The sequence below is a fragment of the Anguilla anguilla genome, chromosome 3, assembly GCF_013347855.1.
Source record: "Anguilla anguilla isolate fAngAng1 chromosome 3, fAngAng1.pri, whole genome shotgun sequence".
Lineage (NCBI taxonomy): Eukaryota > Metazoa > Chordata > Actinopteri > Anguilliformes > Anguillidae > Anguilla > Anguilla anguilla.
The window spans coordinates 47,549,338-47,621,426 of NC_049203.1; the positions used below are offsets into that span (position 1 = coordinate 47,549,338).

Here is a 72,089-nt window from a genome sequence, read left to right on the forward strand (position 1 = left end):
AAACTGAACAAGTTGTGCAGATAAGCTCCACTGTGTTCTTGTAAGTAATTTAACGGTGCTCAAATTGTCACTTAAAGGCAATGGTGATACAAAATCTAATTGTCTAGGCTAGAGCCATAGCCTCATCACACCTGCCCATTACTGACTGATTTCCAGCCCAGTTTACTTTTACATTGTTATTACTCTGCCCTCCGGGAATTTGGAATATTGTGTCAGCCACTTCTCCTTTTGATTACCACCTGCCTTTGCAGTAGCGCACTGATACATCACTGCTAATGCATTTTATTCCTTTATTCTTCTTTCATAATGTGTACTACATTTGTGTTACCTACATTTTAGGAAGGAAATACAAGGAATTGATTTATAGTTCTTCCTTCATTTCACATCTCATCATTTACCCAGACTTTTCTACAGATCCAGTTATTTTTCTTTCAAATTTGCATTTTCATTTTCATTCATATTGGCTTTGTCTCTGACATTTAGAAAGGAAAAATGATATGTGATAAAAAAAAATTTAAAAAAATTCTTGTTATTAGTATTAGTATGGAGTAATGACTTGAACAAGTTTGGTGTTTGTTATTTCAGATCATGATACTGTTTTGGATATAGTGTAGAGAAATAGTTCTTATCTACCACATGAACTTGTTGGCTTTAAAAGCATCTCACTGCTTTTATCTAAAGCCACTTAGGAGTTTCCAAATGAAAATTACAATGTCTTTTGTCTGCCTACTTGTGCCTTGAGCAAGGTTTACCCTGAAGCGTTGACAGCTGTAAAGAAAACTATGCTCACACATTTGGTAGAGTCTTTAGACTATTATAATTTGACATGTCTTGTCAGCATATTAGATTTTTTTTTTTCTGGTTGATTTCACTGAACCTCCTCTAAAACACTTCCAGCATGGGACATACTGTAACTGCATATAAATGAACCAAATACTGAAAAGACAGCTGGTGTGTAAAGTTGTTCATAGGGAGCTGAATATTTAGCTGAATGTATAGCCGTCATTATCCAGCCATAATTATGTTAACTGTATTCAGATTTGTGTAAATATGCAATAAAACATAGAGTGGCTTACACCAGATGATGCCCAGAAAACTGAAGGGACATGCCAGCCATAATTAAGGAGTGGTAGAGGAAGTGTGTTTACATGAACCTAAATGAGAGTTTAATCCATTAGTATGTGGACGGTAACACACTTTGTAGTTTTCACTCCACACTTTAAAAATCAACAGCCCTCTTTAGTCATGTCCATTTGTTTGCATGTATCATGATTATTTTTTGAATATCAAACTCAACTTTGAACTCAAAGTTTGAACTCAAAATCACTTATTGACTTGACTATTGAGGATTTTCAGAGTTGTATCAATGTTCATTCAACTCAATTTTGTTATCTGGTAAATCCAGATTTAGCACCAGCCACTTTCCCAGAGTTCTACACGGCATAGCAAGAGTGAGACTGAAATTGAAAAATAAATCTGGAATTACACATACTAGCAGTGTAAGTGTTATGGTTGTGCATTGTGTTTAGCAATAGCCTTCATGTTTTATATAGTCATTGAGTTAAGTGTGAGTTAGCACCCACCAAGGGGGAGTTTGCTGTGGTAATGACCACCTTTGCATTGAACTTTATAAAGCTAGTTTTCTTGCCGTTGAAAGAGCAGGTATTTTTGAAGACAAGTAAGCAAAAGAATTGTATAGTTTCTCCAAAACTGTTCCAGTATGTGACCACCAATATAGGAGCTTTATGTGACCCAATGCAATATGTTTTTTCATGCATAATATAAAATTGTTCTTTGTTATAATTCAGGGAATTAAGTTCAAACACTAGGGCGGTTTACAGAAGTGTTCCCCTTATCAGACCCCCAAAGGAAAACAGACTGTATTTACTGTGTTGACAGGGAGTCAGCACTTGTGATGAAAAAGTGCTCTGCAGTGACCCTTCCCTCTAAAGGGACATGTGGACCCAAACCACGCCAGGAAAAACTCCCCACAGCATAACTGAGCCACCCTCACTGAAGGGGTCAAGAATTCAGGCCTGTACCGTTTTTTGGTGTACGCCACACGTGCACTCTGCCACTTGTCGAGAATATGGTGAAAGATGACTCATCTGACCATATCACTTATTTTCCACATCTCTGTAGACTAGTGCCTCTGGTTTTTGCAGCACTGAACTCTCAAATGTGCATTTGCCTTTGTTATGAGGGGTTTATGTACAGCAACCGTACTATAATACCCCCCTTTATGTAGTTGTCAACTAAACTAAAGTAAAATTTAAAAACACTAAAAGCTCACAGAAAGTTGAAGATGGAAGAACAGAAAGGGAATGCCACAGCAGATGTGGCTACAAAAGCTGCTGCAAGACAACAATTGTTGCAAGTGACCATTGTCAAAAAACCAAAAGTCAAAGATACTCATACGGTTTTGAATTATGATAATGAAGAGAAAAAGACTAAATGAGTGTCATATAGCTGTACAAATGATTATTTGGGTGTATGGAGAATGCCTAATGGACAAGTGGCTTGCCCAGTTTGGAGTCGTCAAGAAATACTTAATCAGGGCATCTTGCATGTAAGGAGGTCTGCAGTCATAACCATGATAAGCCCCACGTGGTGTTGTACAGTCTTATAGATAATTCCCATATGCTATATACTCCGATGTACAGCATTTCATGTCATCTGCCTTGACCTCTTTCTCACTATGTTCAAATTTCATGAACTTATCAGCATGGCTAATAAAAAAAAAATCAAGCACAGTCTAACAGGTTTCCACCTCCATCCTCCATTGAGGAAACATTACTGGGACTTTTTGTTCAGTCAACTATTGTCACGGTTTCTGTGCAGGGTAGATCATTTTTCTGTGCCTGCACCGGCTCAGTGGTTAGCATTAGTTATTTTGGTGTGTAGGGACGTTTAGTTCGAGCTTGCAGATTAGCCACTCGGATAATCGTTATTTTTGGTTCCTGTGGGAGGATTGTGCTTTCTCTAACATTCCGTGCATTCCTGCAGGGTTACCTCTGATCTGTTTCACCTGTGGGTTGCTCACATCTTCCGCTGATTACCAGCCACACCTGTGGCTGGGTATTTAAAGCGTCAGTAGGCAGTGGAACGGTGCTTGAGTGTAACGTGTTTTGCTCTAGCCAGTTCCCTGTCGCTTTTCTGAGCAAGGTGTAAGGATTTTAGGAACCAAGAAATTTAAAAGAATTCTGACTTCAGTTTGTTTGTTTTTTGGGAAAAAAGGTATTAGGACAGTATATGTCCAGATTCTGAGGTTGGTGGTTTTAAGGGGTTATTGTGTCACCGTTGGGGCACAAACCTTTCTGCCTCTTACTAACCAGTTTCCCCCCTGGTTTTAGTTGGCCTCAGAACGTCTTCTGTTTGTTTTTGAAAAGACATTTTCTTTTTCTCTGCTTCGGGTCGAAGTTGTTTATTCTTCTTTTTTCTTTTCCCTGTTCCTTTATTTTCTTTATATACTCCTTCTTCCTCAGTTACCCGTTTAGGGGTTTATTCATTTTTTGGGATACGTCCCTAAGGAGTATAGCACCCCCTTCTTTCGTCTCTCACAAGACTCAGTGGTTACTGGAGTGCCCCTTTGGTAACTTATAGATCCCCTGTCTGGTCGCGTCTGGTCTTCACACTTCCCCTCCCTCACAACTATAAGCAATACCATGGGCATAAAGGTGGTTAAGACTCAACTGGATTGCTAGAAATAAATACAATTAAAACCAAGGTACATGCAGTCTGATGTTACATTCATACCACCTAGTCGATATGATTGTATCAGAGGTGCGGAATAATTGTAACAGTAAAGGAAAACACCCTATAACGTGTGTATGCAGGTTTTATTTTTTTTTTTTATTTTTTTTTTTTGAACATACTAGTGTTAGTCAAGGAAACACATTTCCAATGGTAATGCGAGGCCAGTCACATTTGTGGCCCTGAGGGTAATTTACAGCATGCTTAATAAACATAGCCTACTGTTTTCTATCAGGCACGCATAATGTTAGCATGGCCAACATCTGATCCAGGATAACAGCTTGTGTTCTGTCTCTGTGCTGGAGGGATATAGGTAGGGTCCCCTAATATTTCAAGGCACAGCAGGTGCTCTGTTGTGCACATCATTTTATTTTGCTATTTTAGTATCTATTTTAGGGTGCTTTAGCCTCCCTAAAATTTACTGTAGCCCCCCTGTAGCCCACTAGTTTTGTTCATTATGTTTTTTTTCAGATTTGACAAGAACCGTGCCATTGAGACTCCATAATCATAGACCAGTGCTAGGACCCTGGTGAGGCTGCTGCCGTCCTAATCTAGCACAGCCATTGATTTGAGTGCAGCATGGTGCAGGCACTGAGCAGTGTGACCACTCAGTTCAAATACTGTTACTGAATTCAAATGCCGGTCTTCCCCTCACTTGTGGACTGGAATTATCAGGCACATTCCCATGAAGTCCAGAGCAGCTAGGGCTGCCCAGTTCTACAATCCATCAAGTCTGTAAGTGGGTTCATGCGTGAGACTTTGTTTTTGTAAACATAGGAACGATAAGCAACCTGGTCCTCCAGACCATCACTTTACTCAGGATGTCTGTGGACTTTTCATTTTCAGATCCATAAACAACCTAGTATGTGTGAGAATAAAAAGAGGATGATTTTTTTCCTTTGGCACATCTCCATGCATAAACAATTTGTTTTCCAGAAATGTAATAAAATTTTATTAAAGCACCTACATTGCACTTCATTATACATCCCTCCTTTATCTGATATTCCACTGATAAACAATGGTACATACATAGAAACACTGCCAAACCTTTGTTTTTTTTCAGTTTTGCACAGTTAAAATGTTGTCCCTTTTGACACAGTTAATATATGTATATGCATCCGAGGCGGTGCTGGTAGAGACTACAAGACAAGAGTCTGGGATCTCAAACTAACTTCAAAGGTACTTCATAGCTTGAAACCCCAGCACACTCTTGTAACCGATAATGTGATTCACTGATTAAGCCTACTGGGCTTATCCTATTTGTCATTAGTGACTCACATGTTATTATTGGTACCACAGTGACTCCTAGTTACAGACAATACCTCCAATGTTCCCATGCCTCTAATGGGCTAACAGTGTTGAACCGATCCCTTCTTGCACAAGAAACCCAGAAGGCTAACACTGTTAGGGAATAGAACAAGGCCCTCTGTTTTAATATGAGCAGTGTCGGAGGCCTGTTATCAATGACAGCGCATGTTCAATGGTGATGGAGTCCCTGTTGGCTCACTGTTAAGTGTTCATCCCTCAGACAGTGTTCATCATTAGGAAGGTACAGGCTTGTATTTATGGCTCCCCAGAGCTCACTGTCATTTATGTAAGTCCTGTGTTTGTCGGACTTGGGCCTCCCTTACTTCCCATGCAGCCGTGTCTGTTCGGCTCCCTGGCACTGCCCTTGTTATTGATAGAGGCCTCCATGAGATTCTGTGTGAGTAACGCTGCATTTCTTGAGACTGCCAGAGTCCCTGCAGCAACCAATTTATTGAGAATAATCTCGAGAGTGACTCACCTGTAAAGGTCCCACTGTGCCTCCAATTATCTTTTTTTCCTTCTATGCTGGATATTGTTCTATATTGTGAAGAGAAAAGGAGACAATAAAAAGTCATCCTGGCTTAGGACATCTATATTTGGAGACTGCAGCTGAGTTGTTTTGGAGTACAGCTGTGAATTCTAAAGTTTGAACAGAAGCTGCATTTTACATGTCTAAATATACATTGTCCTGTGTTTTATATTTAGAAAATATATTTTTATAATATATTGACAAGCCTACTTGCTGACACATGGGACTGAAAATAAATGTTTATCCACTGTAATATTTTCAAATAATAGTGGAGTATCTATTATTATAGCTGTGTGTAAACAGAACCACACATGCACAGTGTAAGTGGTTGAACTGCAGTATGTTTTCTGACTTGGATATTTCATGTCTTGCATTGTGTATTTTTTTTTTTTTATATAGACTGAGTGTGATTGTTTCTTTCCCCTATCACCATTGCACTAAATAAATAAAGAAATTTTATACAAAAGTTATTAAATTAGAGGTACCTGTCAGCAGTGACTGTTGTTAAGTTAACAGCTACCAGTTAACAGCTAAACCTGGGGCCTGTATCATGAAGAAGGATTACTGAGTAAAACTCAAAACAGCTCTTTGTTATGTTGCAGATTTGGAAGGTTTCGGGTTTTACTCAGTGCAGTTATCCATCTAACTGATGGCGATCCTGCTTTGAGATACAGCCACCTGCTCTAGCGTGTAATTTGGCTGCAGCCAAAACGAAACAAAATGAAGCATCAGTCTGATTTGGGAACAAATACAATTCACTCTATCCAACTAGGGTGAAACTGACAGCATTATCCTTTTTTTCTTTTTTTTTTTTTTGTTTCTTAAGCAAAAAACAGGGCAGCACGGTGGTACAGTGGGTAGCACTGTCGCCCCACAGCAAGAAGGTTGTGGGTTTGAATCTCAAACCCAACATTCAGCAATGGCATATAAATTGCTTTTGGATTACTTGGCTATTCGTGCCTTGGGGAGAAAGCACGATAAGTTTGCAGACAGCGATGAATGCCTGATGCACACAACCCTGAAGGTGGCATACCTTGTATGGGATTGCTAGAGTGTTTCTTTATGCAAATCAACTTGACCCTGAGCCATGCACAAAATTGAAGATCTGTGCTTCTTTCATGCATCCCAAGTTGGTGTTTTTAGACCATCAGTACTATACAAATTATCTTCACCCTTACAAAACGACCCCCTTTCAAAAAATAAAAATTCCAACAATAGATATTGTCATGGCAATATGCACCTGTTGGTTCTCTGAAGAGTACAGAAAGGGTGAGTCAGAATGTGAATGATTGGAATTTTTTTTTCCTTCAGGAAGAAAAGATGAAAAGGAATGATGCTATTACTCTAGCTTTCTGTAACATCAGTAAATGTCAATAAATTATATATTTTATGCATAAAAACGCAATCCTATAAGCAAACCAAATGATTACAGCCTTTAACGAACATAATGTTATCTTTATATTTTGTATGTTGGATAAGTGAGTGGCATGGTGGTGAAGTGGACAGCACTGTCGCCTCACAGCAAGAAGGTCATGGGTTGGAATCTCGGCTTGGGGCCTTTCTGTGTGGAGTTTAGACATACAGGTAGGCTAGATAATGGATGGATGAATGGATGGATGTTGGATAAGTGAGACGACTAGACTGTTGATATACTTGTACTCGGTATTCAGAGTAATCGACTTTAAAACAAGTGTGTTAAAGCGAAATTGCACTTTCAGTCATGAGAAGCAGAAGTGTTATATTGTCCTTCTAATGAATGTGTCGCCCTTCATTTTCCAATTAGTTATTTCATTATGTTAATATTTTACGCTGTTTTGTTGTTTTCCTTTACACATGCAGGAAGTAGACCCAGGCAGTTTAGTGTCAAACTCGAGGATGCATATCATTGTGCGACTTCTGATGTGGGCGTACCTGCAGACAATAACATTAGGTTAGTCGTAGAAATAGCTAGCTAAACCGAAAATGTATGAGGATGAAGGAGATTTTGTTTTTGATCATGGGATTGTTTTGCCCTATCGATTCGAGCCGAAATACACAAAAGAAGAGCTGGCAAATTTTCAGGCTGATCGTGCGAGAGCGAGCGGGCCAAGATTGAGGAACCACAGGCTATTCCCAGGACAAACGGCAACTGGTGGTAGACATCCTATGTATCACTGACAGACGCGAAAGCGTTAGCCAGCCCGCATAGTACCTACCTCGAGCGGTTCGACCGACGATGGAAAAACGGTGGGTACAGCTCCAGGCTTCAGACGATCACCTTGGTATTCGGTGCCTTCAAAGTGGTTGCTGCATACCCTTAGTCCTCGTTTGCGAACTTCTTCGGCTGTTAACTAGTGGTTTCCATCTTGCAGTGTAACCTCTATAGTTTGGTTCTTTAAGACTTCTGCAGATAGTAGTCAATGATACATCTATGCCTGCCTCCTGAAGAGGGATTCCAATCTGTCAAACAGGTGTTTCTTCATTGTGGTGAGAATTATTCAGAGGCCTTCTTTTGCAATTACTGAGCTCCTCAATGCTCTCTTTCTCCTTAATGATGTTCCAAGCGGTTGATTTTGGTAAGCTTAAGTTGTGGCCCTCTAACTGTGTTTTTTTATTTTTTATTTCTCATTTCTCAGCCTCCTAACGGCTTCTCTGACTTTCATTGGCACAACTCCTTATGCTTCTTTTGGTCATTATACTGACAAATGCCAATAACAGATTCCAAAGGCAATCAAAAGCCTATAATCAAGACTAGATACTGAGAGCTGTCACAGCTGACTAATCAGAAACGCCTGTGAAGCCATTTGTCCCAAAACATTGTGATGCCCAGAATTGGGTGGGGGTGTACTTTCTATGCATAACAAGTATTGTTATTTCTACATGGTGAAACCAAAATGTATAAAAATACCTGTCATGGAGTGAAACCATGACCTGTGGACATTTACAGTTTTAAGCATGCGCACATGGTTGAATGCATTTAAACCCCTGTTTGTGTTCTTTTTAATTGCGCGCAACGTAACAACCATATAAAGTAACATGAAGGAAGGGGGGAAAATGTACTTACCATTGTTTGTGTGTGTTCTGAAGGTGAATTGTGAATTGAATGAATGGGAATGAGAAAATATGGCAAAAACGGAAAAGAAACAATGTTTGTTTTACCGCAAATTTAAAATACTTTTTAAAAAAACTGATCGCAATTTCTGTTAAATGAAATTGGTAGCGGTACCGTTGTTTGTCGTAAATTTGTGGGGAAAAAAAGTTACATTATTGAAGGTAAAATGTAACATTCATGTTAAACATTGTTTTATTTTGCATTATATTAAAAGTTATCAAACACCAACCAAACATACAGCCAGTTTTTCTGGAAGCCTTCCAAGGAAGCGTGGGCCATTCCATAGGGCTTTCTCATGGGGGTGTTTGGGTCACGTCGTGTGTGAAATCCCAAGGGGGGAGGATGTTTGCATTTGATTTTGTTTTCCGTAATGGGCACTTCATTATTCACATTCATTTGTTTATTCATAGTAATTATGTATTGCTGGTTCTTGAAATGTAAATGTAAAATAACACAATGATAAAGGGAAGGAACTTTTTTTTTTTTTTTTTTTTTGTAATAGGATTGCCGGGGGAGGGGCTTGGGCTATATAAACCAGAGGAAAAGTCCTCCTGGGGGAATATCTTTTCTGTGTGTACTGAGTGGTCATACTAGACACGCAGCTTACTCCAACAAGTAGGGCCTACTAGGCATAGCCTACTGTGTTTTGTTTACTCGTTTTTGTTTTGTTTATGGTTTTTTATATATATATATATATATATATATATTTTGTCGTGTCGTCACCTGTACATATTTTGCACTGGTTCTGGGTTTCAAGTACGTCTCCTGTAAATAAACCTGGGTGAACAGAAATTTGTCTCCTGCCACTCTTGCTGCTCCAACCACCGCCAGACTCCCTCACAATACCCTTTAATAAAAGCTGAGATTCTGCACTTACACCACATGTGCATTATTTGATTTTGGCATTTTGAGCCAAATCAAGAAAAAATATGCCTTTGTCCCAAACTTTGTGGCTCACTACATATGCATGCAGTCACGCTGGCATGCAGGTTGTGTACACCAGGTAATCATAACCCCATGTGCAGCAAGAGAAGATTATGATGACGACTGTAATTCTTCATGTTTTTTTATTTTTTATTTTTTTTAAACTCAAGATTCAAGATTAACTATTGTCCCATAAAGTGGAAAATTTGGCTTGGGCTGTCACCCATGCTGCATCCATAAAAGACAAACATTCCACATACAAAAACATACAAATCGTTAGTGAATAAAAACATACAGCAAGGTTCCTAAAAAAGCGGACAAGTGTGTCCTCCGATGTTATTGAAGCATTTATTATGACTCCCTTTTTTATTATTTTAAGAATGTACACACAGTATTGTTCATACCACAAGAATGCTGTTTCCGCAGTTTCGCTGTATCACATAATATCCCTGGCATAACGTCACCTTATCTGGATAGAAATCATTAAGAGAAAATGTTGCAACATGTTGATGGAAGATAATGGCATGATTTCCATCTCATATAAGGAAAACAATGGCTTTTTTTTGTTTTAGTATTCTTATACACAGATAAAATTGGTTGAAATGCAAGACAGCAGATAGCTGAAAATGAATGAGACACACATCTTCTGGTCATATTTTACAGAAATTGTAGGTGGAAACTATAGCTCTCAGCTGGTAATCTTTCCTGGATAGCAAATGGGTGGAAGACAATGTGCCCCATTGCTATGAAATGAAAAATGTGGCCTCATGGACCTTTAAGATTGTTTAAGTACACAATAAATCAAGGCAAGATTGTATGTGCGTATGCATGTATGTATGTATACACAGACAGCCAGAGGTTGACAGTTTCTGGTTTAGGGACAATGTGTGTCCTTGTGTTTTTTATCCTGTGCAGAAGACAGATGACTCTACCAGGTATCTGATTGATGAAGCACATTCTGGATTTGTGTTGCAGGAAGGTTGTAATAGGTTCACTGTGACCTGGCAAGCTTACTGCTAAACTCTTGGTCTGGGCACAGCGTGTGACACCGAGGGCCATGACAGTCCACGCTAGTGTGCTCACAGAAGAGTTCTGGGAAGGTAAAAATGACATGACAGAGAGGCAGGAAATACCAATGAGCACCAGCATGCAGCTGAAGGCATGGATATAAAACAGAACAAAACTGTATATAAACCAACACTTTCAAAAAAAAAAAATAATAATGTTAGATTAGTGATTAATTTGTTAAATATCAAATATTCACTGCAATAATTGCATAATAACTGCAGCCTAATACTTCTGGTTTGTGAAAGCCTGCTGTTTCAGTGTACATGTCCAACGCACATGTATTCAAGGTTATAAATCAGCCAGTTCAACATAATAGAAATACAGACGTATAGCACTGCATCTGTACTTTTTAATACACTATGCCATTGTGCAGCTTAGACTGGCCAGTGGCCAAATTCAGTGTGTATTGCTATGGAGCCGTTCTGAAACATGACTGCAGGCCAGGAATGCTTGTCACCATGTAAAATGTTTGAGGAGCATTGCACCCCTCTTAAGCCATTTTTAGACAGAGCGTAAATGCCGATAATCGGTGGTGCTGACCTGGTATCAATGCCTGTGTGAAGACATCAAGGTGGAAAAAGGCGGGTTAAAATAACCTGGCTCTGGACCATCTCACGACACAGGAAAAGGCCACCGTGACCAGGTATTTGTTCTGTGTAAAGTAAAGCCTGAGAAATGCTGGCACATTGCCACGGTAATATTCCACAAACTTTCCATCAGATCTCAGATGTACATGTGAGCTACTTTGTATCCCAGCAGGCAAAAAGTTAATGTAAAATCTGCGGTGTGAGGGACAGATTTAAAGGCATACTATGCAGGATTCTTTACTTGAAAATACTGTAAAATAATTATGACGCACTGGCAATCTCAGTCTTTTTGCACTTTTGCCGAATTTGTGCACCTTCTCCTGTATTTGTTATTCAAAAATATATCCAGTACATTTCTGGGTATGGTGCTCTTTTCTGTGTGGGGAGGGGGTGGACGTGGCTTCAGAGCCTGTGATTTGGGATCAGATTTTCTGCTGCAATGGCAGATGCTAAGAATCCTAGATAGAGCAATCCTACTTATCTGCTGCTCTTTAAGTTCATGCCAATACAAGTCTCCCCATCCCCTGATCACTTAATACACCTTAAACCACATCATAAACATATTTTTATTTTTACACTTTCGACAGTTATCTTTTCTTGTATATATTTTTATGAAGAAATGTATAACCACCCGTTCAGCTATCAGGACAACGCCTGAGATCACAGAATACAAATTTACGAAAAGTTATTTTCTCTGTTATTTTGATCTCAATCCGACATGTCTCCAGTGAGAACATTCCTAAAAGCAAAATCATTATCTTTGATGGAGATTTGCCAGGAGGAACTGGAGATGTAGTAGCTCGACTGGTTGCCAGATGACCAGTGTTACATTTGCTAGCTGAAGATTCCCTGGAGTTTTGTCTGGAAATCTTCAGCTAGCAAATGTAACACTGGGCTTCTGACAACCGGTCAAGCAGCTGCATCTCCTGTTCATCCTGGCAAACCTCCATCAAAAATAATGAGAAAATATAATGGTGCTGATATCTCTCTTGTTGAAAACCTCCAGGCCATTTGCTCACTTGCAAGCAAACACAATGACACTTTCTTCAAAATTTATAGCATAGAGAAATTAACTGTGAAGTAACAACTAAAGTGATGGGCAATTTATCTGATACTGTCCAGGACCGCCTTTACTGAAGTGAATATGCATAAATTGAAAATCAATAACATTGAGGGTGAGGTGCAGCAATTTAAATGTGAGAATAAAGAGCTCTGAGGATGTCTATCAGAGCTGCGGGGTTACTGATGCAGGTGGTGCCTGAAGCCTCATGGCGTTAGAGAGACAGTCGGAGAAGATAAAGAAGTAAAGATAACATCATTTGGTGGGCCATATGCATATGTTGATGGCAAGAAGCTGGACTGTTAGGATGCAAAATTAAATGAGAACCTTTTCAATGTTTATCTGACTTTGGTGTCTGTAACGCGACTCAAATCATGAGTATTCATATTAGTGCCCACTAAACTGTTAATTTGTCTGAAACAATTTAAGGTGAGTCAACTTGTTAACCACTGCTAGCTCATTCAGGGAGTTTTCTAGCTATCTATTTTTGCTGTCTATCACTATTTGTGTCAGTTTATATATATATATATATATATATATTTTTTTTTTTATTATTTAGTGTTTTTCCTTAAGCATTTATTCAATAATCTGAATTATATTCTTTGCACATTGTTTATCTTAATGTCTGGGACTAAGAGACAATATTAAAAGAAAGGCTTATTTTTATTTTGTAAATGTAGTAAGGCAGACTTGAAACTGTACGATTCAGATGCTAAACTGTGGAATGCTAATTGGAGCGATATGGCTTATTTTAGTCGTGGGTCTAATCATTCTGAGGGTGTGCTAATCTCTTCTCACAAGTTTAAAGGGGAAGTTTTAGACAGCGATCCAATGAGATGGGTTATTTTAACAGTTGAACTTGACAACACTTTTTTATAGTATGTAATGTATATGACCTTAATTTACAAGAAACCAATGTGACCTTTTTAATGATCTCCCAAAGAAGCTACATGATTCACTTAACAAGTTCACAAATGCTCGCCTCATTATAGCTGGTGATTTTAATGAGCCTCTGGAAAAGTCTCTTGACAGATCCCCCTCCATACTAAAACAGATATTTCAGAATACCATTTTTACCACTCTATGCAGATTAAACTGTGCTTTTTTACCCAAATTTGAAATTGTACACTACATAAATAAAATAAAATAATAGCCATTAAACTGGATATTTTTGTCTAGAATACACTTATTCATTGTTTCTCCCTCTCTTACAACATGTGCAGGATAAAAAGCATGAAGTGGCTCCTTTCATCATTTAGTCTCATCTACTGTAAGTATAAATCTGAAGAAAAACACATTTTCAACATACAAAAATGCCAAGTTACTCAAACATGCAAAGTACTGTCTATAAGTCATTCATTTAAACTGCAAAATCTCGGTCTGCCATTAAAAGTATTGATAGCCAATATTGGTTTCTTGAAACTTATTTTTGATATCTTAGCTCACACAGAAGCAGTTGAAAATGTTTCACGTCAAATATGTTGGTATAATATAGTATAGGGCCTAAGGAACTGGGAAAGGTTGTTCAACTGATATTTGGCGACATAGCTCAGGAGGTAAGACCGATTGTCTGGCAGTCGCAGGGTTGCCGGTTCAAACCCCGCCCTGGGCATGTCGAAGTGTCCTTGAGCAAGACACCTAACTGCTCTGGTGAATGAGAGGCATCAATTGTAAAGCGCTTTGGATAAAAGCGCTATATAAATGCAGTCCATTCACCATTTGGCAATAATGGTGTCTCCAGGGTGCCTGAAAATGAATGTTGCATTTTTGCAACACTGGGTCTCCACAGTGTTAATTGTGCTGTTGCAGGCAGGAGGGGATGTGAAAAACAGTCTCGCAGACTTATCGAAGACATTTTTTACTTTAATCCCTTAAATCACACCATCCCATAATCTGGCTGGAGTCTGTTTATTTGTATTCATTCAGTTATTTTTAATGGTGAAATTTTCAGTACTGGTGACACCTTATAATATTTGAAAGCGTTAAAACTTTTAGCGACAATGGTTCCTTATTTTGTAACATGTGGGGTGGAAAACCAAGCTTGGGGCTCCTCACCTTATATGTTTTGGAAATTCCCAGATGACATGAATCATTGTCAAGTTGGTGTTTTTATCATAGCGACGATCCAGCAAACAAAATCTGCAGTAATTTGTAGTCCAAAAAATACACTAACTTACTGTTGTCTGTATAAACATGCTGAAAGTATTGTGTGCATATGAATGTTGTTATTTCCAATTTGTATAGACTCTCTGAAACAAAATGAGACGACCTACTAGCTTCTCTGACGAGTATTGCCCGAGCAGTCCCTCAAAATACCTGATGGGACCCACCATGCATAAGCAATGACTTCAGCAAGATAAAATAATTTCTGTATATAACACAGCCAGCCAGTGGCAAGACATTTTAGTGACAAATGAAAAGCATTTTTGCATGAAATTTAGTTTCTAACGGTATATAGTTTTTAGGCTTGCATGGAAGGATACATATTGTTTCTCCTGCCTTAACAAACCATAAGTTTTTGAGTACGCAAGTTGAAAATGTTACGCAATGTCGAAGTTATTGAGGCTTTATGCCTAAAAAGGATTGTTTTACAACAAAATTTATTTTGCAGTGCCTGAGTATAAACTGAAGACTTGAAATTTGAAGGTCTTAGAAGAAATCACTCATCTGGGTGAATATTTTGGTGAGCATCAGAAATACATTCTCAAAATATATTTATTATTATTCAGTGCACTTATAAATAAGGAGTAGGCCTGATTTTGAATAATAATGTGAAATTGTTGGGCGTGTTTGACATGTTGATAGGGGTGAGGTATTTGATGAAAACTTCAATGAATGCACCTCAATCAATGGATTAGTGAACTAGTTAGCTCATGTAGTCATTTTCTACATTATTTCAGGCCTGCTGCTGCCAGAGGTGGGAAGGGAATAGGTGGAGAAGGGAAAGAGGGGGAGGGTGATAGGCAGAGGGTATACAAGCTGCTACTTTTTCCATGAGCATATAGTATAAATTATGCAGAATCCTACACCTTTAATAACCCATAATATAATTTGGTTACCAGGGGCCTTTTTGGAGTCTCCAAATTGTTTTTTTTTTTGTAAACCTGTCTAGACATAGCTCAGAAAAATCAATGCAGAATGCTCATTTTTGGAGGTACTGTCATCAAATGTGAACCGGAATGTGTCCAGCATTATGGCAGTGTCTGTGTTGTGTTTCTAAGCCCACCAGGTACAGCCTCAAGCATCTGAATCCACTCAAAACATTTTTTTTTAGTTGAGAAGAAAAAAAACTTACATTTCCACTTTGTTTGCATCTGTTACTTTGTGTCAGTAATATTTGGAGTAATTCTGACTCTTGGTAAACAAACTCCCAATGGTTACCTTTCAGAACTGACCAGGATTATGCCTGTTGTCAAAAGGGTTCAAAATTTTATTTTGGGTATGTCATTTTCAGGCTTGTGTTTAAAAAAGGGGGGCAATACATTAGGGGTTAAACCTTGTTTAAAACCCAAGGCTTTTGTAAGAACTAAGCTAAGCTTTCACTCATGCGCTATGCGAAAACGCGGCGTGAAAGTAACTGGGTACACAGCAGAATAGTGAAGCCATAATTTCAGCTATAAGAAAGCTGTAAACTACATTCAAAAATTATGTAAATGAGCTTGAAGAACATGAGACTAAGGTTACTGTGACATATAGTACGGGGCTTCCAAGCAGAGACAAAATCAGGATAGGTAGATTGTAGAGAGGGTAAATTTTTTTAGGTAGTAGCTAGCTTTTAGGTAATATACTCAGCATTGGAATGTCTAATTGAGATCATTTTTTTTCACAGTTTTTTAAAGGTAAGCAGTTGCTTTTTTATTGAAATTCAAAGTAAGTACATAGAAGTGTTCTTCAAAACACTTTCAGCTCAATGGAAATAATGCATACTGAAATAATGACTTTTCTTAGCCTATGAATAAAGAGTAGATTGAGGGGATTTCTGGCAATGTCAATACCACCACTGTTGCATTAGCAGTTGTTTGACTTGTTTCTGACAGTACGGATGATAAAATACCATAATCATCAACCTGGATTGTCAATTTTAGCCCTTCTCTGGGGAAGGGGACTGCCTTGTTTTTTTTTTTGTTTTTTTTTTTTTGTCACGTCTAGTGGTTTTATCAATTGAGAAGAGCCTAAGCTTTGCAATGGTGTAGGTGTTACAGCAGTGCTTGAATCAGCATCTTGAATCAGTGACCAATAAAAACAATGTAAAATGCTATTTTTAGATACTGGTGTCTATTTGGGTTATCAGTGATTAACACACATTTCATGCATAGGTACACTCAATTTGGATGTGCCTGCATGCCGCGTATTATGTAGTGGCAAGGGCGGAGAAAACAGCTTAAACAGACTGGGATCTGTCTGCCGAAGCAATTACACAACTGGTATCATATACTTAACCAGTTTCCATTGTTCATCATACTTCAGTTCACATGATAATTATTGTCTTTTCAAACCATCTTTGGCTAGAGTGCTGTTTTGTTTGCCAATGTATGTGGATTGGAAATCGCACCCATTTTGGACAAACTGGTCGATTTTTGAAGTTTTCCCAATACGTGTGTGTCCCTCATCCCGAACATATAATAAGGGATGAAAACAGGAAATATGAGCATATTTCTGTTCCTTATCACAATCAATTACAATTGTGATTGATTGTTATTATAGTCACCTGTGCGATTCCAGAGTTGGACAGATGAATTATCTGCATTATGATGCTAGAGAAAATAATTGTAATTTTGCATCACAATCTATATACGACTTAAAATGAATTGAAATGGAAATATTGAACGATGTAAGGAAAACAGGTAAGCTGGATGGGTGATCGAGTTTAGAAACCAGTAAGTGGGGGTGATGGAGTTCAGTTTACCAAAATGTGAGGCTTGAATCATGCACAATTTGTACAATTTGTTAATGGATTTAGCAAGTATTCTGTTGAGCTTTTATGTAAGAGTGAAGGGCTTCACATGGATTACATACAGACCATTCCAAGAACATTTCCCCTAATGCATATATTCACAAATAAATAGTTAAAGTAATTGTAGTTGTCATTTATTTACAAATAAATTGCTTGAAAAACATGAGTAAAACATTCTCCCAGTGTTATTATGTATTGTTGCCCAATGCAACTTAATCAGAGCAGGTCTGCGCTATGTACCATAGAAAGAACATGCACATTTAGGAAAGCTTTGCTACAGCACAGCAGAAACAATGGCTCACTTTTACATAACTGTTACCAAGAAGGAAGACGCTAAGTACTTTAAAATGTAGCTGATCATTGTAAATGTCAGGAATGTTTCATTCTGCACTGTTTTGCATTAGAAGCAGCACTAATTGCTTATATGGCTATTTCACTAAGCTGTAGGGTATAGGCTTATATCCGTAGAAGTAGATCTGCCAGTTGCTGGACTTTTACCAAATGGCATGATCATTCGTCTCTGAAACATTTATGTACCAGTAATTTTAGTCCTTACTTGAGCTATCTAATTTGAAAGGAAAATCCTGGGCCCTTTAAATAGGTAATGCATTCATATGAAAAGGATATTCCTTTCCTCTAGTGAATATCAGTAACTTTCTCAGTGGCTGTGCTGTGTGGCTACATCTAAAGCTACTGACTGGATCTCATAGGGCCTTGCCACTTGATTTCATGACTTATAAGTTACATTTGCCCAAGGGGAGAACTGCCTCTCATAGTTCATTGGGATAACACTGGGTGTACCTTTCAGACTCAAATAAAAATCATGCTCTTTTTTTCTTTTCTGTTCTACTCCACATTGGAGCACAGTGCAGAAAAAAGAAATACTCAATCCCCAAAATACATGAAACCAAAATAATTTAGATATCAATACTTTTATTGATTTTGCCAGTTAAGTTTGAATGAATGACTTAGACTATAGACAGTGCTTTGTATGACTGAGGAACTTGGCATTTTTGTATGTTAAGTGTGTTTTTCATTAGATACTTTCTTTTTGTACTGTGTTTGTTCTGAATAAGTGAAAATGGTAATTCATATAAATGTAGGTTGAGAGACATGCATAGACGTACATGCATGCAAACATGCATACTTACATTCTAGCTGAAAGAAACACACAGGCATGGATTCAATAATTTTTCCTTTACTATGAATGACAAATAAATGAATGTGTATATCACAGTTTTAAATGGAAGTGTTTTAATGGGCTATTGTACATGACAGACCTACTAATTGTTTGTATGTCGGTAGAGGATCTATAGGGCTAGCTAACATTAATTTAGAAATGTGGCATTGCAGTGTAGCTACAGTAACCTTGTTAAAAAAGTAGCTACCCGTACAGGCACAGCAGTGAATGTGACCGTTTTGAAAATCGATATAACTACCATGAAGAAGTCATTGCATTGCGCCAGTTTCTGTACGACGGGTAACATTATCTACCAGACCGAATCGCAATGCAGATTTTGATCCTTAATTTCGGAGCCGCCTGTACAAACGTTTTACACTTTGTCTGTTCTCTCATTAGCAATGTAGCTAACGTTAAACTCGGTCAAAATGCCAAAAGCATAGCTATCTAAAGTGTGGGTGTATGAGTTTCCTGCAAAGATTATACAGATGCAAAAGTAATTGTTTTATTTTTCATTAGCAAGCAAACCAGTATAATGAGTTTCAGGTTTATTTGAGAAGGGGGATTTGATCCCGAACGTGTCAGTCATCCAAAAGTCCCATAGACAACCGTGCTACCCAGTGAGTTAAAAGTGAATTAGACATCAGGGTGACAAAGATTTGTTCTTTTAAACCTGTGTACATCTATATATGCCAATTTTGTGTGTGTGTCCAACGTTTTTTTTTTTTTTTTTTTTTTTTTTTTTTATTGGCTGATGTACCTAAATGTGCAATGAGGAGACATTATGTGTGGCCCTGGAGCAGTTGTGATGATGTAATCAGCAGGAAAAAGGAGGAAGGAAAAAACATAAAAATCCCAAAAGTTTGGGTTTTTATTGTGTGGACGTGAGAAGTTGTTTTTGAATTCTGTCAGTTGAAATGGGGTCTGAAGGTACAGAAATTAATGTTTTAAAGGGCTGAGAGCCTGTGGTCATTGTGGTTATGTCTGTAGGGAACCATGAAAAGTGCCAAGTATCGGTGTAGTATAGGTATGGGGCACGCAGCCCTGCCAAGGCATAACTTGGCAGGATGGTATACCTGTCATTCCAATAAATCAATGAACTACACTGCAGCACATGCATCTTTTTTCATTCTGTTCACTTTACAGTAAAATCAGTATATATAGAGGATATAAGAATATATGGTCAATTGCTGTTAAGGTTTGTTTTGTAAAGCACTTGATAGATGTCAGTCAGTTAGATATTTTCCATGACAGACAAATTAAAGAAGGAATCCAAATGCTTAGTTTAATTTAACACATTTCACAGTCAGACCATAATAAATTTAATTGCACTGGTTCACATGCCAAAAGGGAAATGCAAGAATTATCTAGGAAAAGCATGTGCACAGAAGGTATATCATTTTCCATGAATGTTAAGTTTACTGTTTTTACTGTTAAGTTTAGTAAATGCAGATTAAGTAAATCAAGCCAAGCTTAATATTGTGTCATCAACAGAGCTGTTTAAAGGTGAGGTCTTTTGAGAAAATTGTAGGAAAATGTGGTGTGACCACCACTCATATAACTTCATGTACATTTGAATTCCATGCTTTTCATTAGTTATCTGATTCTGTTATTTGGGAGTGAGCATAAGCCTATATGAGAATTGGGGCCAGCTCCTGTTCACTGGTCTCTAAGCCCTTGAAGCCATGTATTCCCCAAATGCAGAGAAAATCAGAGATGCAAGTTAGAATGTGAACATCTGTTACAGAATGTGATGTAACACCTGGAGAGGCAGTAAGGGTGCAATTAGTTCCTTTGGCTCAGCAGGCTAATCATGTCTCCTGTCGTCTGGAGTGGGTTCAAAACCCTCAGCACACCTACTTCTGTTACCAAACTGCATCCAAAAAAAGATCAATTTGGGTACAAAATTTGCAAAGAATGCATCCATTTAATAAAAGACCTATGTAAGAAAGACATTGCCATCCAAATAGCATGAGAATGCGTACAGTCCTGCTAGGATATTGCCATGTCAGGATGAGAATATGGCAATGGAACTACATATCCCACAACTTGCTGTGTAGTCAAGATGCAATCGATCACCAGAAGGCAAATTCTGTATTGACAAGATTTTCCTGACAAGACAATTACATTTGGATTCATTGATTAGTTGGTCGGATGTGCATATCAATAGTGTATTATTCTACATGTCCACATCATCACATGGTAGTCGTATGGATCTAAACAATGTAGTGATTTGTCACTAAAATTGGCTTTGTTCTATTGCTGGTTACTTCACCTTACACCAAGATTTAATTTAACACTGACATCAAACCATAGGATAGCGTAAAACTTATAATACTTGATAAGGTTATTTTACTGTTGTTTATTGTTGTGTGTCAGACTGATTAAAGGAACTAGTCACATAATATAGAGTAGTATGTCACTAACCCATAACACAAATTAACCGTCGTTAAGTGGTAGTACTGTTAACCTTTATGTTTAGCTGTCGCAGAATTATCATTTCCTCTGAGTAAGAATCGTATATTATCTCATATTATGCAAATTATTGTTTTCAGTTAGCTCATTCATATATTCATTATCTTAGCGAAATATATATCCTCAATTCCCACTGTCATTTCTGTTATTTCACAAAGCTGTGATCTACAGACATACATAATTTTGATTGGTTGTTGAACTCTGGATGGCAGGGAGTGCAAGTCGCCCTGCTGCAGCAGAGCGGAGTGGTTGAGCTGGCGTGTAGGATTGAATGATGTCCTGTTGGTTGCAGGGGGGCTGTCCTGTTGGCTGCAGTGTAGGCCAGGATCAGGACTTTGAACCTGATCCTGGCGGTGACCAGTAGCCAGTGGACTGATCTCAGCAGGGGAGTGACGTAAGAGACAAGTCAGGCAGCAGCATTCTGAATCATCTGTAGAGGCTATACAGTGCAGGTTGGCAAGTTTCCAAGGAGGGAGTTGCAGTGAGTGCTCTTTCTTGACCTGTGTCACAGGAAAACCTCCTAACACTAAATACATTTTATTATGGTGCATGGTGTAAGTTATTTTGTTTCACATAGACTGCACTCAGCAGTTGACAGGTTTTAAAATAACATTCTCTTAAACAGACTAAGAGCTTTCGATATAGAATTTTTTTAGAATATAACAGATATAGTATGATCAGGATTACACATCCTATCAGCAAAAACAAACTTTTGGAGAAGATATGGATGGTGGCAGGTAGCATTAAACAAGTAACTCCTGGTTTAGTCTCAAAAGCTCTTTTTCATGGAAAAGAAAAGCACTTACTAACTGAGATGTAGTTTGGTGTGTGTGACTGGCCAATCAACATGATTTTGTGCTCACATCTGATTTCTTTGACCGCCTGTTTAAATCTACTTTTAAAAGCGACCCTTATCTGACAAGTGTTAACACAGTTTACACTTGAAACAACCTGCATGCATACACAAGGGTTTGATTGCTGAAACAGAAGTAAACAATCAAGCAGGCACAGCAAACAAAACAGAAATAATGATTCAAGCTATCACTTTCTGAAGCATCTTTAGAGGTCAGCAACGAACACCCTGAATATTTTGACCTGTTCTGACTCTTTGCCCCACAGGATTAAAAGGCACGTTACCCTGGTATTCATCCACTGGCATGAGCCTTCATCCTTAATTTCACTTCTTTTAACATGTATTGTTACCAGTGGAGAGTGGTTTTGCACATGTTGTGTTACAGGTCATTCAAATAGGAAAAAGTATAAGAACATCACAGTTTGAATGACTTGCAATTCGCAGCGGCTGGGAAATTTCCAACCTGTGCATTTAGATGACAGTCTAATTGGCAGATATAAGATTCCTCTATGATTTATTTCCACATATGAACGTGACCCAAAATGGATCTGAACATATCTGATCCTGTGTGCTTTTTATCTGTTTACATGTTCATGTGCATATCTAATCTGTGACACGTGAGCAAAAAATCTGAACTGGATCGCTTATATCAGGCGGTGTAAACGTAGCCTTGTCTTCAGCAAGTGAAATGCATGATTCACTGGGCCAGTCAAGAACATGCCACTTTTTGATCCTGAAAGCCGTATGTTTTGGGTCATTGTCATTGTCCAATGATGCATTTGGTTGGATCTGAGCTGATAAGATGCTTCTGTACAGTTCAGAATTCACCCTGCTGCTGCTGTCAGCAGCCACATCATCACTGAAGACAAGGGAGCCAGTTCAAGTGGCAGCAATACATGCATAAGCCATCACACCACATCTACCATATTTCATAGATGAGATGGGGTGATTTGGATCACATGCAGTTATTTTCTCCACAATTCCCTTTTTCCTTCAATTTGGAAGATGGTAATACTCATCTGTCCATAAGACTTCCATCTGTTTCAGAACTGTACAATTTTTGTTTGTACTTTTTAGCAATCTCTAACCTGGCTATTTTGTTATTGAGGTTTACTAGTGGTTTGCATCTTGCAGTGAACCCTCTGAGGTAATGCTGATGTAGTTTTCTCTTTTTCCTCATAGTTTTCATTATTTTTATGAGAATCATTAGAGACCAGTTATAATTATTTATTGAAAATAACTACATCCTAAGGAAAAGCCAGAAGGGCCTGACAAATCATTTGGCATTATTTTAGGATGGCTTAAGCTATTGCATATTTAGATTTCTAAAGCATTCGATAAGGTACCACATGAAAGACGCATTATCAAAATGAAGACAGTAGGAATTACAGGAGGTATTTCAGAGGTTCAGAACTGGCTGCAGGGCAGAACACAAAGAGCAGTAGGAGGGATCTTATCTCTCAGCAGGATACTGTGGGAAGTGGAGTGCCTCAAGGATCGGTGCTGGGACCACTCCTCTTCCTCATTTGTATAAAATACCTTGACGGGGACATTGAAACTACATTAGTTAAATCTGGAATGGAATCTACTAAAGTAATCTGAGAGGATCTATAAACAGAATCCAGAAGTGGGCGGAAACCTGGCAAATGAAATTCAATATAACTAAATGTAAAGTTATACATGTGGTAAATAAAAACATAAGACAGGATTACTTTATGGGAGGAACAAAATTGGAATGTGCCCAATTTGAAAAAGACTTGGGAGTAATAGTTGATCAGGGTGCAGGCACTGTGCTGTAGCAGTAAAAAAGAAAAAAGGCATACTTACACAATTCCTTTGTCAGACCATGCTTAGGGCTGTAATTTCCGGAATCATTGTTGCAAGGCACATGGGCGCAGTCAGTGCAGCGCATGGCACTCTGGGCATGTTCTAAACTAAATATATGATCAGTGAATGTGGTGCAACTGCATTTCTTAATAGCCAATAAAATGACCTCTTTTCATTCCCTGTTAAGAGCAGTGCAGATTGTGTTGCAAATTTTCGTAGTCTTCCACTGCAATGGAAGTCAAGGATAATGTTACGTGAATCAGATATTTCTCACGAGACGTTCTTTTGTAGGAGGTGCAGAGTTGGGTTGTCGCTCAAAATGCATCAAATCCTTTTTTTCCTTTGCACGGATATTGTTATTTTATATAGAAATATACTAGACAAGGCAATAAATGTTCAAGCTTTTGGAATTTGTAATGATTATTATTTGTTTCATTCAAAAGTATTTCTACATTTTTGTTTATTGTTCAAGTTATGTTTATTGTCATTCTTCTCAAAACTGACGTGGGTAAGAAAAAGAACAAAATACAGGACCACAATGCAGTATAAGAACAGCCAGAAACAATTAAAAATATAAATGAATACAATAATTAAAATGATAAAAAAAGAAAAAAGACGTGTATGATTTATATCAAAGTCAAATTGGACAGCATGTGATCCATGAAAACCACTGATTATCCTTTTTAATAGATTGTGAAACATGTGGGCATTGCATGGTTAAGCCCCAGAACTACCAATCCGCCAGACACTGGCTTCCACCATACGCCTTAGATGTGATCTGGGCAGGCGGATGGCAGGTAGAAAATGGCGTAAATGATAGACTGGAATGTCCCAAAAAAATCCAGAGCTGGCAAAATTGCACAGCGCCATGTGATATTGACTGACACACCCCCAGAAGTGGCTCCCCTTCCACTTCAGCTCACGGTGAGTATCAAATTCACCAAACCACTCAGACATGTCAAAATATTTGCCAAAAAGCACCATTTTGCCAGAATGACGGCTTGCAACGCATGCACCAGCCGGAAAATGAAGCCCTTAGATTATTTTGTGTAGTTCTGTTGACCGTAGTACAAGAAAGATATAGAGGCTGTGGAAAAAGATTCAAAGTAGGGCAATGAAATTTGTTCCTGGTATAAAGCATAAAAGTTATGAGGAAAGACTTAAGATGCAGAATCTATTCAAGCTTAGTAAAAAGGAGACTTGATTTGATTGAGGCTTTTAAATTCATAAAATGTATTAAAGTGAACTACAAGAGATTCTCCATGTTGAGTTTTGTTAGAACGAGGGGGCACAAATGGAAATTAGAAAAAGGTAAATTCTGCATAAATGTTAGGAATTTTATAATGCAGAGAGTAGTCGCTGCATGGAATAGCTCGCTAGAACATGTAGTAGAGGGAGAAACTCTGGGTTTTCAAGACCAGACTTGATATGTTAGATACTATATAGTTTGAGTAAACCTAGCACTAGTTACACGCTAATGATAGGAAAGCAGGCTTGTGTGTCTGTCCATCCAACCATTATCTATACCCGCTTATTCATGATCAGGGTCACGGGGGGTGCTGGAGCCTATCCCTGTGTGCATAGGGTGAGAGGTAGGAATACACGCTGGACAGGTTGCCAATCTATCACAGGGCTTTTGTGTCCTTTCAATTTTTAGATGTATATCATATAAAATGTGGCTTGTGTACAAAACTGAATCACTCCCTCCTGGAGTGTCACATCTGAAGGTGAACATATGATAAAGCCTTATGATTTGAATTTCCCAAAAGACAAGGTAAAATGTTAAAGAGTTTGTTACAGCATTCCCTCCTTCATGTTTAGTTCACCTGAAATAGTTTCAATATTAGCTCTGTCGATCTCCATATCATGGATCTACCTTCTATGTGCATTAAGCTGTGTGATGTGATTAAAACATGAACAGCCCACTGTTTATAATTCAGTCCATCCAATTAATAAAACCTAACAATCGAGCAAGCAGATAGCCGGCCCCCAGCAACCTGTCTTTAACCATAAGCTTTCTGTCTGCCAGAATTTTACAAATCAACAATTGAGTCTGCTAGTAGGAAGTCGAAATGAGGATCAGTTGTTAAACTAATGCAAAATAGCACTGCCAATTTGCCAAACTCTGGCAGACCAACAACTTGCAGTCTGATACAGTAGCTGCTTGCTTTTACAGTTCACTCAACAATACATAGCTAGACATTTGGGCTGATCAGAAAAGACCTTGGACCTTTTACATTTTATTGGCATGAGTAGCTAGAAAATGAAAATATATTGTCTTTAAAATAACATTGCAATTAACACAGTCGGCCATTGCTTCTGAGAGATTTAAGACTTTCTTTTCAGTTGGTGGTGATTATTGTACAACAGATGTACTGTTGATAATAGAAATGTTTAGGCTGCAATGCTCTGCTAAGATGCCATGAATTTACACATTGTGAAACTTTGCTATGGATTTTCACATTTTACATACAGTAAGTGATTATGAGAGAATTTTAATGAAAAGTCACGCTTGATATGTAAGTGTGTGGGTGTTTGCAAACAGCAACCGAAAGACCACTAAGATTAAATCTCCTTCAGGTTTTCAAACATGAATTGATAAGTGCACTGTCTTTGATAATGTGGGAAGGAACCACAGAGATTAAAATTAAACATTCGTGCCTTACAATTTTGCTTAAGCCATGTAAACATATACTGCCATGATTTTAAAATTTGCAATTTCCCCCACATCCTTTGCCAGTCCTTGCTGAGTTTAATGAATACATAGCAAACCTGAAAAATGAGAAGTGCAGGAAACACAGAGCTTTTCAACTATTAGCACATTTAACAGGATGAGAACAGACTAGTCAACATCAGCATCACCAGTGTTTTGAGAAAGAGGGGGAGAGCCGGATCTCCTCATGCTTAAGTTAGACATTATTGACGTTGTTGTACATGATTGTCCTGCCTATTGTGCACCAACCTATTCATTTTTACACTGGCTGGACTGAAGCTAGTGTAAAATGCTGTTTTGAAATTCAATTGACAAACAAATTGGTATTGAGACAAACTGCTACAACGGTATGAAAATCAAGCAAATGTTGGTCATAAATACTTTCAGCGTAGGATGACTCGCTGAAGTAGCGAACCTTGCTTATGCTGAAATTATAAAGAATGATATTGTTACTCTGACAAAATGCACAGTGATACACTTGCCATAAGTTCATAAACTGTGATCGGTATCCTTTAAATGATCGGTGAACCATCGTTTGTTTCATCCACTGCATTTTTTTATTTCTCCATTGACTCATAAAAACCGCAGCCAGATCAGCTGGTGTAATTTACTCCAGAAGGAGAGTGGGGTCCTTGACTTGAATTAGATTTTTCAGGCCTACATGGAATCATTTGCGACACATCATAAAACTGATGGAATTAAAATTTATTTGCATTTTTGATTAGTCCATTTTCTTCATTTGAAAAGGCCCACAAAAGTAACACTTCGAGAGATTTGCATATTATATAAATGATTACAGCACCATCTTCAGTGAACTCTATTGATCTCTGACTAATTACAGTCTAAATGCTGCATTTCAGGGAAGCTAAGCAATTAAGCCCGGCGGATGACACTGGAGAGCAGTTCAGCACCATAAACAATATTTTCCATGCTAAATAAGAATCATAGTTTTTAATAAGCCAATTCTATTTAAAGGAGGAAGATGTGTACTGTATACATTTTGGGGGAAGCTGTACAGTTGGCTTTGTTAGTACTTGAATGGAAGGCCTCCTGGAAGCAGTGAGCAAATCAGGAAAATGTAGTTCTTGAATCAAAACATTAGCGGAATGGCAACACCGTCCAGGTCAGAGGGGTAAAGTGATAGATTACCAGTACTTCTGAAACTGTGCTTGATTCTGGTTGGAGTGACTCAGTTTGCAGTCTTTCACAAGCTATCAGTCATGACAATTTGACGGTAGTGCTGTGGCAGAGATTTAGGTGGTGTAGCAGGCTGTTGGGTGCCCATGAGCGGAACTCATCAGAGTTTTTGGGGGTCCATGTGGACCCTTTCAATTTGTTTTACCAGGCCCTTTCAAGAAGTAATTCCAGACACCGAAAAATAGCCTGAATTTCTTATTGCATAAATCTATAAGAGAATGATGTTAACCAGGTGCTGCTGCTTGCTGCTTCATGTAAACACCACTGCCACGGAGATGAAGAGCTGCCTCTGCTAAACTCATTATTTCTCAATAGTTGACTGCCTCACTACTTTTGCCTTTATTGATTTTTATCAACGTAGTCAGTTGAAATTAAAATATTCTTCTATGGCCTTTTGACCATATTGTTTTAGCATTGTCAAGCAAAACTGGTTTATAGTTCTATTGGACTGTTGTTAAGCAAAAATCCCTGGTTGTTACTCTATGATTCGATGAAAACAATGATTCTATCGGGGGAAAAAGTATTATTATTATAATACAATTAGCACCAATATTTATTATTTTTGTCATTGCATTATTTATGAAAATTGCTATACATTTGCCTCCCTCTGTCTTACTTTTTAAAATAGTTCGATCCCACAATGTAGACATAGCGTCTTTCTTGTCCCTCTCACCTGGGTTAGAATGCAAACTAACATTAGCTTTATGCTAGGTTTGCCATTTCTCATGTTACTTAGCTAATATTCAGATTCACTAGCATGAAAAAACGAGTTTCATGAATCAAAACAGTTGATTTGTAGTGAAGTGTATGATTATTTTATGATTTACAGCAGTGCACAATTTAGCCATTTTTGATTTGAAGACACAAAGGGACACCAGGTTACACTACTTACGTTTAATTGCTTACGAAGACAATTTAATAGTTCTACATATCACCCTCAGATTTTGCACACATTTCTGACCCATATAGTTTTACCTGCTTTACATTTGTGACTCTCTGTATTTCATTGCAAACTAAAGAAGAACAACTTCATTTTTGCATAGATGTGTACATAAATTATTACAATAAACTAAACTAAGAGAGTTAGTATTGTAAATGGTACACCTGTTTTGCTGACTTAAGTCATTTTCCACATCTCTGTGATGCTAACATCTGGAGTTATAAAGCCTAAAATAGAACAGTCGCTAAATGGGAAAGGATTGGCCAGATTTGGCATCGCGAAGGGGTTAAAAAATAAAGAAAAGCTATCAACAAAGTTATTGTTAATGCATGTGAATGTTGTAGTTGAAATTTGTGCAATATGCATTTTTCAAACTTTACTAGAAAATCATAGAATGCAGTGGGATGAACCCACTGTAGCACAACCTATACTGGAAGGAAACCAACTAAGCATTAATACAGATATATTAATTCAAAAGTTGTGTACTCAGTTTTGCTTTATCAGGTCTCTTATAAAAATGATGCCAAATGTGAGCTTCAGGCAGAACCAAGTCACACTTCCAGTTGATAAAAAATTAAACTTTTTGTGAATATTAGACCGGTGCCTGTTTGACAGCATTGCTAAAGAATTACAGTCTCAGAAAGTCAAGTGTTTGAAAATCAACTTTTTTTTTCTTCTGGCCCTTATTTTTTATCAAACCGTTCACAAAAAGGCCACAAACTGGGTTACTGAAAAGGACATTTTGTTTCTAAAGCCAACTTAATGGGAAAATAATGCTCTTATAAGATCCTGATTAACACTGGTTTGATTATTATCTGAAACAAGGATTATTACTACAAAATAGAAGACTTTAAAAAATATCTTACAAAATGTATGTGATAAATGCATTCATATTATTTGTTGGAGACACTACACAGTTCTGAATTACTTCCAACAAGAAATCAGTAGCAGAGCAGTGAGATTTTGCATTGAATATCTGATAATAATGATAAAATACAAGAGGCACTTCTAACCCTTCCCACCCCATCTGGCTTATTAAAACGAAAGCCATTAAAATAACATTGTCAGACATTCAAGCACTTTTCTCTACCCAAAAGAAACATTTAATGATGAAATTCTCATTATTCTCTTTCAGTATTTCTCACTACTGCGTTGTGATTTCCCAAGCTACCTTCCTGAGCTGGCAAAGGAGTACAGTAATTTGACCAAAAAACATGATACTTTTCTAAGTGAGTTGACAGACTGAGGGGCATCAGTGGCTTTAACTTCATAGTAGTTCAGAGTAACGTGAGCGACAGTTGTTTTTAACATAAAGGCCTCCATCCAGAATGTTGTTTTATCAACATGGCTGTTATATATTTGTCATGTGTATTTATATTTTAACTCTTAAAAATGTCTGTGTAAATTACTGTATATAATTACTAATTCATAAATTATGGATGGAGGTTGGATGGAGTATGATTCTTCATTTATGGATATTCACAGGTAATGTGCTGGCATTTGGAGAATCCAAACTTACTAAATGAAATAAGGGGCCAGGGACCATAAACCTAATAATGTATTAGGTACTGGCTGTTTGTGATCGTTCCTACCACCCAGGTATGTAGAATTTGAGATTTGCTAGCAAGTAAAAGTCTTTATGTGATTGTTATCTCAGTGAAAAATGTTAGCAAGCTGTCAAGCTAATTATGATATAAAATATATAAATAATCCCTACATTGGACATATACAGGTATAGTGCTGTGAAAAAAAAGTATTTGCAGCCTTCCTGACTTCTTGTATTATTGCATATTTGTCACTGAATGGTTTCAGATCTTTTTATGAAATGTAATATTAGACAAAGGGAACCTGAGTAAACATATAACATAATTATAATTTTTAATTTCAATTATTTAATGAAAAAGGTATCAAAAAGCCATATTGAGGTTATTATAATTGAGAAAATTACAATATCCTATTTATACATATCAGCTTACCAGTAGCAATCTCTGACTTTCATTTTAAACCACAATGCTATTTCTTAAATCTTTTTTTTTTTTTTTTTAAATCAGTACATTTATGATTTTCTATGCCGGCACATATTAAGCTAGAGGAGGGAAATTCATGTGAAGCAAGCAGATAGCTAGCAGGGCAGAAGGAGATGCCATAAGCATTGTCCAGATCTCTAGGCAGTGACATTGTCACAAGGAATCAGTGCAAATGGTATTGTGTGCTTCGCTGACCATGTGCCTTTTTATCTGCATTAAACTGCAGGTGCTGCCATTCAGTTGCGCCTTGCCCTCCTCCTGCTAGTCAACTCGGCAAGTACGGCACAAGAAGGGGTTTTTCAATTTCATAGATTCTCCACATTATTTGTTTATTTTTACTCTTTTTCTTATGTCCACAAACAAACAAAGTCATTGACCAGGGTGGAGCAAAACCACTTGTCCTGCTTTTAATATCTGCCATCTGATGCTATGCCTATATCAAGAGCACCACATAATTAATCATATGCCTAAATGTCTGTGGAAAGTGATGGCAGGTTAGGCTGTGACCTAAGTGCACTTACTCTGATCAAAGGCAGTTTCATGGTGGATAAACTTGTATGTGGATTTATGAGTTCTTGGCTCTTGTGTTTTAATTGGTCTGCGAGCACAGAACTCGTGAAATGAAGGAAGGAAGGAGGAAGAAAGGAAGAAGAGCATCCTCAACAGAGGGTGGGGCAGGGGGGGTCTTGGATGTTGGAATATTAGAGCTAATTAGAATTATACATGAGAAAGGAGTAGTGGGTAGTCAAAGATATAACATAATACCTGTGAACAGTAGTCAGGGTTCTTCACAATTCAGTACAGTATTCTCAGGATATTGTTGTATTGCTATTTCGTAATCTTTTTGACCCTGGAGAGGGACACTTTTTTCACAAAGCAAAAACACCTGAAGGTTATTCAGAGCTGTTTTTCAATATGCCTATACATATTAATCCAATATGAGCCAGTGAGTCCTTGCACATGCAAGTGAGAATTTTCCCCAGGGAAATTACGGTGATGAAGGATTGAGCCGGCTGAGGGTCGGTTGTGAGGTGATCATCAGCTTTCCCCGTGTTGTGTTGCTTACGCTGAGCATTGAGCACATAAATTAAGCCCCTGGGACAGCTGAGCAGGGTAACCCACAGCAACCGCGTAGACAGCATATCGACAGAGTTCTTACACACCGTGAGGCCAAGCGTACATGGGCATAATGGGATAAATAACAGCAACCCAATTAGCTATATTTCATATAGAAGAACAAATAAATGCAAAAAATGGCTCCGTAGCATGTTCTGTAGTCCATGCTCATCCCATACTGCCTGCAAGAAATCAATTAATCACAACATAAAGGAGAGTCACCAAGACATTATAAATCCTTTACGAAACAGTGACAGTTGACTCATGGCAGCCTGTTGTTTTTCATTCCATAAAACAGAAATATTCTCACTGGGTATCTTCGGCTTTGCCCGCAATCCACCCCCTCACAATTCAGACACTCTCTTACTCAAGAACATGGTATGTCAATGTTTATTCCATGATATAGACAGATATGAGAGACAGGAGTGCTTGATTCCAGTGCTTTGCCAGAAAGCAGTCAAAAAGACCACCCTACATGAGAAGTGGAGACTACTGAAATGATGTAGGATACTAAGATCTCTCGCCTGAATGCATTCAGCCCAACGGGGACTGCAGTAACAGTGACATTCAAGTACATTTGAGTGTGTGAATGAATTGTTAAATATCATTATTTCTCAATGTTACATTCTTCTTCGTCAGATAAGATAATGTCATGTGAAATTTCATTTGATTTTACATTATTCGGCCAGTTTGGGCTTCTTTTCCCAAGAAAATGATTTCCCTGGTTTACATCCAGAATGTGCTTTGTCTTTATTTATCGCATGGAACACATTTTTACCGTCATCTGTTACTTGGATACATTACTGGCTGCTGAGAATAATTTTGTTGGGAAAATAACATTCTGGCTATTGAGAATGACAGTATCTAAGTTTAAATGTGTTGTAAAGCCTCTAAACATTGTAGACTGTACAGACTACACAAAACCTGTACTGTAATTCCACAGAAGGCTTTTCATTAAAAACACATTAATTGCTATAAGGTTCAAGAAAAAGAATGCTTTGAATTATTTTGACAGTGATTCCACATTTTAACCATTGCGTATTTCTGTGCTTTGTTTCAGACAGAGTATCTAGACCATTGAGCCCTGAGAATGTGTTGCCTTTCAAACTATGTCCATTTTTCATCACCTTTGCAATGTTTATTTTTGTACTAACACTGGCTCATTAAGACATGCTGGTCACAGAAAAAGCTTCAGCATTTCTTCTGACCAACATGTCTTAATGATTTTGGCATTTTGTGAAAAAGTATAACGACATGTCCTGCTGCTTCCATGTAAACCATTGAGACAAGGCCAGAATGTATTAATGTGAATAAATAAAAAATAAATAAATGATCAGTGGGGTGTCAACGGAGACTTGAAAAGCTTCAATTAATTTATTATAAACAACCTAAGTGAACAGTATAAATACTGGTTTGGGCCTGAAATTATATTAATCAATTGATTAAAAACAGCAAAACTAATTATGTAAGAAATATGCAAACAACAAGGTAGAACTGAGATATGGTATTATTGTTTTTCCCCACAAGCTTTAAGCTCTTTTTAAGCTCTGTAGCTGTAAATGGGGAGAGGGGCCTGACTTCTTGGTCAGCAAGGTATTTTGAAACATGATGTAGATTCCATAATCTGACCAAAAAAAAAAAAATCTTTGTGGGTAGAGCTGTCTCTACCCACAAATTCCCCTGTTCGCTCCAGTCTGACTCACCATCTGTCATGTAAGTTCATGGCCTGCACTTGCATCAGGTATTCCTTTTGATAGGAGGTGCCTGACTCACTGCTCCGACATGACCTATATGGAAGGGCTTGAACAAAAATCTCTAACTAGGTAGAAAACTTTTTTAAATTTTTTTTTTTTTTTTAATAACTTGTACAAAATGTACAAAGATATTAGTGTCTGTTTTGACCTAAGTGGCTTTAGCTCTATCTATAAGTTTCAATACGTATCCGGTTTTTCATCTTCTTGAAATTAGCAATCAACTGTGGTTGCTTGCCTCTTTTGCATTCCACGTCAAGTTCTTCCAGAGACATCGTGATCCTGGCGTGTGCCATCACGCCCACTGCTGCCCTTTGCTGACGATGCCTTTTACTCAGAGTTCTGTACTGACATCCCCTTAGACACTGTTACTAATTAGACATTAGCAAATTGAGCTGTCTTGGTCACTAAAGCTTCTGCCAAACATGCCCCAATAATCACCCCACTTTCAAAGTTGCTGAGGTCTGCTTTTGCAGCCTTGTTAGCCATAATTATGGGCAACCAGGACTGTCCTGCATTTCTATACATGACCATACACAATAACTTGTTTGGTTAGTTAATGAATGAGCCACACCTGCAGGATAGCCCTTTGCATATACTTGTCATTTACAGGTGTTTCTATTTTTTGTTCACTAAATGCATGCTGAAAGCAAGGTTTACCAACATGACAAATCAATTAATGTGATATAATGAGATGATATCATAATTTCCTCTTGATTCCTTCTTATTGTCTTATTGCAAAGCATATTGTCAATATTTTTGAGTAGCACAAATAAAGACAATTACAATTTAAAAGTATTAGTCAGAATTAAGGGGAAAAAGCATAGTCAATGATCAAATAAGTTTTATATGAAACCTTCAAACCTAGACTGTCATCAAATATAATAGTCTATCAGATTTTTTGTATTCTGTAGGATGTAAATATTACCTCAATTAAAGTATGACATCAAAACATTCACATGAAATGCAAATAGTGGGATTTTCTGTAACTTAATATGTAATACATAATGTCACTATTCATTTTAAAACTGTATATTAGATGAGGCCAATTAGCATGGGTTTAAATATACATTACTTTAATTTGAGATGAGGCAAAACCAACTGTGTCAAGATTGGCTTAAGGATTATGTTTTTAAAACCAATGAATTCTTCATTGTTCATGCATATTACTGGGAGATAATAAACAAATTCAGTGTAAATTGAAAAAGCCACATAGTGTACAGTATAGTACACATAACAGGCCTCAAGCAGCCTCAGTACACAATTAACACACATTGCAAAGGTAATGCAAAATGGACATTTCTCAGTTTTCTTTAAAAGGCAGCATGTTCTCAGGGCTCAATAGCCCAGATACGCGGTCTATCCAAAATAAAGCATAAAACTATGTGATGCTTCAAATGTTGAATCACTGTCAAAATAATCAAAAACATATTATGTTTATTGAAGCTGCTATGAATATATTGTAAGCTGGTGCATGATTAATCAATCCATCATTATAAGTAGCAGCGTTCAATCACACTTATATACAAAGCTGCAAAATAAAGGTGCATATGTAAGTTTGGAGAAACAAGTAAGAGAGCTTGATTTTGAAAATAAATCAATAAAAAAGATTCCACCCCCTCAGCTCTCCCTCCTAAACCCCTGCCTCCAAACTCACATGCACATGCACTGCCTGACATCTGGGTACTAGAGAGAAAGGATATATGTGATCTGTTCTATCATAATCATATAGAAATTGCTATGGCCAATTTCATATAAATCCATGTTTATGTCAAACTTTTCATTTTTAGATTAGTTTAAATCTAAATTTAATCTTATTTTAGTAGAACAATATCTTGGCTTTCATAATATGTAGATCCTAATGCCAAATTCAGAGTAAAATATAGTTTTGATGCTTCTAAAGATGACATAATATAAGATGACAGCACCGGAGTTTTGCATCATTTGGAAGCTAGTCGGCTTGTCACCAGTCACACAGTCACCTCAGCTGCTTTTGTGGCTACAGGCTAATGGGTTTCATTTTATTTGACTCAAAAAAGGTCTTGGTTTTCATGATCTGTATGCCTTCACGTCAAATTCAATGAAAAATATAGTTTTAAAGGCTTTAAACGTAAGTTGACAAGCTAGCACTGGAGTTTTGTTTGACTACTGTGAACATAGCTATAGCTGTTTGTCACCAGTCAGAGGTAGTGACTACTTTAATGCCTTGGCTTTCATGATCTGTTTGTCTTCCAGCGAAATTCAGTGTAAAATATAATTTTGAACTATCAGAAGTAAGATGACAAGGTAGCATTGGAGTTTTGCTTTGTTTTGAGGCTCGCCAGCTTGTTAACATTAACCCATAATATCACATCAGCTGCTTTCATGGCTACAAGCTAACATAATATTGGGTTTCATCTGATTTTACTCAAAGATGTCTTTCATCTTTCATTATCTGTATGTCTCAATGTCAAATTCAGGGTAAATATATAGTTTAAAAAGTTCTAAATGTAAGATGACATGGTAGTACCAGAGTTTCACATAGTTTGTAGGTCTAGCTTTAGCACTATCTCTTCAGTATATCTGCTCTTAGCTGTGTAGCCCCTGTCTGATCTGGCAGCACTGTGTACGTGGAACAGAATTGACTGGCAGTTAGGATGACTCCTTGCAAAGAGCTGTCCTGATTGGTTGTTAAGATTCAGGCATGGTGAGATTTGGAGTGGCTGATTTCAGAGACTGGGGCTGTCAGAGGTCAGATTTTTTTTTCTTTTTCTTACAGCTTTAATTTATTGATAACCGTCAGGATGTGACCAAATATGAACATACAGTACATGTTCTAAACAAACTTACATACTGCACCTTTAATGTAGCTAGTTAATAAGAGCCATTCAAATTCCTACATCAAGTTAATTTCTGCGTGCCGAATACAGATTACAATCCATTTTCTTTATTGTTTCCTCCAACCTGTAACAGGTTTTACCATTTTAGGGGAAAATATGAGACAGCAATGCAATTTCATAGCATTTCCATCAAGTCTGCATTTTTATGAAGACAAAGGAAAAAGCTTTTTTTGATTTACAAACAATCACGTCCAATGGATTGCATCACTTTCTGCTGATATTGTACAGTTTACACAAAGTAATTGCACTAATACAAATTTTATACTTGGTGATATCATTTATGGCTTTTGTGACTTTAGAAAGATGGGTTTACTGCCACATGTCTGACATGGACATAATCACATTTGCTCCACATTTCTGAATGAAATAATGCTTGGCATTCAATCTAACATGCCTGCAACACTAACATTCCAATTTGACCTTACAACCTTAAAAAATACATTTCAAGTCAAAAATGTTCACGTCTCCATTGGAGAAAAACAACCCTTCCCCAAAATGTATAGCTGGTGCGATGGTAAACTAATAAACACTTTTCTTAGTCTTTCCACAATTGATTTGATATGAGCATTCCTGTACCCTAAAGTGAATTGTGTAATCATTCATTAAAAGAAGACTGTGATGTGTGGCATGTTTCTGTCTCTTTCTATTTTTAAAAATGTCCAGATACTCATTTAAGCATATGAGCTTTCCTCAAAGTTTCATTTTAAATAGCCTTTCTGTTTGTAATTGCATTTAATTTGTATGTCTTGAACACGTTTACACAGAGGTATCAGTGTAAATTGATCTGTTCTAAGAACTCCCACTTTTAGTGTAACAAAGCAAACAGATGGGGAAGTGAAAGTGTGAATGCTGTATATTATTACATGATTTTAATTCTTTATTAAATGAAAATGTAAACCCCATCAGTAATCACAATAATAGATTTAGAGGTGTGGATAATAATACTGTATTATACATTTCTTCACCACATTGGTTGCTTTATACAGTTCTTTTAAAATTAACCATACACAGCCAAATGATGACAAGCATTGACAAGCCTATCGAAGCTTTTTAAACATGATTTTTTGTGATTTTTGGATAGAAACAAATCCAAAAATTAATTTAGCAAGTAAATGGATGTTGTATTCTTGGTTTTAAGTATGCAATTCTATTAGAATGTAAATCCATGTACAGCATGCTTGTCATCAAAACTGAGATTCCCAGTCTTTATTCTGAAGATTGGAGATACAAAAGCTTGCATTAATCATAATATGTTTCTTCCCATTTTGGATATAGGACATAAAAAGTAATATTGCAATTGCATTACCTTTTTGGTCATTTCAAGTCCAAGAATGCTTTGTGTAACCTAATGGATTTGCAGCTTAAATTATCTTTTTTGAATGTGATAAATAGCTTTTTACAATATTCCACAATTATTAGAATGGAATGCTTTTGTGGAGCAGTGCCATTAAAAATGCATTGTGGTCCATCTGAACTCAGTACACTGATCAAACTGTCTATGTACATACTGAAACATCTTTCATTTAAAACATTTTAATTTGAAAAAATATGCCATTATAAAACCCTCAGATGTTCCTGTTTTTCTTTCTTTCTCCAATAAACCTATTAACACAATATCACAAACCATGTTACAGCATTACTGTTGCAGCGTAAGCACAAGAGTGACATTAATTGGTCATGCCTATCCGCTTCAGAATCTCCGAATGTTTACAATTGGCACATTATAAGGATAACACATTTTACATTCAGAAGATGTCTCAGCAGAAATGCCATCTGCACAAAATATAAATAATCCTGATACCCATTTACAATCAATTTATAAACAAATACATGCATATACATGTCGCTTTCCTTGTTTTTTTCTTTTTTCCCAGCTTCTGTTTTGTAGCAGTTTGAAACAACAAATACATTTTTTTTTACTGCATGTTCACAAAAAATAGAGAAATGGCACTTTGAATATATTCATATTTCATTTTATATATTTATAGCATGAAAGATAAGTTGACTATGCCTCTTGATAAAAATGATATGGATCTCATTGGTGTGTTGAGACCATGCGGATCATGCAGGTATAATAGTCAATTATGTACATTACATTCATGCCCTCGTGCAGAGTTTTGGACCTAGTCTTTCTTCTCAAAGGTTCAGTGTGATTGTAGCAAGTATCCGAATATGAGAAGATCTATACATATATTACAGTTGGTTCTGCAACGATGACTCACTGGCAGTACAGTCAACAGAGACAAATACAAAAGGGGCAATATCCGAGACATTGAAAACAGAGTTTTTATCATTTGTATCTAGTCTTCAGTGGTCACTAGAACAGTACACAATATTGTTTGTTTATTCTTTTCTGTTTGTATTCCTGGCAGCTTTCTTTACAATTCTCTCCGCTACTGGTCGGAGAGTGAGTGGGTGCCACAATCATAACCCCTGTGAGATCCATCAGCGTGGTAAGGCCCACTGTGCCAGTACGTTGAGTCGCACACTGTCTGCAAAGAATTTATCTCCGATGCTGAAGAGTTACCCTCTCTTCGCTTTGATCTTTTACGGTTGCGCAGGATAAAGACGAGCATTCCAACAACTGTGAATGCAGATGTTACAAAAACCAACAGCAGCCCAGGGACCAAAACAGAGATGGATACTCTGCTTGGCTCCAGATATGAGTTGGAATGTGTCCCTGCATCTGCAGAGGAAGTGCTGTTTTTAGATAAAGACGTGGGTACAATTTTGCCATAGAGTAGGGGACAGAGAATGTCATTTCCAATGGATCGGAAATCTCTTTTCCACAATTCCTCTGGAGATTCACACTGTAGATCACTTACGATGACCTCTGACCCGAGCTTCTCTGCCCATTGCTTAAAGGGTACAATGCTGCATGAGCAATTCCATGGATTACCATGCAAATCAATTTTTATTATGGACACAAGCTGATCTAATAAATGGGCCACAGGAATAAATGTGAAATAGTTGTTATGCAGGCTAATTTGTGACAAGGAAACTCCAAGGAAAATATTCATCGGCAGTGATTTCAACAAATTGTTGTTGAGAAACAGAACCCTTAGATTGGGCATTGGGTTGAATGTGCCAGCCATTATAAGATGTATGTCATTATATTCCAAACTGAGATATTCCAAGGTTTGCAATCCAACAAATATTTCCATATAAAGAGTATCCAGGTAGTTCTTATCCATATACAGCCATCTTAATTCAGTGAGATTTTGAAATGTGTTATTTTCAACTGATTTTATATTGTTTGCCCCCAAATCAAGAAGATTAAGTTTTTGAAGTCCATATAACTGGTTCTTTTTTACAGCGGTAATGCTGTTGTCTCTTAGATTTAGCTCGTGCACATTAAGGGGTCTAGGTTTCACATCAACCAGGGTCTCAATTTTTTTGCTATCGCAATTAACCCTCAACCATTGCCTAGGCTCAAGCAGTTTGCAGCTGCACGAGCGTGGACAGGATGCATTGTACAGTTTTTCGCTCCTCTCGTTTACAGTTGCTGTAGCTGTGGGTTTGGTTTTCAGCTGCCAGTTTTCCCGTGATTTTGAGCGTCCTTTGTGTCCAGATCCAGGAGTTGGAGACTCTTTTTCGCTATTTATTTTAGAAGACGTTGGGAAGGGTCCGGTATTGGCGTTCTGGTCCCTGGTGGGTGGCGCAACCAAGCTGGTGTCCATCCCGTTCTCTGAAGGACACAGGTCAATTTCTGATGTCTCGTTCAAATCGTTCCCCTGCAGTCGCGTCGGGGCCTCGCAAATGACCCTGCCGATCAAAGCATTATGCGGGATATTCTCAAGCCATTCCTTCAGGGAAACGAGATCGCAGTTGCAGTCCCAGGGGTTATCTTCCAGTAAAACCTCAGCAATCCCTGGTATTTGTTCCAGAATTCCTTCATATGGCAGCGTTTTAATTCTGTTCCCGCGGAGGTCGAGGTGGGTTATTGGAACATGTTGAAACACATTATTAGGAAGTGCGCTGATGAGATTATCATTTAAAATTAAAACTTCAAGTTTATTTAAATCTCTGAAAACAGCTGGGTCAATATCTCTCAGTAGATTAAAATCAGCCTGTAGGTATTCCAGGTCGTCCAACCCTATAAATGTACTCTTTTTGAAAGACCGGAGCTTGTTGTTATTTATATGTAATCGTTTAACAAGCTGCAATCCAAGAAAAGCTCCTGGAACGATGTCATGCAAACCGTTGTTTTCCAAATGTAAACTAACAGCATTGTAAAAGTTTGCAAACTCATTGGGGAACAGTCTGGACAAAGAATTCCCGTGCAGTAGTAAGTGATAAAATTGAGAACTCGGGCCAGTCAAATGATGCAGATTAGAAAAGCTCTTTTTTTCGCAGTCAACGTGCAAATCGCCTTCTATTTCATTGCAGGAGCAGATCTGCTCTTTACAAATGTCCCTTGTAACATTTCCAATGGCAACACAAAGAGCTGCCTTCAGCATCAAAATCCAAAGCAGCATTTTTAATACGAACAATTCATCCCCGATATCAAGACATGAATGCAATTAGGCTACGGGATGGAGGAATTTGTCAGGGATTTTTTTTACAACTGAGCACATATCCCCGTCTAAAAAACAAGAGGACCGTCAGTGACTGCGTCCATTCTTACCGATCTAACCACATCCAGACATGTACTGTTAGTTTAAAATGATCACAAAAAACCTCTCGTCGACTGAATCCTTTTGAAAGTAATATCACCACGTCTTTGATGATAATAAGAATAAACAAGACGCAACACCACCCAGCGCATTTTGTTTTAGTTTGGTGATAACTGACCTTGCATATTTTACAAATCCGTGATTTTCTTGCAGTGCGGTGTTTTCAATGGGTGCTGTTCTCTATCCTCTGGTGCTGAAATCACGCCCCAATTCGAAGATTTACTCTAGTTCACGGTGCCTTGGAAAAAATCCGCAATCCCTGCATCTTTCCGTTTCTTCCCTTGCTCTCTCAGTTCGCGTCTCGTGTTTTTGGACTGTGAAGACGGTTAGCAAAAGGCTCTGTTAGTTCCAGCTTTGTGCTCGCTGGAAGATCGGACACCCTCTGCTGAGCTGCAATGGCAAAAATCCATCTGCTGAGGCAATGCTGGAGCATGAAATATCAATCCACACACTGGGCAAGCGTTAACATGTTCGCAATAAAAGACGTCGAGCTGCTCAAACGCTTTGTCCGAATGTACTTCTTCAGACTGAAAGGGTTTTGTTTTTGGGTCCCTCTCCGCTCGGCGTCAAGATCTTTGCGTATTCGTAGTGTATTTTAAAAATCGCGTTTTGTTTGCTTCTGTAAGCAGTCGTTAGCCTATCATTCATAGCGAATCGGCTACATAACAAGCCCTTCACATATATGCTATGATCCTTTATCTTGACATTACTAATTAGGATTATCAGGAAACAATTCAGGTTGCAGATTGAAAGCGTGCAAGCCCTGTTTTTAATGCAGCTGATACTTTTGTAACAGCGAACTGCAGTTCGATGCGGTTAGATAATTAACTACACTATGCACCCAACAGCCGAACCTAAGAAATAATCAGACTTGGTGAAAATGATAAATCTAGTGTCTAGATGAACTGTGTATGCATCCGTGGTTTCAGAATGCGAACAGCACGCTTTGTTAAAATTGTGCGTTGCCTAAATAAAATGTGTGTATGTAGCTATAATCAACTGCATGATCCAATTGTTTACAAATTCCACGACCTATTTCGCCGCATAGACGTTCTCTGCAGAGGGTTCATTATATCTGTGGCTAATTAATGAAAGACATTCAGGCAGCACGCCACAGCTCTGACAACCTACTGTATCACCATCGTAGCGAGGCTGCTTATTGAATACGTAAGTCGCTCTGAAAAGGAAAGGTGTATCAACTTAATTTAATTAGGCTATGCTGCTACATCTGTTGCATTTTTACAACACCAGGCTACGTGTTTAGTCATATATTAGTTTATTTCTATAGGGCTTTGTTGCTAACTACTGCAGTAGACTGTTGCAATAAATAAATTAATAAATCATCCACCACACGATATTTAATCCAGGTATCCATTAGCGGTTATTGTTTAAGTTACAAATATATCGTTCTCCGAATGATATTACTTAAATGTTAAGTACTTTCCCAGGTTTTACAGAACGTGTAGCTAATGAATAAATAGTCATGGATGTCAGGTAAAGACTGCTTTAAAGGTACTGTATGAAGACTAGCCTACTGCTGCACGCATGTTGTCTTAGTGCTGTTGTTATACAGATACAGGTATCCATACCCCACCCTTAACAGTACAGTACCTGCTTCAATGTATCTTAATGTATGCAAACAATCCCGTCTTTCGGACTTTCAGCAAAGTACAATTACCCTTGCCCTTTTCCTTGTGTGTATTTACTAATGGCTGCAAACTATTTATTCCAATTTCACAATGCATGATTCTAAAAGCACTTCATGTGGCATAGTTCACACTCTATGTTGCGTTTATAATGAAAATGAGTCCAGTAGCATTTGCATCTTGCAGAAGTTGTATTTTTCACGAAATACCAGGTGACTGAAGCAAGCACATACACATATTTAAGAGAACTTAAAATGGGTGGAAAATATTTTAGCTACATCCAGAAATAGATCACACACTCAACCATGATGACTGACCTTAAACACAAAATATTTGTTTAAAATTTGCACGTGTGAACTGTACATACACATATCTAGCCATTTATGTCAACAAATACATTCATCTAGATTTTACATTTCTCCAGAATGTTACTCACTTTATTATTCTGTGCTCAAAAGTAGCTGAGAATACAAATCTTTTTATTCAGCCACATGCTGTTCTAGCCTTCATTTTATATAATTATTTATATTGTGTGATGCTCAATAATCATTTTACACTCATTGAATCTCAAGCCCCTACCTACAGGATCCCCAATTTAGTCATCTAACCATCCCTCAGTCTATCTGGCAAAATAAATCCCTCCCACTCCACTTCAGCTCATATGTGAGCAGCATTCAGATGCAAAATGGCGACTGTGCATCACTCAAGTGGGTGGCACACATTTCAGTGATTGAGATGAGTCAAACATTTTACATATGTGTAAAATTATATTTGAATTAAAATAATATTTTATTATTTTTAATATTTTTATTTAGTTTACTAGAACATGATATACAGTGTCTGTAATACCTTAATTCAGCATAAAAAGTCAAGCAACTCATTTACACAAAGCATATGCCTACACTGTATAAATATGTAAACAAACCCTCAAACAAGCCGTATCCTGAAGCAATCCTATCAATGTATTTGTTTATCTTGGCATCCCAGGCCATTTGATGTCTTTAAATGTTCGGTCATCTCAAAGACTCCACGAAGCATAATACAAATCAGTCCTCTAACATTTATTTGGCATGTCATGTTAAAACCTTTCAAGCGCAAATATAGTACTGGTCCCTCACGCATATGCAGCATATTCATGGTGTGGAAACTACTTTTTTCCACTTTCAGTATAGCGCAAACATACATTATTTGCTTTATAAGGAGAAACAACTGTAGCTTTTTAGAGTTGGAACAATGGTATATAACTTTCTATATACATTTCTCTACATTACGAGCATTTGCGTGGATGTTCTTCACAGAGGCTTTCTGCTGAAATTAGTTAATATGTTGCATACATTGATCACACATAAAGACCGCATTTTATTGAAATGGTACAATTAAAAAAATGTGCCTCAGTCCAAACAAATGAAATTGAGAGCTATGGTAGACACTGCTTTGATGGCTACACTCTCAGTGTTAATGCACCTTCTGGATTTTCTGCCATTGATGTAATGGTGAGTTGCCACTGGCAAGTCATGTTGCAGTTGTTTCATTGTTCATTTAAGGGCACGACATTAAGACAGTAATGTGCCTACTTTGGCTAGTGCACAACACATGCATACCCTCTTGTCTGTTACATACACAGGGGCATGCAGAAACATGCATACAATATCAAGATTACAACATGGAGTATTATTATTCTGTATATAAAAAAATACACTATAATAAAAAATACATTTCATATTGGTCAGTCATAATATTTATCCAAATTAATAATCACACTAATGAAGGTATGTAATAATTTGATCAATCATGGCAATACACATCAGTATTTAAACAAATTCATGAGGTTGAGCATATTTGTCAAGATCCAGCGAAACATTAAGATCATAGCAGACCTAATTTTATGTTACATCATTACAAGACTATGAAAGGTGAACAAAACATCACTTGTTGAATGCTTGAGTATTGATTGGTCTGAGGATTGTGAGACAATGGAGGTGGAGGGTCCATTGGCCAATAACCTCATACAGTACCTGTTTCTCAGCAAAGGAGAATGTTTCTATGAATCATCTGGAGTTTGTATGCACATAAGAACCTTTTCACCTCAGTTTCAAGTTTTATAAATCTCAATTTGTGCATTGATTTTCACATGAGTTTAGGATCAAAACTGTGTGTACAAACAATTTATAAATGTGGCCCTGGACCTTGGATCAGCTGCTGTTTTATAGGCTACTCAATGGAACCGAAATTGCCCACCCCACGTTACTTGTTAAGAACTGAATTGAATAAATGTAACACCAGGAGGTGGCTGCTGTGTGGCTCATTCAGTTAAGACATCGCATGGATGAGCCCAAAAATCTCAGTTCGAATCCAGACTGTGCCTGGTAGCTCCAGAGGGCGACACTGGCGTAAAAAGAAGCAAGCTGGTGACACCAAGGGCCAGATGTACATATATAAAACTTGCAGCATCAAATATGGTCTGACAAGTTGTCTGTGTGAAATGACTGTCTTATCTACTATGGCTACAGCTAATTATGCAATCAACAATGATTTCTTGTCATTCTTGTTGCAAAGATTCTCTCAGTGCATTATCAAAGCCTATACTGTACCTGTGTCTTGCTTGCACCTTGTTTGACACCTGCTCTTTAGAGGTAGAGAAAATTAATGCAAAAGTAAACTTGATAATTGCGTGAGCTTTAGTTGATTCAATGGAATACATAATTACTTATAATATGCCTGCCTGGTATTTACGCAATCCTCCCTTAAAAGCATACGCATTAGGGGAGAGAAGCGCACCTTGCGATGACTCACTTAGATAACACATACTGCGGTTCCAACGCCGTGTGCCTGTTTGATGCTTAACACACTCACATTTTTGTGACAGAACGCGTCATATCTGCACCTGGAACCAGACGCAAAGGGCTCAGTAAACCTGGGCCCGAGTGTTTAAGAGGAGAACCGCAGACATCTGCACTGTCTGGAAACAGTAGTGAAGATCACACATGGAAGGGGCTTTAGCTGCAAATGGCTAACTGGACATTCCGAATGGGGGGTTATTGCCACAAACTGAAAAAAAAAAAGAAATAATAATAATAATAATAAAATGTGACTTCAAGAGAAGATAACAATATCCTCAATTTTCTGTTTTGTTTTATACTGTTTGATAATTAGTGTCATGTATATATTTTTTAATTCAGGAATTAATAATTCAGTAATTCTTCATTTTTCATAACATGCTAGGTTGACTGAAATTACTGAAAATCATATATGCATACGTATTTCCAAAATAATTGTTTAACTTGTGTGTCCTGCAATTGGCTATCATGGAGTTTTGTTTTTGATGATGTAAGCAACAGGAAAATTAAGAAGCAGAAGAAGCTGTGGAAAAAATCTGGGTTGGTGGGTATATGTCCACTCTCTCCCGGAAAGTCAATGATTGATTCAATTGTGACTCATTTTAATTAAATACATGTCAGATATATGAGTGAGGATACATGAACTCCATGTAACATACTTATGCAAGTAACATCATTAAAATATAAATAAAAGATCAGATGTGTTGACATCAGAATGAAAATATATTTGCTGCAGGTTTTATCCTTGCACAAAATAACATATTGTTGAAAGATCAGCATGACATGCCATCACAATACATTCAGACTTGGCAACCCTAGACTTTAAAGAAATGCAACCAAGTTCAGAAATAAGCAGATCTACTTTAATTGTGTTTCCCTCAACCAACCGACCAAGAGTTATGATTTTGGGGAAAGGCCCAATAAAGATTTTGCACATCTGAAAATGTTTCATTCTTAAAGACAATAGCTCTGTTATTTGGGTCCATTACCATCAACTTTCACAGCCCAGCTCATTTTCCCTAAAGCAGCCAGAGCTCCACAAATTAATTATGACCTCAAAAATCATACACACTTATTAGATCTCATTCCGATAAGGATTTTAAATGAATGTGTCTATTATGAACCAGCACACCTCGAATATCATCATTATACATCTCTATCAGTGAGTTTCATCACCAAATATTTCGAATCTCTGAGCAAAAACTTGATTGCAGCCAAATTAGATCTAATTTTTAAAAAAAACAGCCCTCCCTGTCAAAACTGATACCCCCAAAACTTCAAAATGTCTCACTTTTCTATGCTCTCATAATATTCCAGACTGGTCACACATATATTTTCATCCTGACTAACCATGGTTGCTCACAACCATAATGGCTGTGAGTTAATTTATATAATTATACATATCATCAAAATTATAAATAAATAACCACTGATACCCTAAAATTACAGATTATAATTTTCCTAAATATTAGTTATTATAATTGCCTAGTTATTTATAATTGGCAGATATCAATTTGGTAAAATAATGAGAACCTTAAAGGCAATGATTGAGAGTCTATAATGGTACAATATAATTGCCACTGCATAAGGACCCCGTGGTTACTCACCAGGTGTCTACAGATTACATTTGTCGTTTTTGTGAAAGATGTACTTCCTGTCCAAACAGGGCTCTCCTGTAGTATTCCATATAGCTTGTCCTGTGGAATGTAACCAGTGGTTCATGGCATATCAGTGGAGTGCACAAGCTCGACTGCAGTGCACTACGTATGTTGATGCACAGTAACTAGCAGATGGTGTTGGGAGTATCATAGTACAGTTACAAGGTGATTACAATAAATGCAAGGGGAAAAAAGATTTGTTTTATTTTACACATTATGGTTTCACCCTGTAGAAAATTGGTCCTTTTACATACAGTCTCTCATTTTTAGGGCACCATAATGCTTGGTACAAATGTCTTCCCAGGTGTTTCTGATTAGGCAGGTGTATTAAATTGCCTGATTTTTCCTAACAAAAAAATCGTTTTGTTAGGATGTGTGTAGGATCATCAGACCCTACACACCAGCCAGACCTCTCCATTCTGCCACCTCTGGACGCTTGGCACCTCCCCCTCTTCGTGTCTGTACTTCCCGTTCGCGTCTGCTGTCTGTCCTGGCCCCTTGCTGGTGGAATGACCTTCCTGTGGTGGTCAGAACAGCAGAGAATCTGACTACCTTCAAGCGCAGACTAAAGACTCATCTCTTCAGGCTGCACCTCTCCCCACCCCTCCCTAGCCTCTAGTTTAGCTCAATGTACCTAGTTAGGCTAATGCGATCACGTTAGTTTTGTATTTGGCAGGATTGTTTGTTTGTTTGCTGAACAGGTTACCCTACAGGGCTGGAGTCCTGATCTATGTGGTCACTTCTGGCACTACGATCTTTACTTCACTCTAGTGTGTTTTTCTGCACCTCTGCACCTTGAACTGATGCACTTGTTGTACGTCGCTCTGGATAAGAGCGTCTGCTAAATGCCTGTAATGTAATGTAATGTAATGTTATTGGCACTTGTCAACATATGAACCAGAGTTGTGCCAATGAAAGTCAAGGAAGCCATTATGAGGTTGATAAATAAGAAAAAACAGTCCGATTCATTACAAGAAAACATATTGGCTATCTTAGCTTACACAAATTAAACAAGTTGTATGCCAAAGCAATGCTACCCAATGTTTTCTCAATTATTTTTATGAAATTAGCGTGCTGTCCACCAGGGGGCAGCACCAGCCCTACTGACAGGTATGGCTGCAGCTGTGAGTCACCATAATCACATCAGCTATGGCCCATTACCTAATACTAGGGTCTAATTCTCCTATACCTGGTTATCAGTTGGCATATTGACATATGTGCATATATGCCGAAGTTGGAATATTTTTTATCAAACCCAGAAGTTCATATCAGCTACAATGCATTTGATAGTATACCACATATTAAATTACCTTGACATTACTGTGTTCATTAATAATATTGATAGTGTTATAATTTTACTTGATTTGTTATTCAGTTTTGTAATATAATATTTTTGTAATATGCTACATGTCGTTACTGGGAGTATAGATAGCCTAGGAGAGCAAATACAACTGTGTTTCTTCAACATGCAAAATCTCAGAACGGACGAGTGATTATTTTTATTCAACCCTGGTAAAACCGAGGCACTATTTGTCAAAGTCGAAGCTTCTCCTGAATGTAACCACAGGAAGTGAGACACAGTGATTGCAACAGATTAGGTTTACAATGGATACACCAATCACTGCTCATTCAACTGAACTCGACCACAAGGATTTTTGTTCTAGCAGTAAGAAGCGTGAGTAGAATAATGGCAGATGTGCTTTCAGGAAGTGGGTAATGTAGTCCTACCTGCATTATACATGGTCCGTATGGTTGTTTGCCTGTAAGTCTACCCTTCTCTTTCACACTGTACTAATAAATATATAATGTTTCCGACCTTTCGACTTGACATGCAATTTTCATGCTCATTTAGGCACAAACTTTTAAAGACAATATTAAAAATTGTATGCAATCGCAAAAAAAGGAAAAGAAAAACAGACCTGCAGATTTAATAATGCATGGGGAAGTTGAGGAAAGTGGGTCAGAAATGCATTTCTTACCATGATATACTTCAGTTTTTTAATGCGTTAAATGTATGACTCATAATCCCATATGCAATACCAATGGAACAGATACAATGCATTGACAACATCCTCTAAATGTGTGTTCTCATTAGATAAGTGATTTTGATCTTTTTATGTTTTTATCCAACCATCCATAATCAAGTGTAAATAGATGATCTTAGCATTTCCACAAAATTTCTCAAGCAAAGGGATTTCCTCATTCTATCTCCCATATTATTAAGAGCAATACTTTTCGAATATCATTTTTTTAACTGTAACTGAATTAATTCACTATAAATTATGAAATTATGAAATTATCACATGTGGTAATGATTTTATTCGATATCCCTGCTCTTTTTATCAGTACCCCTTGGGTATGCACCAAAAGATGGTCACTGCTTCAAATAAATAAATAAATAAATAAATAAATGTCATTTGCACAGTGCTTTGTTCTTGATTTCTAATTCTAATGTTTGCCTTTTTTTAAATTCAAATTCATATGTTTCTCATTGCTACCTTTGTCTGAAAATGTGAATATAAACTTTGTTTTATTTATTCACCCATTTTAACTGGGTGAATAAATACATGTGATTCATTGCTCCTGGCATAAATTTATGGTGTACTTCCCTTTAATCACCCTCTTAACGCTTCTTCACCTTAAAACAGGGTCGTGCTCAACCAGGCTTAAATATTGTTTATCCACACAATCCTTTAAACTCACAACACACAACCTCTCTCATGCATCACCTTCTATTTTTTTTTCCACTCGTTAATCATTTAAAGCTGTTACCTCATAGGCTACAGCCCATATTTTTCTCCATGGTTGGTAATTAAGCAACAAAGAAACTTGAATTATGCTTATTTTATGGATATAATTTACTGTGCGCTCAAAGCAGCTTAGCCAATCAAGGCAGCACTGCTGACATCCAAAGACAGATGAGAGAAGAGGGATCTATATAAAAGACCATGACAAACTGAAGCACCTACAATGTTACATACAGTATATTTAAATGTCCATGTATCCTAGTCTATATTGGGGAGGGCATGTAGACCTCAAACCATCTTAGTAAGCAAGTGCCCATTGGACTGCAGTTGGTGCCAGCTGTTGGTCTGCCAGAGCTTTGCAGATTAGATTGGCACTACAGCAGTCTGCTAGTGGCAGGACCATTTAGATTCAGTACCATCTATTTTGTATTCTTTTAACAACTGATCCTCAGCTCAGCTGCTTTGACTCAACTGTCCCCTAGTGGATCCTACTAGTGCCCATTTGCAAAATGCTGGCAGATCAACAACTGTGTCAATCTCAGGCCACTTATGTCCAGCTAGTGTGCACTGTATATTGGCTGAGTGGGATTACAACCAGAGATTAGAAAATTGTTGCAGAAAATTCAGTCTGAGATATTTATTTGTGGTTGACGCATCCAAATACACTACATGGCCAAAAGTATGTGGACACCTGACATCCAACATTATCTCATCCAAAATTATGGGCATTAACATGGAGTTGGTCTACCCTTTGCTGCTATAACAACCTCCACTCTCCTGGGAAGGCTTTATGCTGGATTTTGGAGCATTCAGCCATAAGAGCATTTGTGAGGCTGTGCACTGATTGAGCGATTAGGCCTGGCTTGCAGTTGGCTTTCCAATTGATCCCAAAGGTGTTGGATGGGGTTGAGGTCAGGGCTCTGTGCAGGCCAGTCAAGTTCTTCCACACCGTTCTCAACAAAGCCATTTCTGTATGGGCTTCGCTGTGTGCCCAGGGCTATTTTCATGCTGAAACAGGAAAGGGCCTTCTCTCAAACTGTCAGGGAAGCACAGAATCATCTATAATGTGATTGTATGCTGTAACATTAAGATTTGCCTTCACTGGAACTGAGGGGCCTATCCCAAACCGTGAAAAACAGCCTCGGACTAAGTGGTGTCCATATATGTTTGGTCATATAGTGTACCATAAATAATTGCTTTACTTCCAGTTGTTCATCCACAGTAACTAATGATTATTTTCATTGTTTGAAAAGAAGTTGCTGTGTGGATGAAATGTTTTCATATACTGTAAAATGTAAGGAGGAGATTTCTGCACAATTTAAATAATCTGCACAGTTGAAAGGTTAAACAACTTTGTGAATCCAGTTTTTTTACTTTTTCACTGAAAAGATAAGTATATAAGCTTGACATATTGTTGTGTAAAACAGCATCCTGTCACTGACTGTCACTGTCTTGTTGGTGTGCCGAGTCTGCAAATAATGTGGACTAATACCCTCCTTGAAATCATACATTAAATCCCATTCATATTTAAAGTAATCAGACACTGATTCAAAGTCATCAATTCCCCTGCTCTTGGATTTAATTCATTCATTTGGCAAGCTCTCTGGGTATACAATAAATTGGTCTAAAAGTGATTTTATGCCCCTTTCCCACAATTAAACATAAGGTTTCCTCGAAGGTTGCCATTTAAAATAGTTTGAGGCCATCTATCTTACCTTGGTTTGAAAATACCTAGGGAACCAAAACATATAAGCTCAACCTTGCAAACTGCATTACAAAGATAAAGCAAAATATTGATAGCTGGAGAGTTCTGCCACTGTCTATGATTGGATGTTCAAATTCTATGAAGATGGGTTCTCTCTTCAGGTTTCTCTACCTGTGTCAACATCTCCCTCTTTTTCACACATCAGCCATTTAAAAAAAAACTGGATTCCATAATTGTATCATATATGTGGAACTAGAAGTGCTACTTAATTCCCAAAGTCCACTTACAAATTTCCAAATTAGTGGCTAGCTATGGAAATGAATACAGCCATTGATATTCAAGCCCAATAATTTTACTCACTGGAGTTTTATATTTGAAAAACTCCAAATTTTAAATCTGAAGTTTTCAATATACAGTCAGGTCTATAAGTATTTGGACAGTGACACAATTTTCATCATTTTGGCTCTGTACACCACCACAATGGATTTGAAATGAAACAATCAAGATGTGATTTTATTTTATTTCAAAATTTAATTAGAGGATGAACCCCTTGAGATGCAGCATACATGCCCATACCGTAACACTACCTCCACCATGCTTCACAGATGAGGTGGTATGCTTTGGATAATGAGCAGTTCCTTCCCTTCTCCATAGTCTTCTCTTCCCATCATTCTGTAGTTGATCGTTGTCTCATCTGTCCATAGGATGTTGTTCCAGAACCGTACAGGATTGTTTAGGCAAACTCAAATCTGGTCTTCCTGCTTTTGAGGCTTACCAATGGTTTACATCTTGTGGTAAACCCTCTGTATTTACTCTGGTGAAGTCTTCTCTTGATTGTTGACTTTGACACAGATAAACCTACCTCCTGGAGAGTGTTCTTGATCTGGCCAACTGTTGTGAATGGGTTTTTCTTCACCAGGGAAAGTATTCTTCTGTCATCCACCACAGTTGTTTTCCATGGTCTTCCGGACCTTTTGGTGTTCCTGAGCTCACCAGTGCGTTCTTTCTTTTTAAGAATGTACCAAATAGTTGATTTGGCCACACCTAATGTTTTTGTTATCTCTCTGATGGGTTTTTTGTTTTTTTTTTCAGCCTAATGATGGCTTGCTTCACCGACAGTGACAGCTCTTTGGACTTCATATTGAGAGTTAACAGCAACAGATTCAAAATGCAAATGCCGCACCTGAAATCAATTCTAGACCTTTTATCTGTTTACTTGTAAATGAAATAATGAGGGAATAACACACACCTGGCCATGGAACAGCTGAGCAGCCAATTGTCCAATTACCTTTGGTCCTTTAAAAAAAGGGGGGGGGGGCACCTATAAAAAATGTTGTAATTTCTACACCGTTCACCCGGTGTGGATGTAAATGCCTTCAAATTAAAGCTGAAGGTCTGCACTTTGAGCTCATATTCATTATTTAATTTCTACTCCAATATGCTGTGGTAGACAGCTAAAATAACAATAACTTTGTCAATGTCCAAATATTTATGGACCTGACTGTATTTCAGACCTCTGCATACACACCAATTTGTTTTAATCATTAATTTGCACCCCCATAAACCAATGGTGTACACCTTTCTTGGAGGGAGAGGATGCTAAGTACTATTCAATATGTATATATAGTCAATTTGCACCCTTCCTTACACCCATTTTTTTTCCCATTACCTACAGATAAGACATTATGTTACTGTAAATCCAAACCTCCTAATGTTGAAACCCTTCCAAAGAAACATCCTTTTTATGACCTTATTATGCTCCCTCCTGACTCCAAGCATCTTGTCTCCCTGTTTGTATCTAAATTTTGTGACCATACCACGGTGTCAACTGCACAACTAAGGCCGACATGGAGTGATAAATTGGGTATAGAAATAGGATGTATACAATAGTGTCTGTCCAGAGTTAATGCCTGCTCCATCAATAGCAGACATCAGCTTTTACAATTTTAAGTCATGCACAGACTGCATTATTCAAAGTCTAAATTATGTGGGATTTATTATTCTGTGTGATAGATGCAGGGCTCCAGAGGGAACATTGTAAAATACCTTTTGGCTCTGTCCTTCACTTAAGGGCTTTTGTATAAATATTTTTTACTGGTATTCTAAAGCATTTGAACAGGACATTGAGCACGAGGCTGAAATTGCCAACTTAGGTTGCTCGGAGTCCACTGTACAGAGATTTTGTCAGGTTTATTCAGAACAAATTAAATTCAACAACCAATCCAAATTCTGTACCTCTGTAGAGCCCAAACTAGTGAAATAACGTGGAAATGACCACAACAACAATGGTTTGGAAAAATTATATATATTTATTGGCTATGATAATGGATATATGAATAGGCTAATTGAAAACAATAATTTTCATAATATGAGGAATGATATTATATGATTCTTAATCTGAGGAAATTATAATTCTGCAACACCTAAATATTGAAGATAGCAGTACTACCATTTAACAAATGTTAATTTGTGTGACGGGTTAGTGACAAACTACTCTGTATTATGTGGTTAGTTTGTTAAATTACATAAAATGAAGTTTTAACAAGGTAAAACAACAAGGTCAGAGAATTTGCTATTCCAGACCAACACACGCATAGCAAAATAAAACACAATGAACAGCTGAAAAATGACCTAATTAGATATTACGCTATCCTAGTTTCACACTATCCCATTGTTTGATGTCTGTGTTAAATAAAATGTGGTTCAATACTTAACAGCAATAAAAGGGGAAGCCAGTCCTTAATTCGGTTAGGTGATGTGTCAGTTTGTCAACAGGTCAAAGGTCACGGCAGGTGTGTAGACTACTGGGAAGCTTTTTCTTTGAAGTCGAGGTTGCGATGAGGTTCCAGTCAAGATGAATTTGGATGTGCACAGGTCTCCAGGTGGGTCATGCCACAAGGGAGATGTGGAGAAAAAGTCTGGAGATACTTGTTCCTCAAAACAGCTGTTGATGGGAAATAAACCATCTTGGTTTATTTTGCAGATGGTAGCTAGCCAACACTGTCTCTATGATCAAGCGAGATGCGGGTTGGGGTGGAACATCAAGGTCCTTAAGGGGTGCGTTTAGTCTTTACCCTCAGAGCCAAATTAAGTTTTTGTTGAGCTTTTATGCTCAAATGTCACTGATGTAATGGAAACCCATATGCATTGCCTGAAACCACATATATACAGTATATGATTTTGGGCACCCAAACATTTGATTGGCTCATTGTATTGGACATGTAAATCAAGCACTTTAATGTTTAAGCACATTCATTAAACTCAGCTTCCCCATTTTCTTCTCAAAGGGGGGAGTTCCTGCCCCAAACTGGTGCCTAATCAATCAAGCAGTGAGTTTATTGTAGGGTCACAAGAGGAAGGAAACAGGCACTTCATTATGCCTTGGTTGACTAGAGATGTTAATTGTGAATATGACTCAGAGGGTCAGTCCTGTGGTCAGGAAGCCAGGGGCCACAAATGTCCTTTATATAGGTACATTGTTACACTGCTATGCATCTGTTCACTGCCATGCAACACTTGTAGATTTTTGGGATAGTGCTACCAAAAGACTTACCTTAGCAGACTGGAAATCTCCCCCATTGTATTTAAAGGTGGATTTCTGAATTGGTCTCCAACATACCAATGGAGGAATTTAGGCTAGGTTTACACTGCAGGTCTTGATGCCCAGTTCAGATTTTTTTCCTTTTATCCAATTTTTTGTCCAGCTATTCATATTTACTTTTAAAAGTGACCCATATCCAGTACCTGTGTTAACATGGTTTACACTTAAAACAACCTGCATGCGTACATGAGGGTTTGGCTACTGATACAGAAGTAATCAATCAATCAGGCACAGCAAACGAGGCAGAAATAATGATTTAAGCTATTGCTTTCCGGAGCATCTTTAGAGCTACTTTATACTTAATTCTTGCAATGTTCTTACGAGCTGCTCGCTGAAAAAATGTGAGATAAATAACATTAATTTACAAGACATCATCCAAGAAAACACGCTATAGATGTCCTCATAAGACTTTACCAGTTACTGCCACCCCCCCCACCTCCAAAAAAAGAAAAAAGAAGGCATTCGGATGAGCATCCTCAAATGCTACTGCAGATGTTTTTATGGGCACTGGGAATGAATTATGAGACAAACAGAGGCGGTTCAGTCTGACCGGTCATCTGAGTCATCAGCTTCTGAGTAGCTCATAGAACTGGAGCTTTCCTTTTAATCTTGTAATGCCTTATTGTACAGCCTTGACCCCTGCCACAAGGCTGAGACTCCTGGATTGGATACATTTTGCCATCGAATTAATGTTTGATGAAGGGCTTCATTGCCCATCAAATCCCAGAGAAACAACATTTGACTTTGCATTACTTGAAAACTTTCTGGAAAAATACACACATACTACACTGCAGTTTACACAGGACAGAGAGGTTTTATTTTTTGACTGTTCCTTCTTTTGTAATAGAGCTTTTCCTATTCAACAATTAAATAAATTGTGTACATGTCTCTCAATTAAAGCCCCCACCACAAAGACAGGAGAGTATACAATGAATGTATTTTATTTTTGTAAAGATTGCATTATTTATTCCTGTACTCTAGCACTGCTATTTTAGCTTTGAGTTGAATTTGCTTTGCCATCTCCAATCCCACCAGAATTTATAATGTCCAATTTGTGAACTTTGTACAGGTGTGCTCATATACGCCCTCTGCAGCTGGTTTAGGACAGTTAACACATCTCACGGTTGTCCTTCACAATATACAATACCTTATCGCTGCTTAATTTCACACTGCAGCCACAAGTCTTCCATGTACAGAGTGGGCGTAGGGGAGACCCAATCATACGTGCATGCAGAAAACAAACCACAAGCATCCCGGAGACCTAAGGGGGGTAACTCAAGTAACAATGGTTCATCAGGTACACTGTTGATCATGCACCTCCCCTGCGGAGCTGCGGACCACAGTCAGCCCTGGCAGGGGTCAGATTCGATCTGAGACTGTGTCGCTCACTCAAGCGTCGTAAGTGACACTTTTGAGCTACCCAGCAGCCCCTAGATTTATTTATTTATTCTTCCATTTCCATTTTCTTTTCCATTCATACACCAGCAGATACATACTAAGCTCTCTCACGACAAGTGAGTACTGGGCTACTTCAGGTCATGTAGAATGGAGTGGCGTACTTATTCAATCCGAGATAACTGCGCATTGGAGTATTTTTGATTTTTCTCTAAAGCAGTCTACGTGACAGCTGCAAGCATGGCATGGCTTTCATCATCCTACGGCCTTGTAGGGCACCCTGGTCAAGTGCAAGACAGTGAAGGACTCTCTTTTTCAGCATATTTTTTAGCATACGCCACATACAGAAATGAGTTGTCCTACAATAAATTTGCTAGCATGGCTTGTCCTCAGCCAAAATCTTAAAAAAGGAAGAGAAAGGATACGTAGACCATGCATTATGCAGCCATATAATCAGTTGATCATGACATTCCTGATCCCAACGACAGCTCTTGTAAAGGGATTATGAGCATGCCTACATTTAAAATACACCCCAGTTCTAATTAAATGTCCAGAATTGCTACATACCCAATTAGGAAACGCACAAAATAGCTGCTCTATGGAGTACCGTAAGATGTTCTCACACGTTAAGGGGTGCACTTGGTGTGAAAGATCATTATGACACTGTCTAATTACTGTTGCCATCTATATGGAATCATTCATGTTGCTAAAAATGCGATTTTCAATATCTCTGACCACCTCACCTCTCTGCTTGACATTTTGCTTGTAGCTCTTGAAGGTGCGACCTCAATGGAGGTGTGGATGGGGTTGAGAATGGAGGAGGAGAAGACAAACACAGAGTCTAGAAAAAACCTAGCATTTTTTGCATAGTATACCTTTAAGTTCATCCATTTGTTATATGTTACTGTAAAAAACTTTTTCTCATGATATCTAGCCTTATTTGCTCTCTTTGGTTGGCTGGAGTTATTGGTTCCTTCATATATATAGTGTGGGAATGTCCCAAGGTGACTACATTTTGGAAACACATTTCATCTAAACTCTCTACTGTTCCTTCAATACCAATAGCACTTTCTCAAGAAGCACTTTTTTAAAATGAGTTTAAAAAACTTGAATGTATCAATAAGTCAAATAAGTTTTGCTGGCAGGCTTCACAGCAGCTAAAAAAATGATTGCTCTGTGCTGGCAACCCCCACACTTACTCTCCATTCACCAATATATTCTTAGTTTTATAGATGTGGCACTGTATATATGGTGCTCTCAACAGCCAGGTTAAATGGAGAAACATAAAGCAATGTCAATTTGTTAATTTGAATCTTTCGGCTGATTGTATTGTTTACTGAATTGCATTAAAATACCTTGTTGCAACAGAAAACATTCGAAAATCTTATCACAAAAAAACTGTTCTTATTTAAACATTTAAAAAGTGCATGATTAGAACCGTTCTCTACACTTCTTTATCTGTTGCGGATGGATACAATTTTATAAACAGTATTTGTTACCACCTGGTGCTTGCTGTGAAACCTTCACTCAGTTTATTAGTTTTTAATCATAATTTAGTATCATTGACTTAATTTTATTTTTGTTATGTATTTCGTTTCCACGCATTTTCCATGATTATATTGCTACAATTAGGTATCGTAGCAGATTCACTGCTGGGCCCCATGTTTACAAATTATGTCATCTTTGTCAGTACTAAAGTGACAATCACAGCATCTATGTACTCTCTCTTCTAGTGTAATGTCATTCATTTGGAAATTTCATATAAATATAGAAGATGTTTGCAGTGACATGAAACTGGAAAAAAAGGACAATGCATTTGTATTTTATTATTTTTTCTTGTGCAAAGCAATGATATTAATCATTTGTATAAGCCCTGGAAAATCAATTTGTTGCTATAAGAGCTCTCCCTTTCAAGAGGATAAACCTTTTTTTCAGTTTAGCTAAATACCTCTTTAAGGACTGAATCTATTTTTGATTATGAAATAAGGTCACTGTAGAAAGTCTCAGAGAGATGGGAGAGCATCTTGTATATTTAAGAGTCTCAATCCTTTCTGACATTTGGACATTTGGCCACAGGCTTAATCAGTATAACTTCATCAGGCCTCAAATATTTTATAGCATGACATTTTTAATTAAACTGAATTATAGATCTCCTTTTACTTTGATTTCAAAGTAATGATCAACATAACTCATAATGAGTACATTAAATGTGTTAAGGCAATGGGAGACAAATTTTACTTTGAAAATTAGAAAACTAAGTAATAAGTACAGGATTTCTCCAAATATCTGTTCAGTTTGGATAAAATTGTCTCATAATCGGCACCATGGGAATGTTTAGACAGTTCACATTTGCCTCAAAATATACGTTAGGCTGTGTTTACACTGAACAGCAAAAACATGATTGGTTGTGATGAATGTGCAAGGCTAGCGTTTGATTAGGGGACAATATCATTTATTAAGTTTATGAAGACATAATAAAATGTTTCTTGGTTTTTGGGGGGTTCGATTCTGGTCTTTTCATATTTTCCCATTTTCCTACTTTCTGCTAAATTGTCTTTGTGAGATCTGTCTGAAAAATGCTATTCATATAAAATCGAATTCAAATAATCAAAAAAAAAAAAGAAAATAAGGAATAAATGTGCATCATCTGAAACCGAGAATTGAAATGCAGTCCCCGCTCTCACGAAGTCCCTCAACCAAACTTGTGGGTGGCGTGAATGTGAGCTCCCGCCCACTCGCAGTGACTGCTAGCTGCTACTGGGGAGCGATGACTGCGGCCTGTTGCTGGGGTGCGCTGGTGACTGTGACTGGGGGACGGTGGCTGCCGGCTGCTGCATGTACGGCAACTGGCAGTCGACATGCAGGACCATCTCCCACCAGCAAAGCTGCAGTCGGACCCGGTTCACCATGTCAGACAGCTGCTGGAGGACCGTGTAGGGGCCTTCCTAGTCGCTGTCCAACTTCGACGCCAGGCCCTTCCATCGGCGGGTGTTGTACACCCAGACCGCGTCCCCCTGCTGGAACATCCTGTTGGAGCAGTGCAGGTCGCAGTTCCTCTGATACCTGTACTGCTACTGAGGTGTTCCTGAGCAAGCTGGGCCTGGCGTGGTGGGGCTACTGAACACCAGGACACCGGCATCTGCAGCTCTCGCCCAAACAGCAACACTGTCGGAGTGCAGTCGGTGCACTCCTGCCCAGCCATTTTGTACGACATCTGCACCAGTAGGAGGTGCAGGCCCCAGTCTCGCTGGCGGTGGGTTGTCAGCAATACCATCTGGGTAGCTAGCATGAGGTTAAACCACTGTATTACCAGCCCGTCGCTCTGGGGGTGTAGTTTATCCTATGATGAAACATTCCTATTCTGATGGGAGTAGTGTTTTCCGGATGACAATGCCCCCATCCACAGGGCACAAGGGGTCACTGAATGGTTTGATGAGAATGAAAATGCGGTGAATCATATGCTAGGCTCTAACACGTATGGGAGATGTGTTAGACAGTGCTCTCCACCACCATCATCAAAACACCAAATGAGGGAATATCTTTTGGAAGAATGGTGTTCCATCTCTCCAGTAGAGTTGCAGAGAGTTGCAGTAAAATCTATGCCAAGGCACATTGAAGCTGTTCCGACGGCTCGTGGTGGCCCAACACCAAGACATTTTATATTGGTCTTTTCTTTATTTATTTTTTTCAATTTCTACCTACAATAACACAAAAAGATTTACTTTAAAAAATAATTTTAGAAGCAACTTTCCACAAAATAGCTTCCTTCGAGTTTAATTACAACGAAAGAAATTATTGGAAGTCCGTCCAATCCTTTTGCAAATGGGGGATGGGAGGGAGGTGGAGAGGTAGTTAAATTGACAGAGATTTTATCTAATGTCTTGTGGTGTCAAGCAAAAGAACCACAGCAACAGGAAGAACTCAATGCAGCTAGCGAGAAACCAGTTCCCCTTGCTACAGTGAAACAAAAACTATGATCAGCTGGTCAAAGGGCCACGTCCTGTAGGAATCCAGAAAGATGGTGCAGGTTGGGTCCAAAAATGTGGTATACTGAAAAGTCCTGTCCTTTTCATTAATGAATATTCATTAAACTGCAGATCCAGCACCCAATCAAAATGTTTTATGAGAAAGTAGAGCAGGTTTCCACATGACGGGAGTCCTGTGGGATGTTTTTCTTTTGGCCTTTTTGTTGCCCAGGAATAAAGGGTTTGAATTCCAAGTGTGCTAACCCCCCCCCCCCCCCCCCCCCCCCCCCGATTTAACATTATTATGTCCTTATTGCACCATTATTATGTGGTAAGATTAAGATTAAGTTCTACTCAGGAAAATTTGACAGGTAATAATAATAGTAATAATAATAATACATCTTACAAATTGCATGAGGAAAAATTGAACAAAATATTACAAATGTAACAAGAGACAGTGATGCAGATGCACTAAGTGTATCTCTTCCATGCTTTGTAAGCAATACAGCAGCCTCTCTCATTTTTCAAAAGTTTCCCAGGCAACCAGTCAAAATGGCAGCAGGCTTAGTTTGTTAATTAATCACTTTGGCAGTTTGTCCGAGCCACTGAGCCCAACCCCCTACCACTCTCTCAAATAAAGTCTCTCTGTGGAATTACAATTTGAGATTTCTCTGCGTGTGTGTGTGTGTATGTGCGTGTGTGTGTGTGTGTGTAGTGCAGTGTAACGTTGCGTGTGGCATATGCTGCCCTTAAGAATGACCATTCAAAGCTACACAAGGAGCATAAGAGCATGAAGTATACAAAATAAAGTATACTTTAGATTTCAGGAACAAAATATGCACAGTATATCCCATAACAACAGGGCACCTTTTTAAAACTGATTTCCTTAACAATAAATAGTGTTTATAATCTTTTCAACACTGCTACTAATGAGGGACCCTACAAAACAAAAACATCACACACAAAAAAATTAAAACATATTGACATTAATCAGAGAAGAATTTACAGCAAAGTTAAAAGAAGTTGAAGCAGACCCACTTTGAAATGTGAAGACTTCTGCCAAGTAAAGAGCACAGTATATTGTACATGCATGGACTGTGTTCAAATAAGGACCTTTATAATTATACCTTTTTGCTTGTATTTTTATTTATTTATTTTTGCCCCGAGAAAAAAAAAAGATTCATTTTGTTGAATACATATGAACTGGAGCACAAAGTATTATGGAATGAATTACACATTTACATTTGCTGCTCATGTTCACAGCGGTGTGGATATACAACAAGAAGCTCCTGTTAAGAATAGCCTCTCAGCCACTGTTGTCATAGTTGGTACAAGTTTGTTTACACTCAAAGCATCTGTCAGTGTCTCAAATAGATGCTGGTTTTATGCTTGCCTTCTACTGTCTCTCTACGGGTTTCTTTGCCATATAAATCATGAGCCTGTCTGATGTGGAAATCACTTGACTTGGGGCTTACAAACCAAGATATATTCCATCTGCATGTGTTCATTCACCAATCAAACTGTTGCTCCTCTGCCAATCCAGTTTCATTGTAATGAATTCAGGCATCAGAACCTTAAAACCAATCCGTCCCCAACCACACTGCTGATCCAAATGTTAATATTTTCCACTGTTCCTTTTCTGTATGAATGAAGGCTGAATTTAAGTGCTCTTATTGTACCAGGAGATTAAATCTTTCATTAATTTAGAGAACAAATCCAGCTATCCAATACTTCTAATGACTGTATCACAAAGAAGTAGCAGAATTTCCAGTTTTACCGTGGGATTATCTAATTATATACATAGCTTGCACATGATTTGAGATTTTCTTTGGGAATACAAAGATGTTCATAATAATAAGAAGAATAATATGTACAATAATGGTACAAAAATAAATAAAAATTAGATAAAAATTAAATGATGAAGCAATTTATGAATCATTTAGCAGAATGTAGAAAAAAAAATCATCCTGCTCATTATGAGTTTGATAATCTCAATAGGCATATTTTTAGCCTTTTAATGTAATGTATTATTCTAAGCCATAATCATACATTAACCATGAGCTGCAGAAATTTCCTGTGAAGATGATGAGGGAGGCAAGGATTTCAGTTGAAGAACTACAGTTTACCTACGTCTTGGATTCATCAAGTCTCAAAATCAACTGTGAGATGCCCTCTCCATACTTTTTGTATGAAGAAAATATGAAATAAATTCTTTGTTTTAGAATGGCTGTAGTCTTTCTTGTGCTTCTTTTGTGCAAATAATGCTGGACCTGTCTGTATATTGGTTATGTTCATGCAAAATATGAAATTGTGTTACATTTACTCAAACTTGTTATATGCAAGGTCCGGTTTCAAGAGAGTCTATGTGGATTAAGCAAAATGTTTTGGATTTCAAGAACTGACCTGTATAGTATGCTCAATTACTTAAGTCCAGGAAGACCAATAATTGTATTTTGTCTTATGCTTCACCGTGGAATTACTTTACAAACAGGCAACACGTTGCAAAAAAAAAGAAAATAAAAATAATACAAGCTATAACAAGTCAAACCCTGATATCACAGTCTAGCAATGTTCATTTGCAGGACAGTTCTGTATTCTCTAAAAGGAGACAGGTATGGCCTTTGCCACATATTCCCCTTGGAAACAAAGTCTGTGCCAAATGCATCATTAAATTGAAACACTATTACTCAGCCTTTGACATCTCTACCCCTGATTTAGTGCCATAGAGTTATTTTGCTCAGCTGTGTGCTGCCATAAAGTGCTGCATATCAAGTTAATAGGGAATGTTTGTGATTAATAATTGCTCCAAAGTGCAGTGTTGTGTTACATTTAGAAAATGCCTGTGCTGTGGCACAGTTGTGGCCAGCCTCCCAGTTGCACTTCAGATATCTTTTGCCCAGGGGGTAATAAACTTATTAAAAAGGAGAGATGAATGGAATGGCTTCAAAGGGATTTCAAACGCACTATATACTCTTCAATGGTGAGTGAATGGTGTGTGTGCCCTGCGATAGATTGGCGGCCTGTCCAGGGTGCATTCCTGCCCCACGTCAAATGCATGCTGGGATAGGCTCCAGCACCATGAATGGATGTATACTCTGCAACATATTCGGATTCCACTAGAGCTCAATATACGGTTGGAAACTTTCATTCAACCAGGAAATGTTCTTTTGAATATTTTATGCATTTATCATATGCTGTTCCCAAATAAGTGTTAATAAATACATATTTGACATACTTCATTATCAGAACAAGATAACTGTTTGTCATTTCTAGTTCAGTTGCTGGAATCGCTGTTTCCTTGCCCTGTGAAATGTGAAACACAGATGTAGATTTAAGATTGGACTCGGCATGCTCGAACCAAGTTTCAAGTAATTTCTGGTTCACCTCTATGCTTTGGCCATGTCAATGAAGACAAAAGCAGGGAACATTTTGGCAGTCTTGCTATGTACTCTTTATGAAAGACCTGTTGAAATTCTGAATATATTTTCAAATGAAAAATGCCCAACCAACCCCCCAATACACCCCCTGGATTCCCAGACTACATTGAACCCCCCAGACCCTTTGAATCACCCAGGCCCCATGCCCTAAGATTTTCACAGCTCATATGTGCATTTTTCAAATCTCATATCCCATTTTCATTGTACAAATGAAACATGGCTTGTTTTCTTCCTCTCAGCAAAAAAAGAACTTTCTCATGAGTTCACCTGCCATTTTGGTGAAGACAAACAAACAGGAAGTGAGGTGTAATTCCTGAACAATTGTTAGCGTCACAAAAGAAATTTCAAATATATATTTTGGCCAGAGGCCCTAGGAGTGTACAGACAGAACTGGACAAACTCAGCAGTGCTAGTTGCTGAGTTAGTCATATACCCAGCCATATATTTGGCTCAATAAATCCTGCATAAGTGAAACTTGAAAATTTGTGCATGTTGGAGTCTGGAGATCACAAGTGTGTTGAAGGTGTCACTGTACCCAATGAGCTGAATCGGACGTTTTGTCCATCATAATGCATGGTGCATTATTATTATTCATGGGGTGCACACGTTTCAATGTCACATCTAGCATTTGCTTAGTATATTAAAAAGATTATATATTGCTGAGTTCAACATCCTAACCAATCTCACAGCTATTCTGAGCTAAGACAGGTTTATACCATTTTGTTATTTTTATTTTGCAATACATAAGTAAATAGACATTTTAAACAAAATTGTGTCAAACAAAACATTTAATAATTCATTGACTTTGGAGGGAAAATGGAAGATGACTCAAAAGCAGATCAGAGGTTCCAATATTGCAAATTAGTTTCTAAGACAACAGCATGTCTTGCTATGCAGTTATTTGTGAATATATTTTTATAACATACATATATTGAACAGTACAGGTTTTCTGTCTGCATTTAGTGCACAGTTAACCCTGTCGTGTCTGTAATCACTTTGCATAAGCAAGAGGATTCATAAATAAAAGGTTATTGCCATGTTTAAGCCTGGCAAAGAAGCAGATAGATTTCTCAATAAAGCCTAAAAGTTATTGAGAAATCTGAGAATGAGAAATGTGTTTTTGTCACATTTTTGTCACGTTGGCCCTTGTGATTAACAATGAAAATAATAACCAAAATATGGATGTTACCCATATGCATGTCATTGAATGCACAGTAAGCATGGAACAGTGTGTTGGCTTTCCTAAAGGTAATTACTCCCTGAAAATGCCATGAGATCTTGTACAATGCTTTCTTAAACTTTCTTCTATAATTTAGTTTTACTTTAGCTTTCATGTATAATTTAAAAGTTAAAGTAGTTGATATTAGCCTCTTGAAATCTTTGATCTTTGGAAACTGAGCATGGACAGCATTAAGATGCATCATCTACTGTAGGTCTCCAAACAAATATGATAGGAAAGACATTTTTTTATCATGCACTTACTTTTTTCCCAAATGGTCTAATTACCTTTAGAAAATGAATTCACTGTAGACCTTGCCTTGTGTCTTCTGCTACATACTTGCATGCATTCATACTTCACTGATATCATGGTGCCCCTGCAGTAATCTCACTGTGCATGTGTGGGTGGTTCTCAGTTGTTGCTGTCTGCTCAGAGTTAATTGCTTCTATTGTAAGTGGGTTTTGCATAGAAAGATTTCAGGGAATTGTTTTGTTTTTTTCCCGTGAATTTTGAAAAATATTTGGGTCTTACCGACCATATTTCAATCAAGTGTGTTTTGCGGAAATGAACATTTTCTGGGTTACATCCAATGTGAAATTTCAGTTCTGAAACTGTGGAGTTCTGCCTCTGCATCAAACCATGTTGAGTCAAAGGAAGTAATCATCCTCTGTGCTAGGGCACTACAAAAGAGAGTGTGCAAGAAATAATTAGAGGGGACGTATTGGTAACAACCAAAACACGCAGTACATTGACCTGACACAAATGAAGCAATGACTCTGCATATAGTTCCTAAAGGTTCTTTGAGTATGTAACAAGCACTTTATTGATTGATTAATTTTTTTATTAAAATTATATTTTATTTGTAACCGCATGGTGTAAATTGAAAAGGGCGTGCTAAATGGTATTCTGACAGTATAAAACTGACAAACGAAAGAGAACCACAAAGGGTATGTGTCATGTCTTTTTAAGATTCTGTTCATTATTAAAAGCAAAAGCTTTTGAATTAAAAATGCAAATGTAAGTGTAAACATAGGCAGCTGGCTTTAAATGATTACGGCTTATTAATCTCAGATAGTCAACAGATTCATTCAACATTCAGCAGTGTTCCCTTTTTCATAACAAACAGCAGTGGCACACCATTCATCAAATGTCAGCAGCACAAGGCCAGTCAAAAGAAAAGTCTCATGGTGTTTACAGGGCACATTTAAACACAGCTTGAAGTTCATCCTTGCCTGTGAATAATCTTACCCATTTTAAATTAAAGTCCCTGTCTTATTTTTGCCTTAAATGAATAATCTAGTATTATAAACAACAACAACAACAACAACAACAATAAGAATATGAATAATAAATAGCACTACAGTGTTACATCCATATTGATTCAAAGAGCCACTTTTACTCTTTATTAAAAATGAAATAAAAATAAATGTAGTATCCTTAGCCTACCAGGCTCTTTGTGATTACTGAGCTCACCGGTGCTCTCTTTCTCCTTAACAATTTTCCAAACAGTTGATTTTTGGGAAGCCTAAGGTTTGGCCTATGTCTATGACTGTATTTTCTTATTTCTCAGCTTCACAATGGCTTGCTTGACTTTCATTTGCAAAACTCTGGTCCTTATGCTGACAAACGTCAATAAGACTCCAAGGGCAATCAAAAGCCTATAGAATGAAGACCAGACTCTTATATCTCTCTTATAATTGCACTAAAGAAGCAATTGAGCACATCTGACTAATTCAAAATATAAATGCACAGAGGCCCACGATCCAATTTGCCCAGCAAGAGATCACAAATTTATTAATCTTTATTTGTAAGACAGGCATGTTTCAGTTCATGTCGCCTTCAACTCCATTCAAGACAGTAAACAAAAACAGGTGTCAGGGCACCTGGAGGCCAGAGTACTTCTGGTATTGTTTTCCCCTGCTTACCTGTCTCCCATGTGTCTGGTTGTTTAGCTTGTTAGTTGTTCCTTTATTGTTTTATTGGTTTATTAGTTTCCTCACCTGTTTGTTGTTAGTCATTAGTCTCACCTGATTGTGCTCTGTATTTAAGTTCACTGTGTTCAATCATACAACTGTGCATGAACAATTAATTACATTTCATGAACTACCCTGCACTAGAATATGCAGACATTTTCTTTTTTTTTTTATAAATGAACATTATAATTTGAATTATGATAAATTGCAGACTTAATTACAATTGGGATAATTATATTACAATAAAGCTTTTTTTTTTGTTTTAAAGCTAATAGAAAAATAAAAATATACCTTCTTCGATTATCCAGGCATGGTGGAGGAATTTTAGTATATATTTTTTTCTCACAATTTCATTTAATGAAGAACTTTGAAGACTCTATAATTACAAGAAGACTATTAAGATTATTTGTGAGCTGGTTACACTACTATATTTATCAATTGTTTTCAGCCTCTGCATATTATAGTGCAGGGTAATTTATAATATGTAATTAATTATTAATGCACAGTTGAATGATTGATGTTTACATAGCAAGGGTAATCTCTTGGAGTGCAGGTCTCCACGCACTTGTATTTTGTATGAGTTTGGAAGGCCGATGCGCCTTTTTTGATAAATAAAGAGTAAGGTTAAAATTTCCATTGTTCTCGCATCAGTCTAATCATGAACGCCTGTGAAGGCTCCCTGAAATGGCTCCCTGAAACGCTGTCTTGCTTGACAAAGGGGCTATTGTCATTAATTATCGTTAACCATAATTAGCTAGACTAGCTTGCTTGTGGGCTAGTAGCCTATAGGATAACTTAACCTAGTCTAAAGTTGGTAAATCCAATATTAACCAGTTTATTCTATTTTGAGCATTGTGAGTGTTGTTGTTTCAACTGTGATTTTGTTTTATGACAGTGCAAAAGAGTACACAGTAGGAAATTCACAGTATTGTTACCTGTTATCTACGGATGTCAGTACAGCAGCGTGCATCCATAACAAGTGGGCAACTGTGTCGATCAAGACAAAATAGCAGCACCTGGTACTGCAGCTGAGGGGTCGCGATTTACACATGACGTGAAAACTGTGGACCCGTGCATATATTATAATATGTATAATTAATATAATATAATTATTAATAATATATATTATAATTATATTTTGGTTGGTGGTATTTATAATTTGTATTTTATATAAAATACAAATTATAAATACCACCGACCAAATGGGCACTCGTCGAGTGAGAGGGCAAAAGGGCAGGGGCTCAAGCCCCGCTGGAGGTCTATCTGTGCACGTGCCTGAGTATGATGTAACTAGCAAAAGGTAATGGCACATTACACATTGGTAAATTTATTTTCAACCATTTGAAGAGCAGGTTTTTTTTCTGATTAAAATTTTTGAGTTTTCTAGAACTCTAGAAATTGCTTTCAGTTACTAGTAGTGATCATCACATTAGCATCAGAATGTTCAGTTACGACCCTTCTAATCACATGCTTGTGAACTTGCACCTTATTCTAACATTAACAGTAAAAGCTTTTTATGTGGTCACAACACCAATCATTTCTGTTGCATCCTCAATAAGCGAAGAGTACCAATATAAGATTGAATTAAATCTTTAAAACGTATATTTTTCTGTATCGCCGTATGTTTCACTTAAGTGCACAGTTGCTGTAAATGACATCATAAGTATGCAAACCAGTGTTCAAACCAAATAAATGAAATTCTTGGTGAAATCTGTTGGTTTTCAGTGCTGTCCGGGTCCTTTATCATTGATGTAATGTTGGGGAATATTTAGAGTTAAAAAAAAAAAAGCCAGTAGGATATGTTAATTAAATGTACAATTGATATTTTCATCAAAATATATATTTTTATTTCCGTAAGTAGCCTACTTTTCGGTTGTCTAGCCTACTTATTTTTAGCGGAGCTATCACTGCTGGAGTACTAGGCTACTGTTCGCCATTCACTTATTGTTATTCTCTCGTGTTGGTAGGCCTTTCAAAGTTCCCCAACTTTCTAGGATGTCTTCCCCTGCTTGTTGTCAGGAGTACAATACCAATTTTGACTTGGTACCACGTTAATGTAAAAAGGTAGCACCGTTACCATTTCTGAATTTTAGCATCGACTTGGTACCAAAGTATCGGGTCTTCTCACATCCCTATTTACCACGCTTATCAAAGTCACATTTTTTGTGGTCAATGACCTTAGGATTATGCAATAAGAGGCTTTTAAACTTTAAAAGTAATGGGGAAGATTGTTTTTGAAGCACATTTCACAAAACATGAAAAAAAAAAAAAAACATTTTCCAGGCATGAATGGAATGCTAAATGCATTTTTACAGTGTAGTTCATTTTGATGGTTTTGAAAGGACAGAAGCTTAAAAATAATCACCATGCCTATTGCTGAGTGTGGAAATGTTGATTCACATTATCATTGCTTAAGTTCATTTTGCATTGCTTAATTGACCTTACTATGTAGAAATAAATGGACTGAAACCTAATTTAGCTTCTTGAATGTTTCTAAAACTCATTGTAACTATTAAGGCACATTAAGACACAAGTATCACCATTATCTTATTGAAACTATATTAAATCCATTAAACACTTTAAAGGGAGCCAGGAGGAAACACAGGTAAAATCTATCCTGGAACTGCAAGTAGATGTACCTGTACCCATGGGAACAACAAAGTATTAGCTATTTTTGGACCATTGGTTTAAATAGTTTCTATGGAGAGATACTGTATATTGAAAATTTTCTACAGCAGTCAAATGCCTGCAGTTGAGGATCTTTTTTTTTCAGTTAAGCTTGGGTAGGTCTACAACTTCTTACTTAGCTAGCTTCCCTGCTCCTTCCTCTACCAGAGGAGGACAAGCTGATAGCTTTCGGATAATGGCTGTCTGTCTATCATTTGGAAAGAACACATGCAGGTGAACAGAAAGGAAACACTTTTGGTGATGTGCAAAATTTTACTCTTCCTGGAAGAGAAGATAAACATTCTTCAAAAAATGTATCAAAGCCTTGAAAAGATTCTCAGACAAGAAGACCTAACCAGGAGGGTGCTTGTGTTTAAAAAAGGGAAGAAAAAGATTGAGTTGCTTCAGAGCCAGCTGGATGTTGCTGTGCAATGCAGTTGTGTGTCTAGATCAATGGTTCTCAGCTCTCTGTTCAATTTGAGCCACATGTCCCAAACAGAATGTGTCACGCACCTGAAGAAAATTCAGAAATGACTTGCACGCATTACAAAATGAGAAGAATCAGAGTATTTCACTGATTTTATTTCAACTGGACTTTCTGCCAGTTAGAGGCTAATGGGTACGTGTTGACACCAGGCTGCAAACAGTTTGTAAAACATTTCAATTTGCTACAGGGTTAGACCAGCAAAATCAAAGCACAGTGATCGAAGTTAACCTGGCAGTATGTTTCCAGAGTATTCAAGGAACAAATTCCCAAATTTCCACACACACACGCACACACACCCACACACACACACACACACTGAATAGCTGACCACAGAATTGAATCAACACCTCTGTGACCCAGTCTCAACAAAATTTTACATAGTGATCTTCACAAAGGTGGTATTTATAGCAGAGCCACCATTCTGAGAAACCACTTGTATTCAAGGCTAAGGTATGAAGATACATAACCTGTGTAAGGAGCAGAAAACCTGGACCCCTGAGAAAAGAAAAAAAAAGACGTCTGATGAATCATATTTTTTTCTACATTTGGACAGGTTCACATTTGGAGAAAGCCAAAGGCTTTAAAAGACTGTTAAACATGGTGGTGAATCTATAATTGCATAAGCAGGCATCTCATGGGAGTCATTGGGTCTGATTGTCCTGCATGTAACAGCCAATGAATATGAAGCCATTTTACAAAACCAGGTTCTTCCAATGGACAACTTGAGCCTGTGAACACTTCAACAATCTGTTCATGGAGAAAATGTTCCAATAGGTGAACATAGCTTATTTATTATTTAACCGAAATTATGTAATTACAGATATTGAAAAGACACACCAATTTCAAAAATAATTGCCATTGTATAACCCTTAGCCATTTAAGAGTTATTCTATTTAAGGCTGAGCATCAAGGAGATTTGGAAAATGGCTTAAATGAACCAAGACACCTTTACCATTTACAATGCTAACTTAGATTAGTTTATATTCAGACTTTAGGTGGAAGTGCCACAAATGCAAAATGAAGTTGTTCTCCTTTAGAGATATGACATATTTAAACAGGTAAAACTATATATGTCCTAGATCATAAACTCCTTGACCACAAGTGTGAAGAAAAAAAAATCTGGGTGATATGCAGAACTACTAAAACTAGCTAGCCTATATGAAGCTAAAGGCAAGCAGTGCAGTCTAGTGTCTCCAAATCTGTCCAACATGTCTAAATTGTGCATTGCTGTAAATCACAACATAATCATGTATTTCCTGACACATAAATTGTTTTGACTCATAAAACTCACTGTTGCATAATTTCCAAGTAGGATTTAAATTTTTTTCATAAGTATAGGGGTCTAAGATATCTAAGGGTCCAAAAACCTATCCAAAACCTCTTCAAAAAGAATAAAATCATATGTATATGCTACAAAGCATATAGCCTAAATATTCCCCTTATGATGGTTTAAGCTGAAACATTGATATCACATTGAAAAAAACAGCAAAAAATTGCGACACACTATAGCATACATATCTAAATATTGAATAATTCACTCTGGTATGTTTTTTTCTGTGTCATGCTTGTGGGGTATACAGATGGGTGACAAATTAAAGGAAAAACCCAAACAAATAAGTGCATGAACATAACAAATGCAGATGCTTCATTGCAGGTGTACCATCACCTCAATTTCTATTGCATGTTTGTGGAAGACGGACAATCCAATACTGCTGTACTGGCAGAGTTCAGATAGTTGTGTGTCAGGGGTTTAGGAACACAGCTCATGTTAATTGTAGGTCAGCGCTGAACTGAACAATTTAAATAACACAGTACCAAACACTGGTTCGGCAGATGCACAGTGC

The 72,089-nt window shown here is 37.6% G+C and overlaps 1 protein-coding gene across 1 annotated transcript; it reads right to left on the minus strand.

Moving 5' to 3' along the window:
• Nucleotides 1–36,259: 36,259 nt before the first annotated feature.
• LOC118222331 (SLIT and NTRK-like protein 1) lies at nucleotides 36,260–42,047 on the minus strand. The gene is made up of 2 exons (XM_035407823.1): nucleotides 41,027–42,047; nucleotides 36,260–40,147 (listed from the first exon to the last, which is right to left on the minus strand). Exon 2 carries the CDS (start codon nucleotides 39,910–39,912, stop codon nucleotides 38,626–38,628), a length of 1,287 nt encoding a protein of 428 aa, XP_035263714.1. The 5' UTR covers nucleotides 39,913–40,147; nucleotides 41,027–42,047; the 3' UTR covers nucleotides 36,260–38,625.
• Nucleotides 42,048–72,089: the final 30,042 nt, after the last annotated feature.

What these genes read in the sequence shown, in the direction of transcription:
- LOC118222331 (XM_035407823.1), bottom strand. Translation starts at nt 39,912, where the DNA reads ATGGACACCAGCTTGGTTGCGCCACCCACCAGGGACCAGAACGCCAAT.